The sequence below is a fragment of the Thamnophis elegans genome, chromosome 2, assembly GCF_009769535.1.
Source record: "Thamnophis elegans isolate rThaEle1 chromosome 2, rThaEle1.pri, whole genome shotgun sequence".
Classification (NCBI taxonomy): Eukaryota; Metazoa; Chordata; class Lepidosauria; order Squamata; family Colubridae; genus Thamnophis; species Thamnophis elegans.
Window position 1 is genome coordinate 49,347,817 of NC_045542.1, and position 70,115 is coordinate 49,417,931.

Sequence of the window (70,115 nt, forward strand, 5' to 3'; positions counted from 1 at the left end):
TATTTATGATACCGTGTTTCCCCGAAAATAAGACAGGATCTTATTTGACCCCCAAAATAAGCACTTGGCCTTATTTTCGGGTAGGTCTGATTATTTTTGAGGTGCAGGAGGAGGCGAGCGTGGGCACCTCATGGCTACTGCTGTGTTGCAATATTTTCGGGAAGGGCTTATTTTCATGGGAGGGCTTATTCTAGCACATAAGCTCTAAAGCCCGATTGGGCTTATTATCCGGGGAGGGCTTATTTTCGGGAAAACAGGGTAGTTGCAGTGTTCCGGGGTCACACAATCCACTTTTGTGATGTGACAAAGAAAATGGGGGAAATCTACTTCACTTAACAACTATGTTACTAACTTAACAACTACAGTGATTCACTTAACTATGGCAAGAAAGGTCATAAAATGGAGCAAAACCCACTGAACAAATGTTTCATTTAGCAATAGAAATTTTGGACTCAATTGTGGTAATAAGTTGAGGATTATCCATACTTAAAAAAAAATAGAAAATCAACTTTGTGAGATTAATTTTCCATGGATAGATGGGGCCAATTCTAGTGGCATTCCCGTTTCTCACCCAGGAGGCAGCAATAGTTTCTATCTGCTTTTTTTCTTTTCTTTCTTTTTTAATTCAATAAGCACATTTGTTTCCTCAATAAGTCATGCTGGTTGTGGAGAAAACAGCAAGTATAGCTATCCCTCTGAAAGTGAGGAGGCAACAGCAAAAAGAGTCACTACATCAAGGTAGGAGGCAGAACTAAAGATTGTAGGACTGGATGTTTTCAGGGAGAACTGCTTTGAGTTTTCCAGCCTTACCCCTACAGATTCAGTGGTGTTACTACACAAGCTATTAGAATTTTTTTAAATGTGTACCATAATTTAGTGAGCTCATCCAGTTGAAACAAAAGTACCAATTCCTCACTGAATAATCCTAAAGATCACATTTAAGTCACATTTAATCCGTTCTAGTCCTGCCTGGGCTAAAATTGGAGTTGTTCTTGGAAAAATCTAAACAAGGACATTTTATTAATTCTACCGGTAGCTGTATACTAGAGAATGATTATAGGCTGTAGAATTGATTGCAATGAATTCATTGTATACATGTATGTTTCTTGAATACCTTCGCCTTGAGTACAGAGCTTCCTGCCTTTGGCAGTGTCCTAGACAGGATTCACATTAATGGTGTCATAAGAAGAAACTGTGTTGGCCATTTGCTCTCCAGGGAATACAAAAATCAAACCAAAGGAAAATGGAGCAAGCACTTTGAGCAATTTGTTTCAATACATGCAATTATATATGTAATAATCACATTGAGGTTGTTAGACAAATATCTTTTTCAATCAAAGTAAGTTTATAGGCTACCAGTAACTAGGGCCTCTTGTCAATGTTTTAAACCCTGGATTACTTTTGATTGCAATTACACTTCCAAACTTGATTATGTGTGTAAGTATAAAGCCAATGTGAAAAACTCTTCTAGTACAGGATCTGGCTTGAATTGGAGGAATCAAAATTAACATCCCCATTTACTCCAGTGGTGGGTTTGTACCGGTTTTACTACCGGTTTGCTCATGCATGTGCATTCTCAGGTGGGTGGGTGGAGCCTCCTGCCTCTGTCACTACTGATTTGGCCAAACCCAGCCAAACCGGGAGCAACCCACCTCTGATTTACTCAAAAGTCACTGGCTAAATTTTGGCTGGTTGATCACCTATTTCTTAACAGATAATATGGTTAATATAATACTTAAATCACATCACACTTGTGTCAGAAGCACCTGCTTCTCAAAATAATTTTGGATACATCAGCATCTCCTTTGTAACTAGTATTAGGTATAGCAGAAACAATGCAAAGCAACAGTAATTTGTTGTAGAAAGAAACACTCTGGAGAACTCCTGTTGACTACTTTAGTTATTACCATTCTTAGTTTAAAGCTAACATGGCAACAGACTCACTATTTCAAATTAATTTCAAGTCATTATCTACACACAAGTATAAAAATCTGAAATGGTGAGTTTGCTACTCCTAGCATTGCTGGATTACAACTTCAGCATGGTTGATGATCAGAGGTAATGATAGCTGTAATCCAACATCCACAAGAGCACAGTTCTTCCTGGTTATGTTCCCTAAGCCCCATTGAATTTAGTGAAGCTTACTTCTGAGTTACTTACTTACTCCTTAAGATACAATTACACTTCTTTTAGACCTGATCTTTCTTTCACAACAAAACCAGATTCATTAGGCTACACCCTGCCTCCATGTGTAAGGTTTACTATTTCACAGCTTTCTCCCCCCTCCCCTGCTGACAGAGGGGCTGGGCCTTGCATGATGTGGGATCCTCACACATGCTGTTTGTTATTCTGCCCCTTTCTGAAAGTTTTTCTTTCGTCCTACAAAGAAGAGGCGGAGTGGGGAGGCCAAACAACTCTTTGAAGATACTTGACTTTCTATGATTAATTGCAACAAGGAGCCCACACAAGGGAGGGAAGTTATTTCTGATTTATTGACGGTTCTTTGTAAGAACAAATTTATAGCAGAGGGAAGCAGCTTCTTAGAGGAATATCAAATGGTTAAAAGGTTCCATGCACTCTTTGATGTCATGGCCCTCTGGAATGTGGGAAAGGGTTGAAGGACAGGCACTGTTTATTCATAAAATAAAGATCAGGTACCTGCCATTGCCACAAATTTGGGGCCAGAAGAGCTTAAGAACTTAGAACTCAGGCCTGGAAGTGACAAGAGGCCTTGATGTGGCCAAGCCTCCCGAGCGTACTCACCCTTTTCACACACCTAGAAGGCGGCACCTGTTTTTCTCATTAGAAAAGTAAAGCCGTTACCTGACTATGAATGGGAATCAGAAGGGCAGGACACAGCTTCAGATAGCCACCATCTGTTCCAAGAATTGTGTTACAAGAAACTCCCAACAAACCCAAAGTTATTTTAGGCAACACTGACAGCCACTAAGCACCCCAAAAGAGATGGCAAACAGAGCTGAGAAGGAAGTTAAGTTGTCATTCCAGGAAGTCAGCACATTTTGTAGGAAATTCCATATTACAAGTCTGTGGTTCATTTTGCTTCTGAGCTCAGCAAGATCATCTTAGTAACGGGAACGTAGATTTTCCACTCATTGAATTTCTAGAAATCCAGAAGCTGTAGAAATTAAGAATTTCAACATAAATAACAGAATTGCCTCAAATTAAATAACAAATCTCAGTTCCATTTGCCCAGGATATTGCTAGTTAAACATCTCCCTGTAAAAGGAGATGAAGATGATTCCTTTTCCCATATCCGTATCCTATGAATTATGGAATCTGAGCTGTTGTACACACCAACTGTGGCAAGATTTTTTCCACGTGTTCCACTTCCACCCTCATTACATCCTCAGTCTGAGCTTGTCGTGCTGCTCGTGCTGATGCTTCTACAAAAGACACAAAACAGGGCAAGCAAAAATAAGTACCGCATTTTTTGGAGTATAAGACGTACCTTCTCCCACCCACCCCCGCCCCCCAAAAAGAAGGTTAAAAATTGGCACGTCTTATACACTGAATACAGCATTTTTGGCCTCCCAAAACCCCACCCTGCAATCCCATTTGGAGGACTGCAAAGTGCTCCTGGGGACTGAGGAGGGAAAAAATGAGTGAAAAATGGGCCCATTTTTTGCAAAAAATGAGGCGTGGAGAGGGTTTGGGAGGCCTGTAGAATGCGACTGGGGAGGGCAAAAACAACTGAAAACGGGCCTGTTTTTCACAAAGTGTTTTTGTCCTCCCAAGCTCCCAGGAGCACTCTACAGGACTTCCAAACTATGCATGCCCCATTTTTTGCAAAAATTGGCCTGTTTTTTGCTTGTTTTTTGCCCTTTTCCAGTCCCCAGGAGCACTACAGACCTCCCAACTCCCAGCTCTATTTTTGCAAAAAAACGGGCCCAACTCCCACCCCATCACATTTTGCCCTTCCTGCTGCCAGGAGCACTTTGCAGGCCTCCCAAACTCTGCATGCCCTGTTTTTTCACAAAAAATGGGGTGTGCAGAGGGTTTGGAAGGCCTACAGAGGGCTCCTGGGGGCCGGGGAGAGCAAAACCTTTTACTCTTGGTGTGTCTTATAGTCCGGTGCATCATTCGAAAAATATGGTAGATGGACTGGGAAAGATGGCAAAAATTGTCATGTAGAAAAGTGTTTTCTTAATGGAAAAGGGTATTTATGTCATCCTTTTCCTTGTTGTCATTATTGTAAAAACAAAACATTATTAGAAAGCAAGTACATGCTCTCTTCATATATATATGACACATGACTAGATAATTCATAAGAGGCAGAGGGATCCTAAGTAGTAACTCACAGATTAAAATTTCTAGGAAATTTCTGGTTTTTATCAGCATGCATACCTATTTAAGCAGTTAATAATGAAGATCAGAAATCAATTCTGGGATCGGAATAAAATGAGATTTATGAGTGATACACTTGCTTCTGCTAAAAATATCAAGCAGTGTATAAGGCGGCTGGAACTTAATTGTACAAGAAAACGTTAAGATTCCACTGGTCCTGTCCCACTCCTCTTATGACTCAGTCCAGTTTAATTACTCACCTTGAACAAATATTTTAAGCATTTCAGCCATCAGCAACACAGCATCACCACTGGCTGAAAGAGAAAGAACATTCCTATGAGACCATGTCTAAGTATCACCATTCCCCATACTCATTCATGCACATGCAACCCTGGAACCCATGCACCACGACTATTTTTCAGTTATTTCTCATGTTCCAGGGCACGGTCTCGCCACAGAAACATTTGGGAAGATGTCCAGCAGCAGTTAGCAATAGCAGTTAGACTTATATACTGCTTCACAGGGCTTTCAGCCCTCTCTAAGCAGTTTACAGAGTCGGCATTTTGCCCCCACAATCTGGGTCCTCATTTTACCCACCTCGGAAGGATGGAAGGCTGAGTCAACCCTGAGCCGGTGAGATTTGAACCGCCGAGCTGCAGAACTAGCAGTCAGCTGAAGTGGCTGCAGTACTGCACCCTAACCACTGTGCCACCTCGGCTCCAGTTGGCCTCTTTACGGAGTCAGAAGGGGAAACAATTACCTCGCGTTCTGTCATCTTTGAAGTGGAGCTGGAGCACTTTGTTCACGATCTCCTGCACAGAAAGGGATTCGGTCAAGAAGTGTTAATGGAGAAAAAGTGAATCTCCTATCTTTCAATTTCAAAAAGCTACTCAATAAGTAAAGTAATATATTTTAGGTCAGCCTCTATTGGCATAGGAATACATCAAAAGAAACTGACCAAATATATTACCAGGTTTAGCAATAGCAATAGCACTTAAGACTTATATCCCGCTTCATAGTGCTTTTAAGCTGTTTACAGAGTCAGCATATTGCCCCCAAAGATCTGGGTCCTCATTTTACCCACCTCGGAAGGCTGAGTCAACCTTGAGCTTGGTGAGATTCAATCTGCTGAACTGCTGGCAGCCAGTGATCAGCAGAAGTAGTCTGCAGTACTGCACTCTAACCACTGCACCACCTTGGCTCTTTTTAAAATCTTATTCTCTTGAGAGCAAGAGGGTATCAACTATTGAAGCCTTCATACCTATACAGAATGAAGGTCCCATCATCCACCCTTCTTCTGGTTGCTTTGGCCAAACTCTTAATTACATCATTCATTTCTACCAGCTATCCTACCTGTTTACAATTACTTATTTCAATGAAGACTATTCCTTGTTTTTTAAAAAAATTCTTTCTTTCTGGGTTTTCTGGCAATGATAGAAAGCCAATAAAGTACATTGTTAGGCATTTTCCATTATTCCTACCGACAAAGTTGGTTTCTTTGGGGTGGGGAGTAAAGGCATACAAAACAGGTTTCTTTCATCTCAGTAAATAGGAAAATATTTAGAGGAAAATAGAGCTAAATGTATTAAATGACCTTTAGCTGATTATTGTCAAGTATCACATAACCAATATCTTAATATGCACACCTTGGGGAGAAACCTCTTATAGTTTAAAAGCAAAACAACCCTCCTTTATCTTTGTTTTCTATTCTAACTAGAACAAACAATTCAACTTCAAAAAAATGTAATATATTATTACTATTCTCTAATCAACACATTTAGTGTTACACTATTAAAACTGGCTGCAACCCACTGGTTTGGCTGGGACAACTATTATTTTGTTTGTCATCTTCAAGAGCTATCTCCCATTAAAGGAGCATTTGTCTCAACTTCAAAGCTGTTGGACTTTATGCATTTTATAGTGCCTAACAACTTCTAAGAATTTAACACAGTAAATCTTATAGATACATCTACTAGGTAATGAATTCAATGAGCTTTCTCTTGGATAAGGGGATATAAACATATATCTTCCCTAGGTACACAGCTGTTCCTTTGAGTTAAAAACCCATACTATTTCTGAATTTTGAGCTCTAAACCAATAAATTACTGATTAAGGCAGAAAGTAAGTTCACATGTATCAGACTTTTTTTAGGTTGGGGGTTTTAAGTGATACAATAATATCAAAGTCAGTACATCAAAACTCAGATACTAGCAATTCTGCATTCCACATAACATACAGTAGCGATATAGCAACTTTTGATAAGAGACACAAAATATACAAGAAAACAAACGTGATGGCAAAAATATGAATTTGTATTCAAAAAGACAAGCTGCATTTTTATTCTAAAACTGAATAGCCAGAACACTACAATTCAGTAATTGCAATTCTAGCAACTGAACAAACGGGTATATGAATCCATGTATGATATATAGCAACTATTTTAAACAGAAATTGATACTAAAAGTTTACATGTAATGGACATGGATAACCTATTAATTAAGTTCTGTTATTGGTTTACCACTTAATCAAACCTCACCCTAAAAATTCTTGTTTAGAAGATCAACACACTGATGGAAATAATTCCATGAATTGGTCTTCTGGGGAATTAATGGTGAATTGAAGATGAATGCTTGAAAAGCAGGATGGAATGAAGAGCTGCCAAGTAGAACAGTTTTTTGTAATTCCTCTCCAGACAAGAGGATTTGAGACGGCCCATAAGTGCTCCAGACAATTGCACTTTGCAGGCCATTGGTGAGTTTAGAGCTTTGAGAGGTGAGGGAATAACCATCTTAATCAAACCACAGTCAGGACCTTTGAAACTATACTGAGTTCATGTACTTTATTTTAATCACTTTTGGAAATATCTTGTTAACAGTTTTTCAGCTGTTAGGAACTTTGGGATCAATATGTTTTACAGAACTGAGTGAGTTCCTTCAATCCTTACCGAAAGAAGTTATTAAGGACAAAAATTAAGGAATAAATAGTATAAGAGTGGTTAAAATTTTGATTTTAACAAGTTTCAAGTCGCTATGGGTCCAGATAAATTTGAAATAGCATTTTAGAATTAATTAATTAATTAATTAAGGTGGCACAGTGGTTAAATGCAGCACTGCAGGCTACTGCTAGATCAGCAGGTCAGCGGTTCAAATCTCACCGGCTCAGGGTTGACTCAGCCTTCCATCCTTCCGAGGTGGGTAAAATGAGGACCCAGATTGTTGGGGGCAATATGCTGACTCTCTGTAAACCGCTTAGAGAGGCCTGAAAGGCCTATGAAGCGGTATATAAGTCTACTGCTATTGCTATTGCTATAATTATAAAGACCTATGCTCTTAGGAAAATATAATTTTAAATTCTATAAAAAATGAAAATGACTAAAAATTGGGCATTAAAGGAAAACAGATGAAACATTACAATTATAGAAGAACACTCACATTTGACTTACAAATAAAGAATGAAGCAAAATATTTTAACATTGGACATACTAAAATATTTTGAACAATGAACCTATAAGTTACCCGTATATACTCGAGTATAGGCCGACCCGAATATAGCCGAGGCACCTAATTTTACCACAAAAAACTGGAAAAGTTATTGACTCGAGTATAAGCCTAGGGTGGGAAATGCAGCAGCTACCGGTAAATTTCAAAAATAAAAATAGATACCAATAATGTTTTTGAATATTTATTTCAAAGAAAAACAGTAAACTAGCGGTGTATTCAATGAAATACTTCACTCACCTCATGATGCTGATGTCCCGCTATGATGATGATGTCCCGTGCAGCCGCGGGAGCGATGTCCCGCCTCCTATGACACCGGCACAGTGATTCCTATCATTGGATCACTGTACCAGAGGAGGTGGGACATCGCTATGTGGCTGCTTGCCATAACAAGAGGAGGTGGGACATCGTTGCAGAGCGGCAGGAGGGGGAGGAAGGGGAATCGTAAGACAGCCCTGCATTACATTAGAACGTGAGGAGGGGGGATGGTGCGGTGCGCGCTGCGCGGCAAACTGACACAGAGGGAGGGGAAACTCACAGGGGCACTGGGCCATTCACGAGTGTCACCCAGCGGCATGGCCCCGCCAAGGTGGCGCAGTGGTTAAATGCAGCACTGCAGGCTACTGCTAGATCAGCAGGTCAGCGGTTCAAATCTCACCGGCTCAGGGTTGACTCAGCCTTCCATCCTTCCGAGGTGGGTAAAATGAGGACCCAGATTGTTGGGGGCAATATGCTGACTCTCTGTAAACCGCTTAGAGAGGCCTGAAAGGCCTATGAAGCGGTATATAAGTCTACTGCTATTGCTATATTCTCCTCCATTTCGGGCAAATTTTTCACTGACTCGAGTATAAGCCGAGGCGGCTTTTTTCAGCCCAAAAAGTGGGCTGAAAAACTAGGCTTATACTCGAGTATATACAGTAACTTTCAGAGTGTCTGCCTCTACAGATACACTATTTTTAAAAAATGCTATGTAAGAGGTTTGACCTGACAAGATTGAGACTGATTTGAAAGTGGATTTAAAAATGATAGGCTACAGGAATAACATAGAAAAAGATGTTACACTGGATATACAAAAGATGCTGATGTTTTAATAATTAAAAGGATTATACAAATAACAAACGGACAAGGATAATTTTCCTATACTAGATTTACAAAAGAGGCATGTTAAGGCTCTGAATAATTTTGTGGGAAGGGCAAGTATTGAAAAGAAATCAAGTTCTTCGACACTGTTGAGGGGGTAGAGATCAAGATTGATAGAAGTAAAAGTAGGAAATACAAAGTTAGTGTATTTGATCAAGGCTAAAATAGATATCCTTCCTCTGGTAACCCTTAATGGACATCTGCTGATATCAGGACTGAAATGACAAGGTTTTATGAATGTGTTTACAGGTAAGAGATAGGATATAGATTTTATAAAAATGGGAAAGAAGAGATTATTTATTGTATTTTAAAAGAAAATTATTTATTTTTGCTGTGATAAAAGGGTGAAGTTACTTTTTAATTTATTTTGTTTTTTAATTATATTCCTTTCTCATTTTTTAAACATTTTAATCTATTCTGCACCTTTTATTTTTACTTTTTACTGTTAGTTTTTATTGTTGTAAATTGTAATCTTTAATAAAATTACCATTAAAAAATAATTCTATGAAGTATAAAGAGAACTAAAAGTTTATAAGCATAGTGAGAAAAAACTAGAAAGAACGGAACAATTAAAGAAGTTCAAATGAATTAGTAGCAATTGTTAAATAACTGATTGGCAAAGAGATGGGGAAAAAAGTGTATTTTCAAGCACACCTAATTTGCTATTCTGCTCACTTTTACTCAGATCACATATTTATATAATATACAAATGTACACAATACAAAAGCTATTGAAGTAATAATTCTTAACAAAAAATATCCAAACAACTACCAAGTTTAGAGAATTTTTTTAAAAAATTTTTTTCCTCTTGCTCATGTCAGGGATAAGCTGTATTATTCACTTCAAACATTCTTTCTATACCATTTCTTCAACCTGTTGAAGGTTGGGTTTTAGGGAGGGATGAAAGGAATTATTTGTGACAAATAAGTTTCATAGGCTTATCCTAATCAGAATAGGAGGAGCACATTATCTTTTTTTTCTTAAGTTTTTTAAAATTTCCCTTCCATGAAAGAAAAAAAAGTGCTCTGCCAGCTCTAGAGATGGGTACTTTTGTCTTCCTATTCATGCAATTGTATATCAAGTCAGACTATTAGTAAACCAAATTCAATATTATGTATCCTGCCTAGCAGGTTTCTAAGATTTCAGATCTTTTGAAGTTGTTCTTGCCAGCAACACTTTACAAAGAAGTTGGGATTTGTCTCCTAGAACTTTGGACTTGGGCTTAGGCATACTTAATCAATATAAAATTGAGCTATAAAACTGGGCTAATTAAAAATGCATTCAATTAGGCTTTTGAAGTAATTTTTTTAAAACACATCTTTTGTACAAAAGAAGGAAGCACATTTGTATTCTACTGCAGGCTTAATACGAAACAAAATAGGAAATGAATGAAGCTCTAGTGCTATCTGCTGTATTAGTCTAGAATTGCTCCAAAGAATTGCATTAATTCAACATCTAACATTCACTTGAAGAAACATTAAACATTTGTGTGTCTTTTAAAATGCATTTTGGGAAAAAGAGTTATTAATATACAGCTTCAGTAGTTGAGTGAAATTTATTCAGTACTCCGATAGCATTTTACTCCAAAGTGAATTCAACTTCTATATACATTTCCTCGCCTCTTTTAGTAGTCCATCCCCATCTTTATTACTTTACTATCTTGACCACACTGTCATCCTATTAGATAGTGATGAAATTCAATTTTTTACTACCGGTTCTGTGGGCATGGCTTGATGGGCGTGGCAGGGGAAGGATATTGCAAAATTTTCATTCCCACCCCACTCTAGGGCCAGCCAGAGGTGGTATTTACTAGTTCTCCGAACTACCGTATATACTCGAGTATAGGCCGACCCGAATATAAGCCGAGGCACCTAATTTTACCACAAAAAACTGGAAAAGTTATTGACTCGAGTATAAGCCTAGGGTGGGAAATGCAGCAGCTACCGGTAAATTTCAAAAATAAAAATAGATACCAATAATGTTTTTGAATATTTATTTCAAAGAAAAACAGTAACTAGCGTGTATTCAATGAAATACTTCACTCACCTCATGATGCTGATGTCCCGCTGTGATGATGATGTCCCGTGCAGCCGCGGGGAGCGATGTCCCGCCTCCTATGACACACGGCACAGTGATTCCTATCATTGGATCACTGTACCAGAGGAGGTGGGACATCGCTATGTGGCTGCTTGCCATAACAAGGAGGAGGTGGGACATCGTTGCAGAGCGGCAGGAGGGGGAGGAAGGGGAATCGTAAGACAGCCCTGCATTACATTAGAACGTGAGGAGGGGGGATGGTGCGGTGCGCGCTGCGCGGCAAACTGACACAGAGGGAGGGGAAACTCACAGGGGCACTGGGCCATTCACGAGTGTCACCCAGCGGCATGGCCCCGCCCCTTTTTCTCCTCCATTTCGGGCAAATTTTTCACTGATTCGAGTATAAGCCGAGGCGGCTTTTTTCAGCCCAAAAAGTGGGCTGAAAAACTAGGCTTATACTCGAGTATATACAGTAATCAAAATTTCTGCTATCAGTTCTCCAGAACCTGTCCGAACCTGCTGAATTTCACCCCTGCCTTTCCTAATCCATAGTATTTAGTCTTCTAGTACTAAATTTTTAAGCAAACTCTTATCCTGAGGACTTTGGATGCTGTTTTTTAATCACATTTTAAATTTTTGTTTGATTTTATAGGCAATATTCCAGTTTCAATATTGTGATCTCCTCTTTCCCTCAGTTCAACAGTATACTTTATCTTTTATTAAATCCCATGTATTATTCAAAGTTAAGTCTGGGGCTGTTCTTTTCTAATCAAAGTTGTCATCCGTTTTGCACATCATGATTTATATCTAATTACGTGTTCATAGCTTGCTCTTATGCAACAAAGACAGTTCCAAGGTACAGCGCGCAGTATAAAGTTGTGTACTATCCTATCGGCGTAACAACTAACAAAAGCGCCTTCGCGTTATAATGTAAAGCTAGTGCAAATACATTATGATGAATAAGCAGCCCTAGATTATTTCGCAATAATAGCAATAATAAACATTTAGTAAACTTGTCCGTACACGGTATTAGGGGTCGCAAAACAAGAGATTTTTTTATTAGAATTTGTAGAGATCTGAAGAGATCACCTTCGGTGCCCCCACTCCAGGATACCAGAGAGAGACTCGATTTAATTTTATAGCCCAACTTAAATCTATTTCTAGCTTGTACTTTATAGGCGCCGCCTCAATCGTCTTTATCTCCTGGGCATTTCCTCCAAGAGTCCTCTCATTCTTGCTTTTCAGCCAGCGGGACCCTCCATTTCTTCTCCACCCACCAACTCGGACCAATTCCTACTACACAGACTCCATTCCCACGACTGCCAATGGATCGGTCAATTCCTGCCTCGGTTCTAATTACAGCCTCCGTCCTGCCGGATCCCCGAACCTTAAAACACATCTGCTTTTGCAGCAACACTTCACCCGCCACTGGGACAGCTGCTGCTCTGCATGGAAGCCTCCGGTCATTCCCACGTTACGTCTCCCGTTACATCCTGGTACGGGCAAAACTTCCAATTGCTAGCGCCTCTTTCCCTTTTCCTTTCTCGCCCATCTTAAATCCTAACCTAGAACGTCCAAGCTGAACTCGTTGTTGTTGTTTCCCCACTGTTCGTTTTTCTCGGCCCATTTCCCTAACCTTTTTGAAGCCTCCCGCGCACTCTTCCCTCGTCTCCATTTCACACTGCCTTCCCTGGGTTAGATTTGGCGCTCAGAACACCCGCGTGGCGTGCTGGGAAATGTAGTTCCTGAAGTCCCACCCTCAAGCGTTTACTTCCGGAGAAGAAGCGGGGGTGGGGTGGGCCCCGCCTCTTCTAACCAAGAGGCATGCTGGGAAGCGTAGTTAATTTTTTTTGTTCCTCCCGCCTTTCAGTCCCAGTGTAAAGCTGCTGATATGAAAAGAGGCGGGAGGCTTAAGTTAGAAGTTTCGTTTTAGGACAGGAAAGAAAGCTGAGCTGGGGTCGGTGCCCGAAAGCATCGAGTCAGGCTCCGAGGATGGAGGAAATAGGGAAAGAAGGGGGAGCGATCACAATAGGAGAGTCTTGATTACAGTGAGTAAGCCGCCCAGGGAGGCCACCCTTGGCAGCTCAAGGCATTGCGCCGCCAAGGTGTCCTGCTTTGTGAACCCGCTTCTCATCGACGCTTGCTTAGCGGTTCCGCTTACTTTGGTTTTTGGTTTTTTATTTGTTTATTTCGTCAAGCATGTATTAGACAACATATATATATGTATAAAGTAAACATGATTTTGGATACATGAAATGGATATGAATACAAGGGAACATTAGGACAGGGACGGTAGGCAGGCTGGTAGCCTTTTGCTCATCAGTCCTCTGCTGAAAAGTTGTGAGAATTGACTGGGTGGACGTTGCGTGGACCTTATTGAATCACATAGTCTTGAACTTTAGTTCTTTGCTTGTGGGACTTCCATCCAAGAAAATAAGTGGATTGACGGTTTAGGACTGAGATCTATGTCTGTAGAGCCATAATATCTTGAACTCCTAGGACTTACTTATAGATACAGAACTGTTTGCAACTCAACTCCATTGAATTCACTGCTGTAAATCTAGCTTTAAAAAGTGGCTTGGGGTTCTTCTGGATTCTTATTTTCTAAAGGCAATTCCGCTAGGACTTGACTTCAGTAAACCTGTTTAGGATCTTGCTTTAAATCTAATAATTTAGAAGTCCCTTTAAGTGGTTCCCCACCAACAAGTTATCTTTAATAGCTGATTCCTTTCTTCTTTTTCTTTCCCTCCTCCTTACACTTCTGTTTAATATTTTCACTTGTAAGTATTTAAGAGAGATGAACGTGAGTTTAGGGTTTAATGTTGAAAATTCACCAAAAACTTTTAGAAAGGATTAAAAATAAATAACTGCTGGGATATTTTTGAATAAAATGTAGGAGGACTAGGGAGTTGTGTGCATTAAATGTTTTCAAGCCTTTTTAATCACATTTTAAAAGATTACATTGTATTAATTCATATCGAATGAAACAAAGTATTTCTAGAAAAGATTCCACAGGCTTCAAAACTATAACATACCGTGCTTCCCCGAAAATAAGATAGGGTCTTATTTTCTTTTGACCCCCGAAATAAACACTTGGCATTACTTTTGGGGAGGTCTTATTATTTTTGAAGTGCAGGAGGCAATGAGCCTGGTCACCTCATGGCTGCTGCTGTGTTGTAATATTTTGGGGGAGGGCTTATTTTAGCACATGCGCTCAAAAGCCCAATTGGGCTTATTATCTGGGGAGGTCTTATTTTCAGGGAAACAGGATATTACATGATTTAAGGACCAATTCAGTTTGGGGTGGGTGAAATACTCTTAAATTGTTTCAGTGCTTGGCCTGTGGGAGTAGATTCAGTTTCTGAGTGATGAACACATAAGTGTCAGTTCATTTAATTTGAACTAATTTAAAGGAAATGGATTATTACTGTCTAGAATACAGAAACACAAAGTGCCTATTGTAATTATACATAGTATGCTACATTATCTTCTCACAGACCACAACACCATAATGGCAACAGGATGATCCTAAAACAAATATCTGGGGAGAGAGGCATCAACTTGGCGCCTTTGTGCAAAACTTTGGCTCCATCCCTACATTTTAAATTAAATTAAAACATTAGCTTGTTGACACACAAAGAATAGACAAACTTGCCAGATGTCGCATGTTTGCAGAATGTGCAATCCAGATTTTGACAATAAAACCCACACACTGAGTTTCAAGGAATCCTGTACAAAACACACACACACACACAGGGCTGCACACATGTTTATGGTAATGAGTGGTGTCTCAACTCTACCAGAAGATACAACTTCAAAGAATGCAATTGGTATATTTTATCTCAAAACACAGTTGTGCATAAAACAATCACTAAATGTATTATTTATTTAGTTGAATCATTTTTATTTTTCTGCCAAAACAGGATCTTAAGCATATGTTTTAACTGATATCTTTGCTCTTGACCATTTTATTGAACAAATATACTCCCTATAGTGTAAATCTACTGTTTCTCAGTAGGGAGAAACAACACCAAAGAAATACCGTAATTAAAATGCCTCTGAACTACAGTTCCCAGCATGCTCTATTTCCCAGGTAATAAGATGTAGAAGACAAGATATTTAACTACAGTTCCCAACATGCTGCAGTCCCCTTAGTTACAAAAGTAGGCATTGGCAGTTGAAGGGCGAGGCTTTAGTTCTAGCAACTCTCCGCAAGGTTTTGAAGCAAGTTTGATTGTTTGTCTCAAGGCTTCTAGTAACAGAGGTATAAGACGGGGAAGATGGTTTCAACATTTGGAGATTACTTAGATTAGGTTCAAATAAGATCACTAAGCAAAATGTGCTCTGGCAATAACCGGCGTTTGTTGTTGTCCACCAGGCTACCGGCTGCTGCCTTTTGATCTTGCCATCAGTCTTAACCCCTTATCTACATGGGGGAATGAGTGAAGCTGATGCCTGCCACAGAGATGGATGCCTTCCGACAGTCTTATACTAGGCTGTGCAAAGAGAGCGGTGCTGAGCCTCAAGAGAGTATCCTGCCACACTTGGAGGAAGCAACAGGAAGAAACCGCTTGGATTTGGCCACCCAGAGCCTTTCTGTAGATAGTTGTGGAGTCCTTGGCAAGCTCTTGCAGGATGACCTCCAGTTCACTGAGCTCATACTGAATGATTGCATGCTGAGTGAAGAAGGTGGGACCTCCTCTGTCCATAAGCCAATTCTTTATTTCTCCTGTCCTGAAAACTTATTGGAGTTCATGGCACTTCCATTCTGTTGCTTGCTGTTAACTTCTCTTTGTAATCAAACACTCTGTGTTAACAATTTGGCTATACGGGTCATCTCTAAAATAAAAGATCAGTCATAAAATTGGGACAAGGACATATGGTGATACATACCTTCCCAAAGGACAGGAGGAGAAGGAAGTGTTAAGAGCCATGATGGCGAACCTATGGCTCTGCAGGCACATGAGCTGTCGCCCCAGCTCAGCTCCACCACACATGCGCACGCACCTCCCACTGGCCAGCTGGTTTTTGGGTCTCCGCAGCACATGGGAGGGGGTTTGTATGTACATGCGTGGGGGAGGGGTGCAGGTGGGGGGTTGTGTGGCGGGGGGGTCACGCGCACATGCGGGGGGACCGTGGTAGTTCGCACATGCATTGCATTACAGGTATGTGCATGTGTGTGCTTTCAGCATACGGCGACAAAAAGGTTAGCCATCACTGTGTTAGAGTATTCAAGAATATATTCTCATGATCAGCCGAAGTAAATCTATACATTGTTTAATAATAGGACAGTGAGTTCACATGTCACATCAAGCATGAACTCACCCACTCTGGTTTACTCAATAAATCATGGCTAAACAAAACAAGATTCAGTACAATGTGTGAATGTGGGTTTGCTTGTGTTTTTTTTTTTAATTGGGAAACTTGCTGACATTTTCAGATATGATTCTTTTTCCTTATAGGGGCTAAGCTGCTATTACATGGACTTTGTGCCAATACAGTTGTGAAGTTCTTAAATTTGAAGGTGAGTGTGCTGCATCTTAGTCTTAGGGTGGCAAAATGTCTAGGATGCTTTTGCTTTGGGAAATAATAGCAGGGTGAACTTAAAATAGTCAAAAGCTTTCTGAGGCAAATCATATAACGAGTCTATAGGGTGTGTGCAACCTTAAGAAACCTGTTGGTTTTAGAATAGGAGTTGAAGCTAAGTAATTTTTGAATAATTAAATAATATAAAATGCACAAACAGAATAAAGGTTAAAAAAAAGAATTCTAGTAAATTATTTTTCAGCTATGTATTTTTTAAGCATATTTATATTTCCCAATCCTTACTATTAGATATTATAATAGCATTATTAAATTTACTATTAATTGACTATATTATCACACACATACCAGTAAGTATATGGATGTATATATGCATACACATTTGTAACTCAGATTTACATCAATTTTCACACCATAATTTCTTTCCAAATCAATACTGGGAAGTTATCGATAAAATTTCTAAGCTGTCTTTCTATTTATACAAAAAATGATGTACAATGGTAGAATCGTAAAGGTAACTCAGAACCATTAAATGTAAAACATAGAAATGCACATAAATTCTGAATGTATCTTATGTTTTGAGTAATGGAGAGACTGACTAGGTTTGGTTTCTTTTAGGGAAACAACATGCGAGCTGGTGGGGCTGAAGCTCTGGGAAAGCTCCTCAGGCAAAACAAGACTATCCAGAGGTCAGCAATCATAGGGATATGGGAGGGGAGTGTCTCTCAATCTGTGCACACCCAATTGGTTCAGATTGCCAGAGGAGGATTCCAATATTTGCATTATGTCTGCTGGGAGAGAACTCAGGGTTCCCTTTTCAACTATAACCTATGTCCATGATGGCGAACTATGGCACACGTGTTAGAAGTGGCACGTGAAGCCATATCACCTGGCACATGTGGTGTCGCCCTTCCTCTTTTAGGTTTCTGGTGTGCTTGATGATCAACTGGCCTTCATGCGTGCAGCAGTGCCGGAAACAGAAAGAGGTTTTCCGTATCCGTTTTCCGCCATGCGCATGCACTCCGGCCAGCTGATTGTTGAGCATGCATACCCTCCAGTAACTGGAATAGCATACATGCCAGAAACCAGAAGTTCCTTTTGCTGCCCACGCATGCCTCCTGGGCAGCTCCTCTTCCTGGTTGCAGCCCAGGCGAGTGCATGTGCGGCCCCCTTTGGCCCTTGCCATCACTGACCTATGTCTTCTATGCATCGGCCTCTATTAATTGTCTCCTTCTTCCCAAGGCTCACTTTGGAATGGAACAATCTAGGTGTATGGGAAGAAAGCTTCACTATCTTCTGTGAGGGGCTTGGTGCAAACCACCATCTCCAGATGTTGGACCTGCGCAATAATCAAATCAACCATCAGGGAGCAGGAGAACTGGCCATGGCACTGAAAGCCAATTCTAACCTACAAGAACTTGGTAAGCCTGGCCTTTTTAAAAACAGAGGGTAACTCCCATGCCTCCCCCTTTGACAACCAAGATCGTTTTACTGGGAAATACAGATTGCTAAAAAGATTATGCTTGGTTTATTAAGAATTTTGATTATAATAGTCAAATCTGATGTACATTAAACTTAAAGAAAAAAAAGAATAGAAGGAGTAAAAGGATTGGATATACATCACATATCCCATCTCTTATCTACAAACAAATCCATAAAACACCATGTTTTTAGTCCCAGTATCAGTAGCAAGTCCATAAAAGGTTGCCAAAAGTAACAATGTATTATTATATATGTTATAACCTTGATCAAATAAACCAGCTTTATATTCCTTCCTTTTACTTCTAATAATTTCATTCATTCAGATATTGTCATAGGATTTAATTTCTCATTTCTTCTTTTTGCCATTCTTCAAGGTTTTAACAAGCCACTTTTGTAAATCCAGTAGGGAAAAAATAGATCACTCTCTGGGTTTATCATTTATATTTCCCTTTTAAATTTTAAAACTTCATCCAATTTATCTTTTAGATCCAATGAAACATCCTTTTCTTAGTCATTCTCTTGCCCTGTCAGTTGTAAATCCAATTTCCTCTCTTCTCATCAGATAAAATTTGTTCTACATCTATCATTTATTTATTCAATAATATCTTTTGGACATAGTCTATCAATAGAAGCAGACTTCATTAGTGACATTGTTGATATTATGGCTAGTGTTTACCGATTCCATTCTTCAAAAGTCTCCATCAGAAATTTTAAAATGTGAAGTTTTTTTTAAAAAAATCTTTAAAAGTTTACACTATAGTGGTGAGCAAGTTGGCTAATCCCATTGTCTTGTAACTGGACAAAACTGCTATCCTGCAATCTCCTTACAAGGAGCAGCTGTCTAGAACACTTCTGGGCAATCTCCTAAGCTGTCCTTATCTAGAGAGATAACAAGGAACAAGTCTGCTCACTGGTTCCTTGTTTTTTGCCACAGATATCTGTTCTACTTTTGCAGAGCCATTTTCAGTTCATCATACCTCTGGTGGAAATCTGGAAATAATTTCTGCTAATTTGAAAATTGCATGAATACTGTGTAAACTAGGTGGAGCTTTTTATGGAATTAGAGCTGATGTTTATACAATTAATGAAGTATTTCAGCTTGCAGATATTATACTGTAGTACATCCATTCCAAAGTAGATACTTTTGCATGTAGTCTACCAAGTAAGGGGGGGGGGGGGACCAGAAATGTCCAAAGGTAGGCACAACTTGAGAGGCCTGTTCTGTACAATTTGGTACAGAACTATCAAAAGTTAAGCCATGCTGATTGACTTGATACTGCCTTCCTAAGCAGTGCTCAATAATAAATTCTGCAGCACCCTTTGAGAAAGACCATTTAGAGTTCATCTTGGTAAAAGTCAACTGGTTTCAACCACTGATGTACCATTTTGGGAATGCAAAATCTGGCATGAATGTTCTTGCTTAGATCTGCGCTGGAATAACATTGGGCTCTTGGGAGGCCGGGCACTTCTGAACTGTCTTCATAGCAACCGGACAGTGCGGCAGCTCGAATTAGCGGGGAACAATGTACCAAGTGATATCCTGAAGGCTGTGGGTAAGCAATTGTGCTAGCTTTCTACTTGATAAAAAAAAATTAGATTCAACTCTGGCTACAGATTGTTTTACTGTGTTACGTCTTTACAGCTGGAGGGCTAAGGAATCTCCATACTGTGTGAAAACCTAGACTTTTTCAGAATTCTCAGAGACATTTCTAACTCTGGATTTAGAGATCTACCCTGGGAGTGGGCAAGGAGTGGACAATAGCAGTTTAAAGTCATTGCTGTGACATCCAGTTTGAGGGGTTTTAAAAATATTGTAATGATAAATTACATAGTCTAACAATGGGGTGGGTATTAGATGGCTGTATACAGGCATACAATCTGCTGACCTTTTTGGGGGGTGGGGGTACATTATAAAATAAATTATTGTTTTGACAGTGTGGGTGGGCTCCAGAGTTCATTAATGATTGTTTGGAAATAAAATGCTGGTCTAGGCAGATCCTTTGTCAGATACAGTAGTGGTGATGATATAATTTCTGCAGGATTACAAGCAGCAACATTTGAATACACCCGCAAGCCTGTTGAATGAAAGCACAGTTAACTTTATGGTTCTTTATGGTTCAGATCAAGCAATGGAACATAACCAAGAGCGTCAGAATATTCTCTCCAAAAATCGTAACATGACAAAAGTTCTCAGCAAAGAGGTGATGTGCTTGAAAGAGGAGAAAGCTAAACAGGTTGGTTGATCTGAAGTACTAACAGTTGTGGTAGGTGATGGAGCTTGAATGTATAGTTTTCTCAACTATGAAAACTGACTGAGTTACTTTAAGCCAGTTAGTGGCTGAAATCACCCAGAGCCTTGGATTTGTTTTGCCATGATTTATTGAATAAGGAACCGTTGACTGAGATCAGCCCAAATCAAACAAACAAATGATAATTTAGTGCAGTATATGAGCCCAGGCATTATTTCTCAAGCTAGCCTCCTTTATATTGTGAGATTAAAAGGAGATAAAACAATTTAGAATGCCCTGATCTCCCTAGTAGGAAAAAAAAAGTAACTTCCCCTCTAGAGCTTAACTTTGGAAACTTTCAGCCTAAATTTATTTTTTTACTCAATAAAGTGACTAGCTACATACTTATATGTTGCGGCTTTTACACGCTTCTGATGGGCCGCTCATGCTTGTAGCCGAATGAGAAGAAAAACACCGGACAAATCCTTCTTGTGATAAGCTCTGGCCCCGAGCAATGCCCGGGAGGCTTTTTTATTAGTCCCAAACAAAGGAAAGGTGTATACAAAATTACATCAACAGGCACATGACTAAATACTCCAATGATAATAATGCTGCGTGGCAAAAAGCTTCGTCTCTGGGCAAAAGAGTGAGGTGAGTGGAAAGGGGGGCTGCTTCATCCCTGGGCAGGAGAAGTGAGATAAGGAATAGGGAGGGGGGAGTGGAGGAAAGTGAGCAGCTCGCATTCCTGCCTTTGAAATGCTAACTGCTAGATAGATGCTGGTACAGAAAGGCGCGCTAATTAATAGGAAGACTTACGTATTGCTAACAAGAATGTTTTTGTTAGCATCCATCTCTGGGCCTGTGTTTTCCAGACAGCCTTAGCCGTCCTATACACAGAAGTGGTAATGGATCTCAACAATATGTAGGGAAGGTTGGTCTACCAAATGCTTGCACTTCAAAAGGATTCGGTTAATGTTAAATCTGTTTTACAGTTCTTGGATCTAATGGACACCATTGATAAGCAGAGAGAGGAAATAAACCAAAGCAACAGGTAAGCGCATTGAAGTAACATGTAGAAGTGATACTGTAGTGTTTTCAACACTTTTCCTGATGGATGTCTTCCATCAGCATCAGTGGAATCAAAAGCTGCTGAGAAGTCAGAGAAGACCAGGTGAGTTGATCCCGGTCTTTGGTTCCCCAGCCTTTTTCTTCTGAGAATTGAAGTCCACACATCTTCAAGTTCCAAGGTTGAGAAACACTGAGTTAGAGGATTCAGCCCTTCTTTCTTTCCTTGGGGTACGGACAAGAAATCAAACCTTAAAGATATAGCAATTTCTAAAGGAATAACAATTTTTTGAACCATCTGGACTTCCACTTAGAGTCCAGAAAACTTCAGCCACCTCTCCAACACTGTTTGGCTATATATATATATATATATATATATATATATATATATATATATATATACACACACACACACACACACACACACATACACATACATACAGATATATATACACATATATATATAAACATATATAAACGTGTGTGTGTGTGTGTAGCATTTGTAGCATAAACATATATATAAATATAAATGGGTCTGTGTGTGTGTGTGTGTGTTCATTCGTTCCAGCATAATCTGGAATGCCTTGAGCAATTTCAACCAAACTTGGTATACAGATGACTTAGCCTTTGGAAACAAATACTGTGGGGGTAAGACACCCCTAAACCCCCTCAGGGGGTGTGTTCTGTTAAGATACAGCCTGTTGTGGCTTAAAATGGCTTCTATGGTACTGCCGTAAAATGGCTTCTACTGTATAGCACAGTGGAGTTGCCATGGTGACGGTTTCACAGTATGCCACAAGGATGCTCCCTCTGGTAAGGTGGAAAATCCAACATTAGAAATTACATTTGGTCCAGACATTTTCCCCATATAAATAAATACCTGGGCAACTCTGGGTTATTAACTATTAGTAAATAAGGACACCATTGTTTGGCAGCTACCTGAAAGAGATCAGCCATCGATACACCATCCTGCTTGCTCAGGATGAGGGGAGAGCACTCTATATAAACTGCAGAAAATATTTTTTACTAGTACTGGTTCATATTTTGCCCAAAGGGATCCTGTCTTGTGAGGACAAACTTTCAGTGCAAACTCTACCCACGGAATGTTCCCTTATGCATGGATATCCCCCTTTGCTCTCCTTGCAGGGTATCAGCAGCACGAGTTGAGCGTCTACAAGAGGCCTTGAATGAGCGCTATTCGGTGATGAATTCTGTCAAAGCAAAGTACGGAGAACAGTTTTGCAATGTGGTTTGAGTAAGCAGGCTAATGTTGCTGATGACAGTCCCAACTCAGATTTGATTCCAAATTGGAATGGTCCATCTGGCACCCCCATTTCATGATTCAAATGAATGGAAAATTGTGGAAGCAGAGGAAGGAACAGTTATAAAGTCAGAGAGGACAATTGACTGAGTAGCCCAATGGCAAAATTCAGTAATTGTATAAAAGAGAAGCAGACTTACTCAGCCATAATCCTAAGTACAAATATAAAATAATATACATATGGGGAGGGGGGCCAGCGGGAAATGGGGAACGTATTCCATCATTGTAAGAATGGGTGACAGAATTTGAGAAGAGAAGAGAAAAAAGTCAGGCTCCTGTTGTTAGGAGGCACTTTTTCAAATGCAAAACTTGACTTGTAGTATACTTCGGAAATGTGGCCACCAACACAATAATTCATTCAATGCAGTGTAAAGCAGATATTCACCTATGTACATACCTGCAGGTAGCGCATCTATGTATTTAGCAACCATTCAGATTTACAAGGTGCTGAATGAAGGGATATATGTGCCCATCGTTATAGCCATTCCAGTGCTCCCACTGCAGTGGTGGGATTCAAATTTTTTTTTACTACCGCTTCTGTGGGCGTGGCTTTGTGGCCGTGGCAGGGGAAGGATACTGCAAAATACCCATTCCTTCCCCTCCCCACTAACCCTGCTTTCCAGCTCCGTTCTGTTCAGGGCAACAAAAGAAAATCAGCTTGGAGGCAGCGGGGGAGGGCCCAGCCTATTTGCTTGTTTTCCAAACTACTCAAAATTGCTGCTATCAGTTCTCCAGAAACTGTCAGAACTGGCTGAATACCATCTCTGCCCCACTATCATGTGATTACAATCTAGGTGCTTGGCAACTATTGTATACTTACAATCCTCCCACGATCATGTGATCGCCATTTGCTGTCTTCCCTGCCAACTTCCCCACTTAAGTCAGTGGGGGAGCAGGTAGGGAAGATCTTAAGACACTGCCACCTGACAAGACAAGAAGACTCCTCTGGTTTCTGGGGGCTGGCTGCAAACTCCTTGTGCTTGCAAACACTGCCAAAACCCTACTTAGATTTTGAGACAGATGCAGCACGGGGAGTCCTTTTGTATCTGGGGGGCTTCCTGCAAATGTCCCATTGGTGCACATATTCTGTGCCTGAATCCTGCTTGGATTTGGTGTGGACCTTTTTCAGTCAGCCTCTTTGAGAGCAGAAAGGCTGCCCATCATAGAGTTTTAGTCCCACGTGAGTCCCTTCTGCAGGCAGTTCTTTTCCTCCTTCCACTTAACAACCCAGGAGATCACAATGTCATTTGAGAGAATTGGTCACATGACATCTTGCTTAATGACCATTTGAATCAGTGACCAAAGATTTCGATCTCAGGTACATGTATTACGGAAAGCCTTCAAGAAACACAAATTCTGGATCTGCTTTGGTCAGCCTGACACTCCAGATCCAGAGGGTGAGGTTAATGAGTAGATTTGACAATAGATACGAACTTAAGGATTGCTTAGCTCCTTTACCATTCTGGTTACTCTGAGGCAAAAGTCTTGCTTTGCAGTGCAGGTGCTCTTGTTGCTGAGCTGCTGGCTCAGAAAATCTCAAGGGCAGCCTTGAAAGTAGCTCTTACTTGAAACTTGCTCCCTTGCAGACTCCAGATGACAGAGGCAGCTTTGGCACTATCAGAGCAGAAGGTGTGCAGCCTGGGAGAACTTCTAAGCACAGCAAAGGAGGACCAAACAAAACTGATAGAGAGCCACGCCAAGGAGCTTCAACAACACAAGAAGGTAGACTGGGGATGATCTGAGGAGTCAGGGAGAGTATATAATCGAGCAAGGAATCTGGCACTATTTGAAACAGATGTCTTTGCTTGACACAAGACCAGTATTAGTGGGAAAAGGGTGTGAAGCCAAGGTTTGGATCAAACAAGGAAGGACATTGAAAATAGGAAGAAAGGCTGACTGATGCATCTCTTCTTTTGCAGAATTCTTCTGATCGTGAGGTAAAGCTTCTGCAGAAACTTTCAACAGCCAGTGAGAATAATTTCCAGCTCAAAAATGAGGTAAGAAATTGGCATTCAGCCAGCAGAAGTAACCTGCAGTACTGCACTCTAACCACCGCGCCACTATGGATCAGACAAGCTTGTAGATATATGGACTTCATATTCTCCAGCCACCATGGAAGCTGAAGTCAACACATCTTTAAGTTCCCAAGGTTGGGACACACTCCATTAAGAGTTATTTAACTAAGATCATCTCAGCTTAGCTTCTGACTCTTGGATGCAGCCTTGGGCAATAACAGCTTTGGTCAATTGCTTCAGTAAGTTACAAGTTGTTAGGAGCCATAAATATGTAAACACAGTCAATCCAACACAGTGGAATAGTTTGCCCAGGAAGCCTGCTAATCAGGCTGACAGCCATTATTCAATAGACAATCAGTTGCTAGGTAGGCTACCAGGAAGCCTTCAGACAGAAGGCTGCCAAGGATTTCTTGTTGCTTGTGAACTATAGGTTGCCTGTTTGGGCTTGACACTCTTTCCCAGCAACCTGTTGATTTGATTTGATTTGATTTATTGCATTTCTATGCCGCCCTATTCCCAGAGGGACTCAGGGCGGCTCACAAACCAAAGTAAGGGGGTGGGGAATACACACAGGAGGAAAAACAACGGACAAACAACTACAACAATTTAAAAAACACTCAACAACCACACAATTCGAGCGGGGGGCGGGGAACTCATCAGCCCAAGGCCTGTCGGAACAACCAGGTTTTAAGGGCTTTACGGAAAGCCTGTTGTAGAGAGATTGGGGGGGGGGGGCTTGTCTGTCTCTACTATGAGTAGGATTTCCTTTTAGGTGGATGAGCTGGAAAGAAGATGTAAAATCCAGCAAGAGCAGCTGTTCCAGGTGAAGGAGGAGCTGACCCACACAACTGCAGAAATGAAACTGAGAGCTATACAGGCTGAAGGTGAGCATAACTCACAAGTCTTCAGCTACTGAGTGAAAGAAGGGCTTTGTTGGAGTCCTTCAAAAAGGGAAGAAAGATGAAAGGAATTGGGGACCTCACTCTTTTGTTTTTCCCTAGAACATTTGGAAAATGAAAAGAAGCGATTCAAGCAGATCCTGAGTGATGCAGAATCCCTTCGTGTGAAGGAGGTGAGGCGGCAGTTGGAATTTTAGCATTCCTACATGGAGAGAGGGGGTGGCTGAAGTGGATCTGACTCAAATGTGCTTTCCGACCTGAAAATAAATTCAGCATCTTCTTTGTAAGATAGGATGCAATTATGGCTTGCCTACAAAGGTCTTGAGCTCTTCCATCCTGGCCCATATGAATAAAGGAAGTCCTTTGGGAGTGTTGTAAGACTTGGTCAGGATGCCAGGAAATGGTTTCTTCTCAAGGGTTTCTCCATTACTGAGCCTCCAATCCCCTAGCTCCATAGAAATAATTGCACACTTTCACTATTGCTTCACATCTAAATTCAAGAGTCTGAGACCAGGGAAGGCAATTATGTTTCTCTTCGTTGGATTTCTTTTTTAGTTCAGGGTTCTGGGAATCAGACTGTCCTAAATAAATCTGTTTCCCTTTTTACAATAGGATCGTCATTATCCTTCAAAATTCAGGGCTCTGGTTTTTCATTATTTATCTGAGGAGGATGGATAGTTAAGAAATTAGATGGATAGGTGGGCGAGCGGGCGGACAGACAGACAGATAGATAGATACTATAGATAGGGATGGATGCATGACCCATTCTATGGGTTCATATTACATTTGTATGTTTGGATTTTTTTGCTAGGAGTTGGAAAACGTTGCCCCAAGGTTTCGTGGAATAAATAATTATGTTTGCTCCAATATTCTTCGTGTGTCTCCCATTTACCAAAGAGAAAGGCTAGTGTCAATCAGTTGTATTTATGTGCTGTTAAAAATCCTCTGAACAATGTTGTGTGACATGCAGGTAGGACAGTTAACTCAGCATATGGAGACAAGTGAACATGCTCTACAGGAGCGCATCCAAAGGCTGGAGGCCATCCGCATTGGGCTCGAGGAGGTGAGTGGAATGGCTTCCCAGTATTGTTGATTTTTTTCCCTGAAAACCATAGAGAAGTCTTGTTCTTGGTGGTTTTGGATCTTCTCTAGGAATATGTCCAGGTTCAGACCACTGCAAGTTTCTTGATTTGCTTTTATGATCAGAAATTGCAGTACATTGTTCTTCTGCCTTGTTCCTAGGAATTGAGCCAAGTGAAAGCTGCTGCCTTCATTGAACGAGGCAAAATTGAGGAAGAAGTCATCAGAGTCAAAAAGCAAACCAGGTTGGAAGAGGTAAGATTGGCAGGACAGCTTAAAAGCAACATTGCTATGTTATTTTATCTGTTAGGTAGCTTATAATCCCATCAGACATTGTAATTCCCTATTCATGCCAATGATACATCAGAAACGAAGTAGAGATAGAGACGCGGGACCAGCTGAGACTGGTATTTTCTTACAACTGGCATGCTGGGATGTTCTACAGTTACAATGTTGGATGAATGTCCATTTGGGGAGAATTTAACATTAGGTTTTCCAGTTCATCAAGCTAAAATAGTCTCTCTTGCTTGACCCAGAACTCTGTCTCTGTTTATTCTACGTCACATCACAGTTATTATTATTAGATAAAATAGAATGAAGAGAATGAACTATGGTTTAACTTTTCCTTATAAAAGCTGCAGGTGGCAAAAGGGAAGCATCCGTTCTTTTCTCATATCCTCAGTGTTTTTCAACCTTAACACCTTTATAATATGTAGACTTCAATTCCCAGAATTCCCCATCCAGCATTCCCCAGTTGCCAAGGTTGAGAACACCCGGTCTAGACCAACCTGGGAATTTTGATTACATCTCATTATAACTGGGGGTACCCAAGTTGAGGGGTGGTTGACGATGTTTTATAATTCAGAGGCTTTATTTATTTAGGGGTCCTTGGTGCTCCCTGAGCTTGCTGGTTTTCTTGCAGACATTTCATTACCCTAACTAGATAACATTATCAGTACTAGTAAGAAGGGATGTTTGCTGTCAGTAATAGATTGAAAAAAAGATGGCTGCTTTCTCTCTCCCTCCCTCCCCAACCCCCCCCCCCCTCTCTCTCTTCTTTTTTTGGCAACTAATAGCAACAGCGCCTGGAGCAGATGGAGGAGAAGCTGAGGCTGATGATGCAATCTCGTGATGAGGCCCAGAATCACTGCTTGCAGCAGAAGCAGACAGTGGCAGAAGCACACGCTAAGGAGGGGCAGTTGAGTCTGCAGGTGGAAGGACTCAAGAGGCGACTGGAAGACCTTCAGCAGGTGAGGGGGTTGGAAAAAGTCCCACAGGAAAGAAGCCTGATATCAGTATTCAACTGTAGGCTACAGTTCCTTGGGTACATACCTGGGAGTACAGGTGGTCCTTGACAATCAATCACCTAGCCATTGTTTAAACTCCCCACCGACTTACCTGGAGGGTATAAAATATAGAATAACAGAATGGGAAGGGACCTTGGAGGTCTTCAAATCCAACCCCCTGCTTAGGCAGGAAATCCTATACCAATGATGGTTAACCTTTTTATTGTGTGCCAAAAGCATGCATACATACATCCATAATACAATGCACACAGTGCCTTCATGTGCGTCCTGCACATGCATATGCAACCCTCCCCTGTACATGCAGGTGTCCCCCTGCCCCCCACGCATGCACATGCAAAGCTGTCACGCTCACCCCGCTCCCACACGTGTGCACTCTCCTGCATGCACCCCCCCTCCCCGTGCATGCATGGCAGAGACCCAAAAACCAGCTGGCCAGACGAGGCGTGCGTGTATGAGCGGTGAAGCTGAACTGGGGCAATGGCTCGCATGCCTGCAGAAAGGGCTCTGTGTGCCACCTGTGGCACACGTGCCATAGGTTCGTCATCACGGCCCTATACCATTCAGCCAAATGGTTGTACAATCTCTTCTTAAAGACTTCCAGTGTTGGAGCTTTCACAACTTCGGGAGGCAAGCTGTCCCACTGATTAATTGTTCTAACTGTCAGGAAATTTCTCCTCAGTTCTAGGTTGCTTCTCTCCTTGAGAAAAGTACTTAAAACCCAGATTCAAAGTTTCAGTGGCCAAGTCTCCTCCCCCCCCCCCTCCGGCACAGTCAACTAATTGCACTTTGGGCGCAAAGACTGCATTTACAGCTGTTTGCAGCATCCCACAGTCATGTGGCCGTTTTATGATAGTTTTGCCAAAAACTAGGGATTGTGTCCGTTTTTTTGGCAAAACTGCCCCCATAGCGAATGATTGGCTTACTTAAAGACTGCGGTGATTTGTTTAACAGCTGCTGCAGGAAAGGTTATCTGACCAACCCATTTTATGACCATCATGAGTTATTACCTTGATAGGCAGACTCCATTATGGTTGTAACTTGAGAACTATCTGCAGGCTCTTCTGAATAGACATAGGGCATGTTTTTTTTTTAAAGTCAAAGTTCAAATGCTCCTAGATTATGGACTCCACACTGCAAAGCAAGGGATAATAGACTGTTTTATAAAACATGTGAAACAAGTAAATTGTCTAATTAACAAATATCATCTTTTGAGTAGTTTCTTCTGCCTCCAGGAAAGTTCTCTGGTATAATACCTGGTTGTTGCAGACTGTAAACAATGGTTATAGTATATAAGTCCTAACATTTGTGGGGTTTATTCTGTTCCTAGAAGTGGTGGCTCAGTGGCTAAGACGCTGAGCTTGTCGATCAGAAAGGTTGGCAGTTCAGTGGTTCCAATCCTTAGCGCTGTGTAACGGAGTGAGCTCCCATTATTTGTCCCAGCTCCTGCCAACCTAGCAGTTCAAAAGCATGTAAAAAATGCAAATAGAAAAATAGGAACTACCTTTGGTGAACAACCTTCCATGCGCCTTTGGCATTTAGTCACGCCGGCCACATAACCACAGAGACATTTTTGGACAATCCTGGCTCTTCGGCTTTGAAATGGAGATGAGCACCGCCCCCTAGAGTTGGGAATGACTAGCACATAGGTGCGAGGGAAACCTTTACCTTTTATCTTAGAAGCACCATATTTGAGCCAAGAACTTTTTGTGATATTCTGGTATTCAAATCCAAAGTGGTGATGCTGGCTGGTAGTGGGTGCAGTTGCTATTCCTCTTGGCAAAACCTTAGAGAAGATCACCTTTCCTGTTTCATACTCAAATACTCACAATATCTCTAGCAGTTTCAACATAACTCCATCATAAAAATTAAATAATTCCTTTAAATTGAGCCTGACTCTTGGTGGGGGACTTGACCCATCCACATAGTTTTCTTGGCAATGGCAGTGGCTTCCCATTGCTGCCTTCTCAAATGAAGGGTGGGAAGTGGTATTCCCAGTGGTGGGCTGCTGCCGGTTCGGACTGGTTCAGGTGAACCGGTAGTTGCGATAATCAGCTGGCCCCGCCCCTATCTTATCCTTTATTTCCTTCTTTCTGGCTCAGCTGATTTGCATGGCACAGCTGATTTCCACCCCTCCACTGTTCTAATTCCGGGGCTGCCGGAAGGTAAGCAGCTGAGTTTCAAATTGAAAGCGTGTTAGGGGCACACGAGCAAAGCACCAATCACCAAATCAGTTGTTAAACCTGTTGCAGCCTACCACTGGCTATTCCTCGTCTACTGAACAAATTAGAGATTTACTGACAGTATCCCATCCAAGTAACAAGAAACATCTGGACCTCCTTTATTTTTCACAATTACCCAAAACTGCTTAGATGCTCTACGGGGTTAGACAGCCTCCCAATTTTATTTGGGAACATACATATCCCAAAAGTGGTAAAGGGAACGTGAGACACAGGAGAAATACAGGGTTGTTGGGCCGATGGTGAAGGTGTGCTCCATGTGGCTATTATGGTGACTTTGTCTGTAGTACCAACATTTGAAGCACAAGCCGCTGATTACTCCCCACCCCCTGTGTGCTATGGATGGCAGGAGCTGGGCATTAAGGAACAAGAGAAAGTTTCTGAGGTCAGCAAAGTGCGTGTGGAGCTGCAGGAGCAAATTGGTCACCTGGAGGCTGAGAGAACAGCACAAGAAGGGCTGCGGGGGAAAATTGCGGCTCTTGAGCGCCAGCTGAAAGGTAAGTAGAAACACCATTTTTCTTCCACTTAAGTACCTGCAGCAATTTGTATGATGTGCCATAATATTGCACCCGTAATTAATACCTTACCTACTGTAACTGAAACGTAAGTGAGGCTCCAGATCTGGAGCTAACATAGGGGAGAGCAGGGACACAGGAGGCAGGTGATGGGTCTCTTGGTTTTCTCAGCAGTACTGGGCTACCTCTGACCTTTTCTCCAATGGGTGATTCCATCCATTTCTCACTGCCACCATGTCTGCTTCCTGGCATTTCTGTCAGCTTGTTGATATACTTTTGACATTCCTGTATCTCTTGATGTTCCCTTAGACGTGATGGTGAACCTATGGCATTCGTGCCACAGGTGGCACGTGGAGCCATTTCTTAGAGCATGCAAGACGTTGCCCTGTCAGCTCCATGCGTGCTGGCCAGCTGATTTCGGCCATTTTTTGCCGTTTTTTGCCCTCCAGAGGCTTTCCTGAAGCCTCCGGAGGGCTTCCCTGAAAAACAGGCCAACACGCAAACCAGAAGACAGAAAACGGGCTGTTTCCAGCCTCTGGAGGGCCCGTTTTCTGACTTCCAATGGCCCTGGTAGGTCCATTTTTTGCTCTCCCCAGGCTCCAGAGACTTTCTAGGAGCCTGGGGAAGGCCCTCCAGAGGCTCAGTGTGCAAACCGGAAGTTCAGGAATGGACTTCTGGTTTGTGCGTTGGGCTGTTTTTCACCCTCTAGAGACTTCAGAGAAGCCTCCTAAAGCCTCCTGAAGTTTCCGGAGGGGAAAAAAAACAGCCCTTTGGGCAACCTGGAAGTCCATTCCCGAACTTCCGGTTTGCACATTGAGCCTCTGGAGGGTCTCCAGGGGGCCTGAGGAGGCCGTCCCCAGGCTCCTAGATAGTCTCTGGAGCCTGGGGAGGGTGAAAAACAGACCTACTGGGCCCATCGGAAGTCAGAAAACGGGCCCTCCGGAGGCTGGAAACAGCCCGTTTTCTGTCTTCTGGTTTTCGTGTTGGGCTGTTTTTCGCCCTGTGGCAGCTTCAGGAGGATTCCCTAAAGCCTCTGGAGGGCAAAAACTGACTAACACGCAAATGGGAAGTCAGAAAACAGGCTGTTTCTGGCCTCTGGAGGGCCTCTGTGCAGATGGGGAAGGCCTTTTTTGTCCTTCCCAGGCTCCTAGAAAGAGCCTGGGGAAGGTAAAAACCGAGTCCACCATGTCATCACATGCCAAAAGCATGAGGAGCATAAGGAGGGGCGCGTGTGCAGGCGCGGGAGGAGGGCGCATAGAATTATGGGTGTGGGCATGCCTACATACGAACTCCCCCCCCCCCCCACGCTTTTGGCACGCGAGAAAGGAGTACCCAAGCAACTCATTTCCTTAAAGGCAGGGTGAGACTTCCATTTTCCCATTTATCATCCCAATCTGACTAAGTGTTGTGGTCTGCTGGTGGCCTGCAGAACCGGCAGCAGAATCGGACAGTGAGGAGGTTGGGGAGGAACATGGGCCAGTCCTGGAGTATGGAGAAGGCTCGGACGAGGGCTCTGCGTCAGAGGCAGAGAGAGGACCAGGGCCATCTGGCAGTTACTGTATTTTTCAAAGTATAAGATGTACCTAGCTTTTGGGAAAGAAAACAAGGGGAAAATATCTGCTTCTGCCTTCCAGTAATTTGCCTCCTTGCAAAAAGCAGCAAACAGTACAGACAATATACACTGTTTGTAGTGTTACATTTCAGACTATACTTGTACAGATGCTGATAAAATTGATGTGCTTTCTGGTAGTATAGTTATTCTCTGCTATTTAAAAGAAGATACAATAGCTCTGGGCCTCTTCAGATCAAGCATTTATTTTATAGCAATAGCAATAGCAGTGGACTTATATACCGCTTCATAGGGCTTTCAGCCCTCTCTAAGCGGTTTACAGAGAGTCAGCATATTGCCCCCAACAATCTGGGTCCTCATTTTACCCACCTCGGAAGGATGGAAGGCTGAGTCAACCCTGAGCCGGTGGGATTTGAACCGCTGAACTGCTGATCTAGCAGTAGCCTGCAGTGCTGCATTTAACCACTGCGCCACCTTGGCTCATTTTAAAAAGCTTCTTCATTTTGTTAAGCTGCCTAGAACAATAATAAAGAAGTCTTTAAAAATATCTCTAATAATTTGAACATTCTATAGGTATTTATAGTTATTGACTTACCTCCTTGCAGCAGACAGCAAACAGCCTGATTAACACAGGCTGGGTGGGTGGGGCTACATTCAGTGTATAACACACACCCAAATTTTCACCCTCTTTTAGGGGGAGGGGAAAGGTGTATTTTATATTCCAAAAAATATGGTATGTGCTATCTCCAGAGCCTCCAGAGTCAGACATCAGCAAGGCAGAGGAACAGGGGGAGCCAGAGCTGCCAGAAAGCAACAACAGTTATGACAAAAGGGACAACTTGGGAGTAAGGCTTGAAGGAGTGGCCCCTCCCATAAGACATAAAAGAGGAGCAAAGGCACGTGAGCTTTTGCAGGAAGCAACTTTCTTCATTCTAGTTGGTTTACATTCTGAAGCCCCGTTTTGACTCTGTGCTCCATGTGGCCTTGCAAAGCTAATTGCCAATTAGGTCTTTGGCAGCATGTCAAGGGAGATAAAGGTGGGTGCTTATCAGCCTTATCCTGAAGGACTGTGGCAGACTTCTGTTGGACTCTTTACAAACTATTTGTGACTCATTACGGGCTGTGAATGAACATAATTCACAGCCTTTGAAATAAAAAGAGGGTTTTGGGGACTAAAGGTATGGTTTTTACTGTCTCGGGAAGCCTAGGTCAGAACAACTAGAGGAAGGAAGCTGAATGTGGTAATGATGATCATTGCTGATATTAGTTAGTTTGGGTAATGAAATATTTGCAAGAAGACAACCAAGCTCAGAGAGATAACCTCAGTAATAATAAGTAATAATAAGCATCTGCCACACAACACCCCAGACTTAACAATTGTTGATAAGAAAGACAAAATGTCTATGTCATGGACATTGAATTCCTGGAAATAGCAGAAGAGAAAGAATCGGACAAAGAAGAAAATTACAAAATATAAACCATGCAAATAGAGTGGCTGTAATAAAAGAAAGCAAAAACGCTACCAATGATAAAGTGTCCCTTGGTTGCATCTAGAGAACCACTTGAACACTCTGGGCATTGACAAAATCACCATCAGTCAATTGCAAATGACAGCTTTCCTTGAAACAGCTTTCATCCTGTGACAATACCATTAATATTATTAAACAATATCTGCCTATTCCAGGTCCTTGGGAAGGATGTGAACAAAAATGCCAAATCCAATCTAAACATCCGGCTGACTGGGTGGCCAACCATTGTAATTCCTACAGGCCATCTTCACTTGTCAAACATCATTAAGTCTGCAATTCTAGATAAAAGTCATGGGGGCTTTTTGGTTTATCTGGTCCACAGATATCTCATGTCTCGCTTTTTCCATCTCCTTGCCTGTAGCATCCCATCCTTTTTCCTTGCTGAAAGCCAGTTCAGTTCTCTGGCTGGAGAACGGTTTCCTGTTTGATTTCTTACTGAGGAATTAATTGATATTGTACTGGTGTAGGCTTTCACAGCTGGTATCTGCTGGGCAACCTCAGGATTCAGTGGCTATGGTCTAAGCAACAGATTTTCTGACATTTTGCCAGCAACTCCGGCTGGCATCTTCAGTGGCAGGGTGGTCAGACCATAGTCAACTAAGCAAGGACAGACTGACTGGGCCGTGGTCTTTATAGTCATGGGTCCAGACCACCTTGACTCTAAAGATACCACCCACTCTTGCTGATGAACCACAATCACTAAACCTTGAAGCCCAATACTCCTCAATAATGCTACAAATCTTTTTTGTTGCCATGCTAATGGTATCTTAGGAAGAAATTGGCCACAGTTAACGTATCCCGGTTAGATTGCTCTTTCATTCTAAATTTAGACAATGACATCATCTCCATGTTTCAATCATCTAAGAAATTATGTAACATCATGTAGTTCTCTTGAAGCATGTAAAATATATTCTGCCTTTAAAGGATTTCATTATCTCGAGTCAAAAAAGGCTAAATGCATTTGTGTTTCATTTTTTTTCTTTTTCTAGTGTTGTCCAGTAACCACCGGGAGGCACTGTTGGACAAAGAGGGCGAAATCTCCAGCCTGCTTGAGAAATTACGGGTTCGGGAGGCAGAAATCTCCAGGATAAGGGAGGAGGAAGCTCAGCGGGCCAGTTTCCTTCAAAATGCCATCCTGACCTATGTGCAGGGTTCCCCACTTGGCCCTCTCAGCCCCAAGAAATGAAACTGAGTTCTGCCCTTCGTTAGTCCCACCTTCAAGGAAAGGAGTCATAGGAGGATCATGGTGGCCAGGCTTCCTTATATTTCTTGAAGACCAAAGAATCTGCATGGCCACTTTCCTGGAACTAAGTGTGAAGTGTTACTGAAGAACTTGTGGCTGTTTTAGAGAAACCATCTTAATTTCTGTGTCAAAATCTTGTTCAACCACGGCAGCAAGAATAGTCTTCAAGAGAAAGTCATCTATCCCCGTGTGTAGCCCATAGACACCAATGTATATTCACACGAGTTCTCCCTCACTGATTTTGGCCTCGAATTTAGATCCAAAATGCACTTCAGTGCTAGGATTGTCCTTGGAAAAAACAATGCTTTGAGGTGATTGCCTCTTTGAAATGCTTTAATCAACAAATAGTAAAAGGAACATTTACTAAGTCAGCCAAATCATGTAGATTTTTCCTATACTCATTTACTCTGCAAGATCTACAGCATTCCAGATAATCTCAAAAGGACTAACGTTGGGTCTAGAGTCATTTGGGACTATCCTGACCCAGTAGAACACTGAATTTATTTCCCACGTCTGAGAATATCCCTGTTTTGTCTAGTTTTCTAAGGAGCTCTTTTACAGTAAACCTCAGCCATTAATTCCTGATTCCTCTGGACCTAAAGGTGAAACAGATGGGGAGTCAGGGTTTGGTTTATCCACGAAGCCTTTTCAGTTTCAGTATGGAGAAGAGACAGCTTCTCTCCCTGATGACAACATTTGAAATGTGAGCCAGAGGCTAGAATAACTTCCAAATTATCCTGATTTAGCAGTAGTTGTCTTGAGAACAAGATGACACATATGGAACAAAGAATGGTTTTTGGTTTTTAGTTTTATAACTAGTGTGAAAATGAAAGATTTGAAATGTTGCCATTGTTGCAGGGGCTGGCTTGCATTTATTTCCATATATATTATAAATTTATAAATAGACATATTTATATGCAGTGAAGCATGTAAGAATATCTGCTCTTACAGGTTTAATTGCACATAAATATGTCTATATTGCTTTGATGGCACATTAAAATGGGTGAATAGGTTTTAAAGTGGCAAGTATACTTCAGGGTAAGGACTTTTCAAATCATACATATTAGAGCAAAACTTCTAAATTTCACACATATTAATGGGACTGCAGCTAGCAGTGATTGATTAAGAAAAAAAATCTTGCATTGGGAAGATTAAATAAAGTGGTGATATAATGTGCAACAAAAAAGAAATCTGTAGTAGAAATTATTGAAAAAGGATTGAGAATAAAACTGCCGATGTAACTTCCAGCGCCTGAACTACTGTGTAAGTACTGCTTAGTTCTGTTAAGATAGCTTTGGAAAAGATGTAGGGAAGTTAATGTATTAGGCTACTGTAAAACGTGTCGCTTTTTGATTTACTTAAAACTTACTTCTTGTCTTAGTTTAGCAAAGGAAGGTAAAAAGAAAGAGAACAAAAAACTTTCCAACTTTCAGACCTTCCCAGCACAAAGATCAGTTATCAGGAATGGTTTTTTGTTGTTGTTGTTGTTGTTGTTGGTATAATGCCATACCAAAACTAGGAGGCTGTCATAGTGGAAGATGAGTTACTTTTGACGCGTACATCCTATGTTACATATTATTAGTTCTTGAGTATGATTTAATGATTGTGCATTAAAAAAGCACAAGTTTATAGGTTTATAGGTTTATTAACATTTATAGGCCGCCCTTTTCCCTGAGGGGACTCAGGGCGGCTTACATAAAATCAGGGGAGGGAAATACAAGCAATAACGTAGACAAACATAGAATAAAATAGTGAGCAACATTCATTCATCATTCGGGAGGGGCAATTATCTTTGTCCCCAGGCCTGACGGGCTAGCCAGGTCTGAAGGGCTATGCGGAAGGCCTGGACGGTGGTGAGAGTACGAATCTCCACGGGGAGATCGTTCCAAAGGGTCGGAGCTACTACTGAAAAGGCTCTCCTCCTTGTAGTTGCCAGCCGGCACTGGCTGGCAGATGGAATTCGGAGGAGGCCCAATCTGTGAGATCTAATTGGTCGCAGGGAGGTAATTGGCAGAAGGCGGTCTCTCAAGTACGCAGATCCACTACCATGGAGGGCTTTATGGGTGACTAGTAGCACCTTGAAGCGCACCCGGAGATCGACAGGTAGCCAGCGCAGCTCGCGGAGGATAGGTGTTATGTGGGTGAACCGAGGTGCACCCACAATCACTCGCGCGGCCGCGTTCTGGACTAGCTGAAGTCGCCGGATGCTCTTCAAGGGCAGCCCCATGTAGAGCACATTGCAGTATTCCAGCCTAGAGGTCACAAGGGCCCGAGTGACTGTTGTGAGAGCCTCCCGATTCAGGTAGGGTCGCAACTGGCACACCAGGCGAACCTGGGCAAATGCCCCCCTGGTCACAGCCGTCAGATGGTGGTCAAAGGACAGCTGTGGATCCAGGAGGACTCCCAAGTTGCGAACCCTCTCTGAGGGGTATAGAATTTGACCCCCCAGCCTGAGCGATGGAGTACTGGTCGAATTGTTGGGAGGGAAGCACAACAGCCACTCGGTCTTTTCCGGGTTGAGTACAAGCTTGTTAGCCCTCATCCAGTCCATAACGGCCTCAAGGCCTCGGTTTATCACGTCCGCCGCTTCATTGAGTTGGCACGGGGCGGACAGATACAACTGGGTATCGTCCGCATATTGATGGTATCTTATCCCGTGCCTGCGAATGATCTCTCCCAGCGGTTTCATGTAGATGTTGAATAGTAGGGGGAATAAGACCGAACCCTGAGGCACCCCATATGTTAGGGGCCTAGGGGTCGATCTCTGCCCCCCCACTAACACCGACTGCGACCTGTCCGAGAGGTAGGAGGAGAACCACCGCAACACGGTGCCTCCCACTCCCACCTCCCGCAGTCGTCGCAGAAGGATACCATGGTCGATGGTATCGAAAGCCGCTGAGAGGTCAAGGAGAACCAGGATGGAGGAATGTCCTCCATCTCTGGCTCTCCAAAGATCATCGGTCAATGCGACCAAAGCGGTTTCTGTGCTGTAACCGGGTCTGAAGCCTGACTGGAAGGGGTCAAGATAACTTGCTTCCTCCAAGGACCGCTGGAGCTGGAAGGCCACCACCTTCTCAACAACCTTCCCAAGAAAGGGAAGGTTGGAGACTGGACGGTAGTTATTAAGAACAGCTGGATCCAAGGATGGCTTCTTCAGGAGGGGTCTCACCACCGCCGCTTTTAGCGCGGCGGGGAAGTTCCCCTCCCGAAGAGAGGCGGTAACAACCACCTGGATCCAGCCTCGTGTCACCTCACTGCTGTTAGCAACCAGCCATGAGGGACACGGGTCCAGTACACAGGTGGAGGCACTTACAGCCCTCATGGCCTTGTCCACATCCCCAGGGGCAACATCCTGAAACTCAACCCAGAGGTGGTCTACTTCATCCTCTTGTGCCTCGGCTGGAACTGCAGAGATGGAGTCCAAGTCCGACCGAAACCGAGCAATTTTGTCCGCTAAGAATTGGGCATAATCCTCAGCTCTGCCCTGCAAGGATTCCCCCGCTTCCCTCCTATTTAGTAGGGAGCGGGTTATCCTAAACAGGGTGGCTGGGCGGGACTCAGCGGACGCAACCAAGGTGGCTATGTAATATCTTTTCGCTGCCCTAAGTGCCCTGGTGTATTCCTTGGTGCTGATGGTTACCATTGCTCGGTTCGATTCGGACTTATCGGACCTCCATAGGTGCTCTAGGCATCTCCTCCGGCGCTTCATCTCCCGGAGTCCCTCGGTGAACCAAGGAGGTCTCCGGGATCCGCCGCCTCGGAGGGGCCGTAGTAGCGCAATCCGGTCAAGGGTCTCCGATGCTGCCGAGTGCCAGGCAGCAACCAGAGTCTCTACCGGACTGTGGGCGAAAGTATCAGGAATGACCCCAAGCTCCGTCTGGAACCTTAACGGCTCCATAAGTCGCCTGGGGCGGAACCACCTGGTCGGTTCCTCCTCCCTACAGTGGGGGTTTGGTCTCCGGAAGTCAAGCCTCAGTAGGCAGTGGTCTGACCACGACAGGGGTATGATGTCATTACCCCTCAGACCAAGATCACAAATCCACTGCTCCGAGAGGAATACGAGGTTGAGCATGTGACCCGCTGAATGGGTTGGGCCCCGGATTACTTGGGTCAAGCCCATGGCCGTCATGGAAGCCATGAACTCCTGCGCCCCATCAGAGTGTTCACCGAGCGACGGCAAATTGAAGTCCCCCAGGACCATCAGCCTAGGGAACTCAATTGCCAGCTCGGCTACCGACTCGAGGAGCGAGGGGAGGGCTGCTGCAACGCTGTTGGGAGGCAGGTACGTTAACAGCAGACCCACTTGATCCTTGAGGTCCAACTTTACCAGCAGAGACTCACACCCGACAAGCTGCGGAGCAGGGACCCTACGAGGAGCTAATGACTCCCGGATAACAATAGCCACACCCCCACCCCTTCTCTGGGCTCTCGGCTGGTGCAGCACCTGAAATCCTTCTGGGCACATCTCTACGAGGGGGACTCCTCCCTCTGGGCCCAGCCAGGTTTCAGTAATACATGCCAGGTCTGCCCTCTCGTCTAAAATTAAGTCCCGGACGAGAGGAGCTTTATGTACCACAGACCTGGCATTTAGCGACAGCAGCCTGAGTCCAGGGTCCTGATTACTTACGCCATCTGGTCTCGGAGTGGGACTCATAGGGCCGGAAGGAGGGATCTCTGTAATGTAGCGAACCCTCCTTCCCCGGTAATGGCCTGCCCTAAAGTCCCCGCCATATCTGCCCCTCCCTGTTACGACCGTGATACTCCGACCCTCTCCCGTGTCTCTGGTACCCTCAACCACCCCCATGGCCCCCGCATCCCCCGGCAGGTCCTCCAAATCATACATACCCATGCACTCCCCCAAACAGTCCCCACGTAAAGGTTAAAACACAAAAATTACAACAATATAATAGTAAAAAGTGGGACATTCATTCATCTCATACGTATCCCATGCATATCCCATACAAAGAGGAGAAAAAAAAGGTGAAAGAAAAGGAGGGAAATAAAATAAATTGCGCAGTTGATTAAAAATTAAAAATGCGAGATCAGATAACATAACTGGCTCTCAGTGTTCAAGATTAAAGTGTCTGGAGACCAGTTACAGTTCAGGTAGAATATATGGGGGAGTGTCTTATAACCCCTCTCTTCTTCTGTAAATTTGTGAAAGTTCAACCGGCCGGAACAGTCCAAGATGGTAAAGGGTTTTCTTGTACAGGCACTGTCTAGGGCGATGCCACAAGGGTAGCCACAGAAGGTAATAGTAGTGACAATAGTCCAGGCCAGATGGAAATGTGCCAACAAGCCTAGGAATCCGGAGGCCGTGGCAGAAAAAGGCCGGATGTTGAAATGCCACAATAAAAGATAGTCCAGTGCCAAACAGAGAACACAGGGGGAAGCCTCACAACAGTGGGGGCAGGCAAAGATGGAATCGCTTCTATGGGGCCGCCTGACCAGACACGAGCGGAGGGGGGGGGGCAAAGACAGGGCGAAGACAAAGCCGTACGGGGGGGAGAGCCATCCGGAGGGACTGCCGCGGCACCAGGCAAAGCCAGCCGCCCAGCTTCCTCAGTCCCAACAGTAGTGATCATCCACTCTCCCTCCGAAGCAGCAATAGTCCGGCAAAGCCCCCAGGAAACACAGCCAACACGCTCACCCTCAGCAGTGTTCTTATCAGTGCGCGCTCTCTCCGAAGTAATGGCGGCCGAGCAAAGCCCCCAAAAAGCGCTGCCGACAGTTCCAATAGTTCCTCTGTCCGTCCGCTTACACTCCGGGGCGATGGTGACCAGAGAAAGTCCCCAGGAGGTGCAGCTAGCAACACGAGGGCACCAAAACCTTTAAAAAACGCCGAGGGACGTCGCCGCCAGCAAAAGACGCCGAAGTCCGCTACCGCCGTTCTCAGCATGGCCTCGCCTCTCCCACCGCCAGGCAGCACACAGACCTCCGATGTTTGAACGAGCCGGGGGCGCCCGAGAACGGCGGCCCCCGCAGGGGTCTGGCTTCCTCGGATCCTCCAGACTCCGGACATCCCTAAGGACCTCTTCACGGGAAATTCGAATCGATTTTTTTTTGAGGTTTCCAGCGTTTTCCGTCTGAGTCAGAACGGAGAAGAACGCCTAGCAGCCATCTCGGATCTCGCATCTCGGATCTCGCTGAAATGCAACAAGTGGCTGCCTTTTCCCCATCTTTCATACAGAAAACAACCATGGTGGAGTGAGATGGGGACTTTCAAAGCAACAGCACCAGGGAAGTTTCTCCTTGGAATTTAGTGATTCTGGCTTAGGGTAGTCCTTCCCTTTTCAAAGCTTTGTCCACCTTGTTTTTGCAGGAAAGTTTAATGCTTTTTATTCATGCCATTCTGAAATAATCAGTGCCCTGCAACACGCCAATGTCTTGGTAGTAATACCATTTGACAGAGTATAAAATAAATATGGGTTGTTGTTAGGTTTGCTTTATGGAATGCGAGGCTAAAAGGGAAAAGCAGCAAATCAGTCATTATTATTGTACAGTTCTACTTTGGCAACCAAGTCTGATCTGCTTTCAGTGGTTTATTGACTTTGGGGCAGGGAACTTGACTTTTCGGCCATGGCACTAGTGATCAAATGTTTGCAACTCTGGAAAGAAGGCCTTTTGGATTTAATGGGACCCACTCCCTGAAAGGGTGTGCCTTGAGCAATTTGTGGATCCTGGAGCCTTATTATAACCAAGATCCTGGATGGCTGATATTTGATCTCAAATTTTTGGATAAAGAAAAACCTTTTTTCCATGGTTTCCTAACAGAAGAATGATTAAACAACCAAATAGCTCCCCACTCCCATTTTTAAAATTGTGGTTAGAAATGGGTAGGTTGTGTCGCTGCTATGTTTGCTCCTTAATGTTTTTTGTTTTTATTATAGCCCGTGGCTGCTATATAAAATGGCAGTTCATTGAATACTGTAGCTATTTGAAAACTGCAGCAAAAGCAAATGATTTGCACTGTTAGGAAGCCTAAATTCTACGGTGTATGACAGAAAGTAGAGAAAAGCCATTAAACATCCAAAGAAACAAAACACTTTCCTAAACAATACATGAGCAGGAAATTTAAAAAAAACACAAAAAGTACTTTTAAAAGAGAGCATCTATAACTAATTAGGTAATCTTTTTAAAAGTTTTTTTATTTTCATATAAGTATCCACAAGTATACAATTACAACTTAACAGACACTATTATGTATTATCCAATATTATATCAATTCCTCTCATCATCTACCCACAATAACTCTCTTCTGCTTTCCATACAGCATATTATACCCTGTTCCACAACAGCACTACCCCATCTCCCTCTCTCCTCCTCCCACCTCCCTTCCTTCACTCTACCATTCCTCCATTCTCTACTTCACCTTCCTCTCTCCTTCTTCTCCCTCCTCTTTCCACTCCTTCTTCTCCCTCCTCTTTCCACTCCTTCTCTCTCTCCTACTCTTCCTCATCTCTCTCTGCTTCCTTCTCTCCTATCCCCTCTCTTCCCCTCCTTTCCTCTCCTCTCCTCCCTTCCACTCTCTCCGCTTGGCTTACATGGTGTATTTCAGCATCTCAGCAGACTAAAATTTAATATTGATGGTATTAATAGTCATATTCCAGTAATCAGCTTTCATATTAATAAATACATCCTCCTTTTAAATGTATACATATATAAAACTTCCATTAATATCCCTTCCCCAAGTGCATCTTTTTTTGGACAAAGTGTGGCCGGTTTCACATAGTTCATTTCCAGCTATCACCATAATAATATTACATATCTAGACATCATTAAATGCCCATAATTTTCTAATCTGTTGTTATAACATCAATTATTTATCCTCATTAGGAGTATTTTCAGGTTCCCCATCCGTTTTTATACATTTTCCAATACATTTTCTCATACATAATCTTTCTTATATGACTAGAAATTGGTTTTCATTTTGCAGGAATGAAATTAAAGTCAAGATGGAACTCCTTTTTAGTAGGGAGAAGAAGCATAAAATGTCAAGAGTGAAACATGGGCAGCTCTATGCCTCTTCATTTCAACTTATCATTAGAGCAAGGGGGGGCATGTTCACTAGGAATGGGTTAAATTCAAGCTGGATCTAGATATAACTTTTAGCATGGTGTTTTAATCTTTTTAAAGGTTTAATACTTGTGAATTTGTTCAGGGTTAGACTGCAAAAACAAACAGATCCAGAAATCTATTAAAACCTAACAGTTGCTAGAAAGGAATTTGCTCTAGTTACATTTTATGTAGTTATTTTGTTTTCTCTATAGTCTGTATGAATGTTATCTACACAAGTAAGCAACAGTGGAAGTTTTTAAGAAAAAAAGGAATTATACATTGTCAATAAGTTTATAGATTGTTGCAAGAATTAGAAAATTTGCACCACGCATACTTCATTCACACAATGCATCAAAATTGTAAATCTACGCACCGGGAATGTTAAGCCTAGTATGACATCTGGATTTGTATGATCTGAAGAGAAACTAGAGTATACATTAAATCTGACCAAGAAATTGTGCTTAAGGAAGAGCAACCTTAATCATAAATTACCATCACGATTTACTTTGTTTATTCATTTAAACTACAATTTGTAGTGTTATCTCAACTTAGTTGGGAGTATTTTGAAAATAAGTTCATTTTTGCTTTTTACTAGTTGAATAAAATAATAAAAATATACAAATTTATAAGAAAAAAACAGAAAAGAAACATATTTGTATAGCCATATATAATTGTAACCATCCATAGTTTATTCCAGGGGATTCATTTATAAATTGTTATTTATAAATTTGAGTTGAATTGGTATATGTAATAATTTCCCCACATATAAACTATTGGGTAAAGGTAAATGTTCCCCTCGCACATATGTGCTAGTCGTCCCCGACTCTAGGGGGCAGTGCTCATCTCCATTTCAAAGCCAAAGAGCCAGCGCTGTCTGAGGACATCTCCGTGGTCATGTGACCGGCATGACTAAATGCCAAAGGCGCACGGAACGCTGTTACCTTCCCACCAAAGTTGGTCCCTATTTTTCTACTTGCATTTTTACGTGCTTTCAAACTGCTAGGTTGGCAGAAGCTGGGACAAGTAACAGGAGCTCACTCTGTTACGCGGTGCTAGGGATTCAAACCGCTGAAATGCTGAGCCACTCAGCCACCACTTCCATATTTGAGACATAGCAGTATCTAAAAAATAATCAAATTTAACTGTTCCATGTAGATCTTGAATTGTAATTTTGATTACTGAAGGGTTGGATTTTTTTTTAGGTCTTAACATCTCATTAAAGTCTCCCCGATAATAATATATTCATATGGTATATTTACTGAATTGTGAAACTGTTCATGAAATATGGGGTTAATCTGTAATACTCTTTTTGGCCACCAAATATAAAGGCAGGTGGCAGGAACAGCTGCCAAATCAAGTCACTCCAGCTGTTGCATTTCTGATGCTACTGGTCCTGATGAACTTCCCTACCCCACATATAGACAAGAGTTGGAAGAGAAACTCAAAATGTGTGAGGGACAGATTTAATTTTAGACATTAATGTTTGGAGTAGCTGTGACCCTGGTTTAGATACTTGGATTTTTAATTAAAACAAAAGTTCTTTCATTTCCCCACCATTACCACCAACCAAATATATTTATGTAGAACAGTGATTGTACAATAGGATAAAGTTTTAAAAGCAAGCATATAAAAATGTAAAACAAAAGTAAAATGAGTAATTGCTAGTCAACAATGAGTGTTAAACTTAATACTAGTTGTTGGCTAGCAATTACTCAGTTTCCTTTGTACCTTTTCTTGTCTACTTTAACTTCTCATGTTCAGTTGCTAAAGCTGGTTGAAAGTATCCTGCTGATACTTTCTATTCTACTATTGAGCAAGGTACCACCTATACTGTACCTGTGTATTTCGTTTTTCTTGCCTAAATGTAGAACCTTACTCTTTTCACCATTGAATTTCATTGTGAAAAGAGTAAGGTTCTACATTTAGGCAAGAAAAACGAAATGCACAGGTACAGTATAGGTGGTACCTTGCTCAATAGTAGTAACTGAGAGGGATCTTGGCGTCCTAGTGGACAACCATTTAAATATGAGCCAGCAGTGTGCAGCAGCTGCCAAAAAAGCCAACACAGTTCTAGGCTGCATAAACAGAGGGATAGAATCAAAATCACGCAAAGTGTTAATACCGCTTTATAATGCCTTGGTAAGGCCACACTTGGAATACTGCATTCAGTTTTGGTCGCCACAATGTAGAAAAGATGTGGAGACTCTAGAAAGAGTGCAGAGAAGAGCAACAAAGATGATTAGGGGACATATGAAGAACGGCTTTAGGAACTGGGTATGTCTAGTTTAATGAAAAGAAGGACTAGGGGAGACATGATAGCAGTGTTCCAATATCTCAGGGGTTGCCACAAAGAAGAGGGAGTCAAGCTATTCTCCAAGGCACCTGAGGGTAGAACAAGAAGCAATGGGTGGAAACTAATCAAGGAGAGAAGCAACTTAGACCTGAGGAGAAATTTCCTGACAGAACAATTAATCAGTGGAACAGCTTGCCTCCAGAAGTTGTGAATGCCCCAACACTGGAAGTCTTTAAGAAGATGTTAGATAACCATTTGTCTGGAACGGTATAGGGTTTCCTGTCTAGGCAGGGGGTTGGACTAGAAGACCTCCAAGGTCCTTCCAACTCTGCTATTGTATTGTATTGTATTGATATATTCATATTGTGCTAAAATACAATGCATTGTTTTATTTTGCGTGCTGGATAAATCCAGCCACTGGGCTTTGTAATTTTAAACCATTTTGAAGTGTGTGAATCCTACCAGTATATGGAACTGACACGCTGGCAGGGGACGGAATGCCATGAGGTCCGAAATGGGAAAGAATTGCTTGCTGAAAGGAGCCACAGGATTGAATGTAGTTTTTAATCACCAAATCATGACTTTGATAGGCAGTTTTGAAGCTATGAATGTCAAAAAACCAGTCCACAACCCCAGTTATACTCTGCTTAGAGCAAAAGCAGTTTCAAATGTGAAGCCAGACAATTCGACTTCTGCTCTAGGTTTCCCCTCTCTAGTTCTTATATGACTGGCAGAGATTTTATTTGAAGGGGCAGAAGATGAACATAAGCAATAATAGATTAGTCTGAAGTTTTAGACATCTAATTAGGAGAACTGAAAAGTTCATATTCCAGGTTTGGCAATTCTGTTTTGGACTATCTGTGTCTTGCAGTGAAGTAACCAAAATCAATGGGAATCTATGTTGGCAATGCTTTGTGCTGAGTAATGTGGGCGAAAAAAAGAGGTGGCTTCCAGGGCACATAACATTATGGATAGCTTTGTTTGCCAACTGCTCATCTAAGATTCTTTTATTTTGAATGTTTCTCCAAATGGAGCTTTTAACTGTCTATTTATTGGCAGATCCCAGAAGGCTTCGGATCACTGTTAGATACCATCAGAAGTCAAACCTCACTAGTGGACCATCCTCACACAGCCAAAAGCTACAGACCAATTGCCAGAAACTGTTCAACTTGGTGAACTGAGAAGTACGTACAGTGACGACTCCTGTAGGTAGAATAAAGAACAGAAAACATGAAGATTTGAGGTCTCCAGGTAACTTGTAGGCAAAAAAAGAATGATCAATTATTAGAGTAATCAAAAAAGTCAAAAAGTCCAGCAAAGCAATGAGATTGAAGCTTGCCTCCCTTTTTATAGTGTTGGAAGAAATGTCCTTCTGGGTTCGGCTCCAAGTGGGGAAAAAGACACTGGAGATATGGAGGCTGCTTGGAAAGATGGTTTATTGGTGGACAGGACCACATGGCTTGAGCCCTGATCAGAAAAGGTGATCAAATGCTTCAATGTTGGTGGAGAAAAGAGAAGGGAAGGGAGAGAAGCTGAGTCCCTGGTTTTATACCCTCTCTGGCCTTTGACCTTGAGCTTGTATTCTGATTGGTTGTCAAACTCCCATGGGCTCATTCAGGGGCAACTCTCTAGGCTGCGTTTTGAATCCAGGTTTGGTTGAGTTCTCAGATGCCATGTGGCAAGTTGGGTAAAGGGCCAATATTATCATGCCTTAATCCTATCACTCTGAAGGGGAGAACTCTTTATTATATAAAGTGGACTAGCTCAGGCTTTTAATGGCTCATTGACAAAGGGGGATGGGCAGGAAGCTGCAGGCAGCTACTCTGTCTTTTAAAACATGTGTCTTCCTTTTCACATCCAGAGAAATATTCTGCCTTTTCAATATTTCCTAGGATATTTCATTTTTTCTGGGACAGGGCTGGGTGATAACTTCCTACAATAGGTTGGGCTTCAATTATATACAGCACCGACCAACCTTTTGGATTCCCCCCTCCCCCAGCAAATTCTTCTACCAAAATGTGGCTTTACCCCTCCCCCTTTTTGTATTATTCATATTCTCTTTGGTTTAATTTATGGGTGAGTTTATTATTTTGGAAGTTTCTTTGCTTTAAAAAAAATTGCCCAGTGTCTTCAGAAATGGGCAGTGCCTAAAGAAACAGAGATATCAATAAGCAAACCACCAGAGAGTAGCGGTGTTCTGGGAACCCAGAGGGAGGGAGAGGAGGGTTGCAATACCAATACAAAGAGGTCGCCTCCATAACTGCGAGGCCCCGAACCAAACGGGCCGGTGACAACCTCAGACTGGGTTGCTACTGCCTGCCACACAGGTCAGGGCTCTGCCCAAATTCTGGCCCAAGTTCCACTGCCTCGTTTTACGACAGGTAGAAAAGCCACTCTGTATGGATGAATTAAAATGAATTTTAAAATTAATCAAAATCGTAATCCAGGCGTCGCCCGAAGGACTAATTCGAAGCGCCCAAATGCATTAAGTGAAAGAACTCAAGGACTGGCTTGAAAAAAGCTGCTCTGTTGAATTTATTATTTATTTATTTATTTATTTATTTATTTATTTATTTATTTATTTATTTATTTATTTAATTTGTTTAGTCACTCCCGTACAACGGGAATAAGAACAAGCATGAATAAGAACACAGGGAATGGGGACAAATAAATGGGGACAGTAGGACAGGGACGTTAGGCACGCTGGTGCGCTTAATGCACGCAATATTATGCAATATATATATAAATATATAAATAATATAATATATAATATATATATATATATATATATATATATATATATATATATATATATATATATATATATATATATATATATATATATATATATATATATATATATATATATATAAATAATGCCATTCTTGCAAGCCCGCTGTCAGTAAGGGTCAGAAAGCCGGCTCCCCCCGGGAAAAAGGGGCTGGCCCCCGACCCAAGGCAGCGAGCAGCCAGCGGCTTCCAATCCTCCACCCCCTCCCCATTACAAAGGGCCGCCAACCCCTTCACAGCGCTCGGCCCCGGCGAGGGGCCAGCACGCGCGCCAGTTGCTAAGATACCAGAGTATTGGGGGGGGGGTCCCAAGCTGAGGCTGCTTAAGAAGCAGAGAGAGAGAGAGACGCCGGGATGGGGGGGCGGGGGGGGGAGTGCTGCTCTCCGCGCCCGCCTCCTTTCGCGCGGCTGCTCTGGAGAGCGAGGGGTCGCAGGGAGGGGCTCCCGGACTCCCGCTCTGTCTCTGTCCCTCCTCCTCCTCCTTTCCCGGCCCCGCCCGGCTACGGGTCTCGCTCGCTCGCTCACTGCGGGGCGGCATCCATCGCCAAGGCAGGAAAAGCGCTGAGCTCGCCGCCGCCTTCGTCCCTCCCAGCCCACCGCACTCCCCGGGCAGATGCAGGCCATCAAGTGTGTGGTGGTGGGAGACGGGTGAGCGCCGGCGGGGACGGGGAGGGCGGGGTGGGGGTGGGGTGGGGGTCAAGGCTTGGGCGCTCGGCCCAAGTGGCAGCCCATGTGCTTGGCGTGCCCGCTGGGCGAGTAGCTAAAGGGTGGGGCTGGGCGAGGGAGCGGGGAGGCTGCCGCCTCTTTTCCCCGAGGAGGAGGGGGCGGTGTGGGGTGGGGGAGGAAGGTCGCACTCATCCTTCCCTTCGGGTCGGGAGCAAGCGGGGAGGCGAGGTGGAGCTGGAAGCACTGGGGACACACGCCCATCCATCTCCACCTATTGTGGCAAAAGCCAGCCCTTGCTGAAGTCTTTGCCTTGCTCGCGACGGACGGCTTGTTCTCCATTCTTCTATTGCTCAGCTCTTGCCGCCACCCCCTCCCCCACTCTGCTGCAATCTCAAGGGAGGTTCCCCCCCCCCCACACACAAAATCTGTTTCGCTGGTTCCCCCTTAGCCTGTGGTTTGATAAGACTGCTTTCTCAAGCAGCAGCTGCTTGATCCTGGTCCTTCACTCTGTTCTCTGGCCAAGGAGCACTTGAACCCTTGTCCCCAAAGGCCTCTGCCATTGTACCGAAAAGTGTAGGTGCCTCTTTGAAGTGGAATGATGATTCATGGTGCATCCTGTCCACCTTGCTTCCAGACTGAGGGGGGGGGGGAGAGAAAGAAAAGTCAATTGAAAATAACTAGGACCAGGACTGGCAGAACTCCATCCAGTGCCCACCCCAGTGATTCCAAGTTCTGGCTCTTACGTTCTGTGGGTGGGAGAATCAAATGGACCACAAGGGGAAGGATGGGTGAAAAGGATTTACGAGGCTGATATGGGTAATTAGTAGAGAATAGAGCTTTAAAGTAGACTACTACATAACAGAGATTGGCAGGGGCATCTTGAAGCATTAAAAGCTTTTTTTTTTTAGGGAGGGTTGGGGATCATTTTGTGAAGTGCCCCTCTGCGATATCAACAAAATACAGCAGGTTGGTCAGTAGAGCTACTGGAACGCTGGACTTGAAGCCTCGTGGATTCCTGTATCCAGAGACCATCCTTCTACTAGACAGAATGAAGCAGCTATTTTGCGGCATAGTGAAAGGCAGCAAATCATATCTTAATTTAGTATTGTGCTTTCCTGCTAGGGCAGGGGAGGGACTTGTGGAAGTTTCCACCTGTGGTTCCAGAATAATGTGAACAGATTTTGGACTGGCTGTACAGCATAACTTTGCAACATGTGTTTGGAGGGAGGGGGAATTGCCATGTGCTGCTGAGTTTTGAGCTTTCGATCCTTGCTGATTAAGCTTAGAGGAGTCACTGCCATGATTCATGCATCATGCTAAGCAATGATCTGCTTAATCATGGTTTGTTGTTGGATTATGCTGTTGGTGGTTGGATGATGCTTAGTTATGGTTTATTTGATAAGTCATTGGTTATGACCTCATAGGATACATTAAATGAAAGCCAAGCAGTCACAGGTAAGCTTGACTGCTTTGTCTCTGTGTGGTGGAATTCTATACCATGGGCTTATTTTGGGGAAGGAAAGAACTTACAGCTTTGATTTTTGCTGTTAGGATGCAGTAGGTCCGTGATGGCGAACCTATGGCATGCGTGCCAGAGGTGGCATCCAGAGCTCTCACTGTGGGCACACATGCTATCACCAGCTGCTCTTCTGGTTTCTGGCACACACATGCACACTGGCCAGCTGGTCTTTGTGGGTGCCAGAGTGCCCAAAAATGACAAAGAAACAGGCTGTTTTACGTGGCATTTGGGGGGCATTTTCTGGGTTGTTTTTTTCTGGGCATTTTTCAGGCCAGTTTTCAGGGCATTTTTTGGGGCCAAAAAAACAGCCTGAAAATGGGCCAAAAAACAGGAATACGTGTGCCAGTTAGCTGGTCTTCGGGTTTCCGACGCTCCAGCGCATGCGCACACACATTCCAGTTTGGGCACTCGGTGCCGAAAAGGTTCGCCATCACTGCAGTAGGTGATAAAGCTGTGAACTGTTGCTCAATTTTCATCTGAGTTCAACATCTTATCTATCTACCCATCTAATTTATGACAGGCACCTGTTCTCATTGCACTGTAGTTCAGGCACACCACTCTGATATGAAATTATCTAAGTTGTTTCATTCAGAAGTTTAGGAGTATACACAGAGCTCCCTCCTCCCATTTTCCATCACTATAATTACCCTGTAGGAAAAACTGGGCCGAGAGAGACTACCTGGGCCAAAATCACTAAGGGAGCATTTGTGACTGGGCATGGTGGGCTTGAATTAGGGTTAGCCCACTGTCTAACTACTGCCCTAACCACTGCCTTGCACTGGTATGTAATATATGAGAATGTATGAATATTATTTTGAATACTCAGACACACACTATAATTGGCCACACAAGAGAAAGTCCTCTGAATTATAATTCAGATCCTTAATCTCAAAAACATATCCCTGGTTCAAAATCAGAAGTGAGAGCAAAATTAAGTATTATTCCTTATATTTTGGTTTGCTAAAAATGCTAGTGCTGATCTCAAGACAGTCTGTAGAAGCAGCATTAATTGCTAGGGGAAGGGGGAGTGTTGAAAGATAAATAGCAGGGAGTAATACGTTTGCCACCTTCTGAATAGCTATTACAGAGACATTCTTATCCTAAGTAGGGTGTTCCAGCACTGTTTTCCTGCCAAAAAGCACTCGTATTTGCAGCATGTGGCTGACATTATCTTTGGGCCAAAAGTATGGATTTCTACCAGTTTAATTATTGGCTTTTCCAAGACAAAGTAAGAAGAGTTCTTGAGCTTGCAGAAGATAATGTTACTAGCTGGTCTGCAGTGTAAGGTGAAATAATGTCAACATTAAGGTGTTATTGGGTTAATTATTCAGAATTTGAATGTGTTACATTTTATTCCTCTATTTTTTAATCTGATTGTGGTAATTAATTAGATTGGTAATTTAAATAACAATAATTAATAATTTAAATTATGAGTATGTTGGAAAGAATCTTTGCAAAATATACCTTTTCATCCATTACCAAAAATTGCATTATTTGGAACATATATATTATAGCAATATCTTTAGCTGTCAGAGTTTTGGAAAGGAATCAGTAGTAAAGTATGCCACATTCAGTTCATCTGATGACAATGTGATAATGATGATATTTAGATGTGCTTTCCATGTATGGAATGCAAAGAAACCTGGGTTAGTAACCTGACGTTTAGGGCTATAGAGGGTATCTGTTTCTCCTCCAAACTCTGGGATTTATTATCTTACTGTATTTATTGTGCTTAAAGGAGTGCTTTCTCCTTTCATTTTTTCAGGGCTGTGGGAAAGACCTGTCTGTTGATCAGTTACACAACAAATGCCTTCCCTGGAGAATACATCCCCACTGTGTGAGTACGAGTGGAAGAAAGCTTAGGTTCCAGGAGATATGATAAATGCAAAAGCATAGTGATTTGAACTGTTCCCATATTAGGGTTTTGAGATGCTGGTATTAGAAGAATTTGATACACCAAGGAGCCCTTCAAGCGTGACCAAGTTCTATACAGATAATAGTACGTTCAATCATGCATTAAAAGTTATGTGTAGAACTTAACTAAGCATGTACATCTACCAAGAAGTCAAGATTAGCCACTATTCCATAGTATATGTATGTGACGTGGTGGTTCAGTGGCTAAGATGCTGAGCTTGTTGATCAGAAAGTTTGGCGATTTGAATCCCTAGTAGCATGTAATGGAGTGAGCTCCCATTACTTGTCCCAGCTTCTGCCAACCTATCAGTTCGAAAGCACATTAAAAATACAAGTAGAAAAATAGGAACCACCTTTGGTGGGAAGGTAACAGCATTCCATGCACCTTCGACATTTAGTCATGCCGGCCACATGACCATGGAGACATCTTCGGACAGCACTGGTTCTTTGGCTTTGAAATGGAGATGAACACTGCCCCCTAGAGTCAGGAACAACTAGCACATATGTGCAAGGGGAATCTTTACCTTTATACATAAAGTGCCTTGGGTAATCACTGCAGAAGATGAGATATTTGAGGATTGTACATTATTTTGTGTATGATCATGTACAGTGTGGAAATACTATGGTCTGACATAACTCATGCTGGCAAAAGTAATTCCCAGGATTGTTCTCAAACAGTTTTACAAAATTAAACATTTACAAGATCCAGTTTATTTTCTTGCTTTAGCTTTGAAAATGATCTTTTCAAAGCCTATGCATCTCCACATATAAGTTATTGTATAACCTTTGGTGTGTAATATACAGATTAACTAAATTTGATTCCATTGTCACTCTTAAGGCACTTTTTCTGCAGTCATTTGAAAGTTGTCGTTTCACAGAGAATTTAATGTATCAGTGTATTACGCAGTACAATCTAATCCTGTTGCCAAGTAGTTTGTAAAATTTATCAGAGTTCCTCTTCAGTCCAACATTAAGTTTTCTGCTCAATGGTTCTGGTTTTCTATTTGTTCCACAGTGGGACTGCTGTTAATGGTAAATTATCGTCTCTGAAGAGATTATTTTTTAAGCTAGTTTAATATAAAAAACAAAAAGTACAAAGGTAGAAAAGGGATTCAGAAAGCACCACCGTGTAAGCGGCTTACATAATACAGAAGTGAAACCCATACTTTTAACTAGACCTCAATCTTAACTGCTTGTTGTTTGTACATAGATGTTGTGCTGGGAGTTTAATAAGCAAAAGTAATAAAATATGTTTTTATTAAAGTAGAATTTAGTGACTTTTACTAGTTGAGAAAAGAGAATTTGAGTTATCTTGAGACTGTATTCATCTAACTAAACCACTGCTAACAAGACCTTTTCCCCTAGCTTTGATAACTATTCTGCCAATGTCATGGTAGATGGAAAGCCCGTAAATCTGGGCCTTTGGGACACAGCAGGACAAGAAGACTATGACCGGTTGCGACCACTTTCCTATCCCCAGACGGTAAGTAAGGGGCTGCCACAAGGAAAAGGGAGTCAAGCTATTCTCCAAAGCACCTGAAGGCAGTACAAGAAGCAATGGGTGGAAACCAACCTAGAACTAAGGAGAAATTTCCTGACAAAACAATTCATCAGTGGAACGACTTGCCTTCAGAAGTTGCAGATGCTCCAACACTGGAAGCTTTTAAGAAGAGATTAGACAACTATTTGTTTGAAATGGTTAGGGTTTCCTATCTGAGCAGGGTTTTGGACTAGAAGGCCTCCAAGGTCCCTTCCAACTCTGTTATTCGGTTAAGTGCTGAAGTGGAGTTTAACTGAGTTCCTCCCTTTCCCAATAGGACCTATTGTGCAAACTCTACAATAAACCCATTCCATATTTCATAAGAACCAGACCTGAGTAATATCAGTTCCAGCCAATGAAATGTCAACATCACCTGACATATCAGTTTTATAAAACAGGGGATTTCAGTTTTTATGGACTGATGTTGGGTGGGTGGGAAACCAAGATTTGACTTGGCATGAAAGAAAACATTTGCACCTTGACTGTTTTATATGAACACTGTTGCTTATATCCTTATAGGATGTTTTTCTCATCTGCTTCTCACTGGTGAGCCCTGCATCTTTTGAAAATGTCCGAGCCAAGGTAACTTTCTTTCACATTGAAAATCATTTTCCTAAGGTGGGACTGTTACATTCTTGCTATTGATTAATAAATGATATTTTACTCTTAGTTGATGGCAACAAAGAATACTTCGAATAGATGTGTAACCCAAAGGTATATGATATAGAACACAATCCATCTTCCCCCTCTTTCTAAGGTTGACCAGGTTTTGGTCAGCTAAAATGCAAGAAATGATTATATTTGATCCTGAAACAATTCTCTACCGCTCCATCCATTTCTTACATTGGTTATCAAATGAATTGACGGTTCTGTCTTACTTATAGTGGTACCCAGAAGTTCGACATCATTGTCCTAACACACCAATCATTTTGGTGGGCACCAAACTGGATCTGAGAGATGACAAGGACACCATCGAGCGGCTACGCGATAAGAAATTAGCTCCCATTACCTATCCCCAAGGTCTGGCCATGGCCAGGGAGATTGGTGAGTCTTAGAAACAGAAACTAGAGCAGGAGTGAGCCATGCAGCCCATTTTTTGCAGCTTACGGAGCTCCCTTCCTGTTAAACATTGATGGCTGGTTGGCTGAAAAATGGCAGTTGGGTTCCCATTCTGTTGCATTAGAGAACACAATTACAGTTCAGTTGATCCAACTTAAACCATGAAGAATCTCTTATCACTCTTTCCTCAAACAGGGAAAGATGGTTATCCTCAATTTTCCTTTCTGTTAGATTAAATAGCATCTTTCCTGAATAGTGGTTATATTGATCCAAAGGAAAGGGCGGAGGGGAAGGGAGGGGAGAGGACAAGAGATTTATTATGTAAACTGGTGCAAGCTTTCAAGCTTCAACCATCTTCCAGTAAGTGGTATGGAAGGAGAAAAGGGGGGTGAGGAAAATAAGAAACATTGGAATCATGAAGTAATGTAGAGGAAAGTCTGTTTCCAGAGATAGGACAACCTGAGAAATTCCAAATTCATCTTTTTCATTTCAGGCCACACTGATTGAGCAATTCTAGAGGTGACCTTGCAGTTTTTAGGGAATAAACCACAAACCATTTCCTATTCTGGAAGAGATATTTCCAGGAAACTGCCAGATCAGCCCCAGCACAGGTGGACCACTAGGGTCTAGAGCAGGGGTGTGAAACTGGCGGCCCACAGGCCGGATGTGTCACACACAGGCCACGCCCACCCCAGCTCCACGAATGGGAAAAACACCACAATATATCACGTGATGGTAACGTGACACCGCAAGTTTAACACCCATGGTGTAGAGAGAATAGAATAGAAGAGACCCATTTTGTTCTCCTTGTCATACTTTTTAAAAAGTAAATAATAAAGCTCCCTAATCTGATGAAGTCTTCAGAAAGAAAGAAGCATGGTTCCTAATTCATTTATGCCCTCTCCCTCCAGGTTCAGTGAAGTACCTAGAATGCTCTGCCCTTACCCAGAGAGGCCTCAAGACTGTCTTTGATGAAGCCATCCGTGCTGTGCTCTGTCCCCCACCTGTGAAGAAGCCTGGCAAGAAATGCACTGTGTTCTAGAGCATTCCTGAGTTCCACGTGTTATGGATGACTCTTCTAGAGTCTGAGGAGGGAGAGAGTTTGTCGGGTGTTCCCACAAGGGGATGGCGGGGGTCCCTCATCATGTGTGAAGTCAGTGTTTTTTAAATGTCTCTTTAATTTAACGTGTTGATGTAAACGGGCCGCATGGGAAAAAAGAGGAGCTCGGTGCTATCCCACCCCCAGGGTGGAGCCATGCAACAAACACACCCTCCATGGCTCTCTGCTAGGACATAATTCATGAATGAAAGGAACAGCCCTTTCTTACTACTTCTCTTGGTGCTAGAGCCATTGTGGTGGGAATATATCATGAACCCCAGGTGCGGCAGGAAAGACAAACGAGACACAGGTTGAAGAACAAGCCATTGGTGCTTTATGAAGTGGGACACTAGCTAAGCCAATAGTCCAGACCACTCTTGTGCTATTCAAATCTACCACTGCCTTTCAGGCCATTAGCCTGTTTGCTGCTCCTAAGTGGTTTGACTAATCATCAAATTCCCCTAAAGAGGGGAAGAGGGAGGTCTCTTTACCTTGTCCAGCCTCTGCAGAAGAGGGCCACCTGGGAGGAACCTTTCCGTAAGACGTGTGGAAGATGTCAAGCGACTCCTTCCTTTTGACAGGAATGATGGGGGTTGGGTTAGAGAGAGCTTTGAAGGATTTGGAGACGGGTCCAGTTTTTAATCATCGTGTAGTGATGAGCTGAACACCTCTTATTTTATACAATAAACATTTATCCATAAGTAAGTAGTGTTTTAGAGTCATCGGCTGATGGAAGAACATTTCATCATCCCTCTTCCTGTTAATTGCATTAAAGAAGATAAATTCTTTCTACTACTTTATTGATTTATTTGTATATCAAATTGTTCCATTTCATGATCCTTCCGTATTTTGAAAAAGACTAAACTGGATAAATCATGAAGAGTCAGGCTATTCATCCCCAAAGAATTTACCCAACAAGGTATTCTAGCTGGAGAGGAATCCTCCATCAATGGGCAGTGTGGCACCAGTGGTCATGTTGCTTTGGTCGCTCAACAAGAACAGGATGCCATTTACCACATCATCCACTTCTGTAAAGACAGATGCAGGAAGATTGGCTGAAAGCAATTGCGAAGGCAATCAAATCCATTGAAGTCTTTCACAGACAGGAAGGAGTTTCCCATTCTTAAAATCAAATGATACTACCTACTCTTATCTTCTCCAGTGAGCAATACCTAACCCTGATAGCTTTTTCTGGAAATTAAATTCAAAAATTCCTTTTCACAGGAACAGATGTAATATTTTTGTTGTTTTTAAATTGTCTGTAATTGGTGTGATACTGATAACACAGAAATGAGGTGATATGGTTCCAGGGATAAATTGAATCTCTGATAGGAAAAGACAAAAATCACCTTTTTCTAAGAAAAACACTTAACTTTAACTAAACTGGCTGAGGGCTTGCTATGTAAGGAATGAGGACGCTTCTCCAGAAATGCAATCATTTCAGCTTCACTATCAGAGGCATAGAACAATTGAGAGACTATAGGCCTTGATCAGAAGCTTATACATTCCAGATGAATAGGCTCTTTAAAGCAGGCACAGCACTGGTGCATGTTTCTCAGTTATTGCTAACCACTTTGCCTCTGTAATAATGTTTATAGAGCCCCAGAGAGCCTCTCGTCCTCTGACACAGGATGTTTGTCTCCCAAATTACCTGCAAATTTTCCCAATGGGATGCGGCCAAGCATAGGTCCAGATTTCTGGGGATCACTCCAATTTAGGCGTCCCATGTTGGTCATGACAACTGTAGGGTTCACACAATTTACCCTAATCTTGAAAAGCAAAGAAAGGAAATACAGAATGAATGCATGGTTAGACTAAGCACCCAACAGACACGTACTCTGTCTAGAAATGTTGATGGTCTAGAACTCTCATTAATATTGGTAATCTAGAATTATCATCATCCTTCATCACTGGTCATGTTGATCAAGGTAAAATGGGAGTTGGAATTCAGCAACATTTGAAGGGTCACACATTATTCATCCCTGCTTTTTGAGGTTACTCTTAAGGAATTGGTTTTTCACTATGAAAACAGCTAACATTTTAATCTGGCTCTCGGTGAAATATATCACTCTGTCTTACTGAACCTTCTTCCTTCAAAATAAGGCTCCATTTTTTTTTCCAGTTTTGGTTTATAGTAAGCTCTACACAGTCACCTAATGACAACATATTTTATTTTTGTTTGCTCTTTGCATGTCCTATAGTTACTGCTTCTCCTTCATCTTATATTTCTCTTTAGGCAGAGGTGCTTACCTTATGGGGGCCTAATTCCAGAGCCATTGACTTTGTCAGCATATCCAAGGCACTCTTGGTTGCACCTTCAGGCAAACAAAAAAAAAATAAGTGTATTAAATGCTCCCCTTTCTTCCTCTTCTCCTTGTTTTTCCTTTACTTTCCTACAGTGATACTCACTATAGACTGTGTGATTTAACACAGCCCGTTGGGAAGCTTGGCTTGAAACATTGACAATAACTCCTGGTGCTCCTCTGGCAATCAATTTCTGGGCAAAAATCTATGACAACACAGAATTTATCAGACATTTATCATTTGCAATTTAATGATATCCAGGGCATCGGTGTATAAAGTATACAATTAGTATAAAGAGAGTTGCCAAAGCAGTGAGGTGGAGATTTATTTCTGAGCAAATGCACATAGGATGGAACCAGAAATCCACCTTCCTTAAAACAATAATAATCTTCCATTTGTTAATGGAAGTTTTTACTAACTGCTTCTACAGTCCTACATGGTCCTTCCAACATCATGCAGATTTCTCACCTGGGAGACCTGCAGCACAGCCCGAAGGTTGACACTGAAAGATCTATATAAAAGGAAAGAGATTAAATACACCAAGAAAAGCCAATTGCAACAAAGTGGGAAATTGCTAGAAGCCCAAAGTGCAGGGATTGCATACTAAACCTCAAGTCTTCCCCATCCCATCACCAGTCTTGGGGAAACAAAGGAATGATCAGGTTGCTAAAACAAACAAGTCTGCACTTTTTTCATCAAGGACAAAGAAAACAATTGTTCTGCAAACTGAACCAAATTAACATCTGAAGCTCGGTTTTTATTCAAGAACAACATTTTATTATATGTATCCTTCAAAGTGGAATGGAAAGGACCTCTAAGGTTGAAAATTGGAACTACAGCAGTGGTTTCTAAAACCAAATTCTCACATCTCCCTTTAGTTACCTGGTAATTGTGGGTCCTGTTTTATTTTAATTTTCAAATTTTTTACATCTTTTCTTTGGCCTGGATTATTTCTTTGTTTGCTTACTTGATTTCTGCCACCTCGCCTTGATTACCTGTCAAAGGCCTCCTTAGAAACCTGTAGGAATGGCTGCAAAACTGCTACAGCAGCATTATTCACTAACAAATCAATATCTTCTACTGTGCTTAGTGCAGTCTCTGTAGCTTCCCAGTCTGCGAGGTCAACACACAATGTCTGGATGCCAGGGCACTGAGGATAGAAGCAACATTAAGGGACACGGGGATTGATGCTGATTATAAAGCAAGGGTGTTAGGGCTGCTAGTTTCAAATGACTTTTCTTACAAAGTATACAAAATAAATTTTACCAGGACAGAATACTGATTTCAAACAAAGGTCCAAGGAGATGTAGTTCCTTCATTAAGCTTGAACTGCAAGGATATTTTCATACAACATTCCAGGTTTTTTTTGACAGTCAAAAAGAATAATTTAGACATCTGCAATTCTAATTAGATTCTCTATCCTGCAATAATCACCTAAAAATAATAATAAAAACATGCCCTTGAAACATGTTTTACACTATGTGAAGAATGTCCCAAGAATGGCAGATGAGTTCATTTGGTACAAAGTACATTTTCCCTTTTCATCGCAATTCTGTGAGAAAATGATGAGAAATGCAGTAAATAGTTTATTTTTAAATTGGTGCTGTTCTGGGGACAGATTACAGGTGGCTTATCTGGTAGTGGTAGCTATTCAATGACACTCTTAACAAGCCAGGCACAAGATTTTAATCTATAAAACCCAGGCATTTCCAGATTAGGTCAAGTCATTTTATTCCCCTTCTATGCCAGACAAATGCAGAAAACAGGGTGGAAGTTAATTTACTCTCTTGCCTTTCAGTACAGCCTAAAGGCTAGAGCAGCTGGTGAAAAAATGAGAACACCCCTGAAGGTTTTTCTGTGACCTTGGTAGGAGTACTACAGATTTTGTCTTTAAAGTATTTCAAATGTTTGGCAAAAGGGCAAAGGGAAGGGAGCAATTTTAATGGAAGAATTCTTTATTTCTTCAGCAGGTAGTGGCACTGGATACTCTGATTAATTGGTTACCCTGAGGCATGATAAATATGTAGTGGAAAGACAGGGTGGAATGTCTGCTTTTGCAATGGTCAAAATCACAAGCCATGCACTTGGCACATGCGTGGTGAAATGTAGTATCTGCTGACCATTCTATTGCAGATTTGCCTCAAATAGTTGAGATCTGTCACGTATAGGGACTCTTCCGGCGTGTATAGGAACATGCATCTGGCATATACAAGGACTTTTGAGGGTGGGCTAACAAAAATAGGATGCAATTGGAGTGTAGCTCCACTCACAGAAATGAACAAGCTTGAGGTAATAAGGGCCTTACAAAATGAAATTCAAGGTTTATCTAGATTCGTGATTCTCAAAGCATGGTTTATCAGGGGATGGCGGAGTATTTTATAAATAAATATTTTTAACATTTCTCGGTTTTAATTTCTAACATACTACACATCAGTGATATAACCCACACACATCAAAGCTTTTTGGTGTCCTCAATCACTTTTTAAAAACCCAAGAGACCCCCCCCCCCAGGCTAAAACCTTTGAGAACCGATCTAGTCCTATATGTAGAGACCCCAGTGGAAAAGCTGCCTCCCAGAAGCCAAGCCGTCCTTCCTCTGAGCGAGAGGCAGCCATCCAGGCATGGCCCTCCTGGAAGAGAGGAAGGCCAGAGGAAAAGCGAGGGTCGGGCCAGGCAGAAGCCAAAGGAGATCCACAACTGGGCACAGAGGTTGAGCAGGCAGGAGCCACGCTGCCTCTACCTCTTCTTGCAGGGTCTCGAGATCTGTCTGGGTCCGGCTCACCGCCACCACCTGAGCCCCAGCTTGGCTCAGCCGTACCGCCGCAGCCCTGCCGATCCCTGAAAAGGGGAGCACAACGTTGTGGCACCGGCACTAACGCAGCGGGGCTCGTCCCCGAAGCGCCAGCTCCAGCGGCGCGGCCCCCGGGAACGCTACCTTTGCCTGCACCCGTCACCAAAGCGCGGCGGCCAGAGAAGCGCTTCATCCTCCGCGGCGGCTGAACTTCCAATCGGCGCTGGAGGCAGCGCTGGAAGGGAAGAGGCGGCGCCCGAAGGGGCTTCCACAAGGGGGAAGGAGGTCCTCTTGTCTTCACCGCTTTCGGCCCTCTTTTAAGCCCTCCCGGCTCCCGAGTGTCGCGTTTGTAGTCCCGCCTGAGGACGCGCCTCCCCTCTCCCCCCGTTTCGGGTCTATCGGGAGCGCCCGAGTCCGGTTTCTGGCATCCTTCGGGGCACCGGGGGTAAAACCGCATCCGGACAACCGCTCCTTTGTCCGAAGGGGAGGTTCCTGGTTCTTCATGTCGCCATGTTTTTTTTCCCTGGAGTTTTTGCGGTGTGGGTCCCTATGAGAAAAACGGAGAGCTGCAAGGCGGCTTAGAGTTTATGATACCAGCGCATTGCAGACTGATCAATATAATAGTTGGGGTAGGGAGATTGTTGAGAGAAAGAGAAATTGTAATACAATTATTCATATAGTTCCGTTTTTATTATGCTGGTTGGAGAGGGGTTTCTGATAATCACGAAATGCCGAACAGTAAATGTTTTCCCCGCCTAGTCACAGCGTAAAAGAAACAGTATTTAATACCCGAGGCAATAAGCAGTAGAAATTCAACAATACAGAATGAACAATTGTATGTGACACTTCAGTTGATACTTCAGCAAAATAGCACTTTAGACTTATATATCACTTCATGGTGCTTTAAAGCCGCGGTCTCCAACCTTTTGTATGTTGTAATATAGTTCCTTGTGCAGGTGTGTGTCCTCCATGGCCTAGTTCATACTAGGGCCTGCAGAGTCACGCTGAATCACACAGGAGAAAACAAACTCCTAGAAAGCCATAACATCCTGATAGTGAATAACATAACATTCTGAGATGTGCCCTACCATTGACGTCCAGGATTTGACCATATATAGAGAGAACTTTCCTGAAGCAGTAGATTAGAAATTGTACTTTTACAGGCTGTTTTTTATCACATGCTATTGCTCCTCCTGCCTTTGTCCTGTCTCAATAAAAGGGGCTCTCAGACCCCAATCTGGGTCGCTCCATCCCGAGAAAATTTGTCTCCTGTCTTTTCTCAACATTGGCCTCATGGGCGAACAGCGGAAACTTCACATTTGTACTTTGGGGGCAGGGAGGGGAGGGTTCTGTGTGAATGGCAGATGAACGTGCACAAATGTAGCTCTGCTTGCCTGCCATATCTGTGGCCCGGGTTCTGAATGGACTACGGCCTAGTAGTGGGCCACAGCCCAAGGGTTGCGTCTCCCTGTTTTACAGCATCACAGCGTCTCTTGAGTACAGTATCAGCATATTGCCCCCCAAAATCTGGATCATTTTATTGACCTTGACAGGTCAGGAATGAACTGGCAGTCGGCAGAATTAGCCTGCAATACTTATAACCACTGCGATCTAACATCAGGACCCTATTAATATTCCAATAATCATTATCATGGGCAAATGAAGAGAGCTGAGTATTTACTGACCGGATGCCCTTCCTGTCACCAATGTGGAGTTATATTCAGCAATATTCTCATCATGCCCAGAGAGAAATACCTGCCTCTACCTAGGATCACACTCACAGCCTCCTGATTGTGGGATGAGAGCTCCACCAGTTGGCCACCACATCACTCTCATTAATATTCCAGTAATAATATAATAATTTAATGATAATAATAATTTAATAACTTCTTGTCACTTGTCAAAGCTGTATCCTGATTAATTCAAGTCTTTGTAGCAGATGAATGTGCATTAAAATCAAGCTTCCATCTACAGTTAAGTTAGTTTTAAATATAACAATCTTGGTTTCAACTTTTACATTTTTCTGTGCCTCGACTTGATGGCAAATACTTGGCTTCTATTTTGGATTCTTCTGTCAAAATAAAATGTCCATCAGCTGTATCAGGAATGCCCAGCAGAGACAATAATGCATCCAACTATTCTCTCAAATGAGTTGTCAGGTGGTGCTCACAATCAGAACTGTTCTGGAGCTTACAGAACACCAGATAGATCAGACAATCCAGCACAGTATGGATTGGGTCATAAAAGCTTTTTGATGAATGCTGCTATATTTACAAGAAAGATTCTGTACAATAGTAATGACTCAGAAATATCTTTTATTAAGTGACTACGTTGATCATGGAACCAGTGGAAAACCCTCAAAAAACCCTTCATGATCTATCCTTTTACAAACACATTTGCTAAAAGATCCAATCTACTGGGTGTTGGATGTATCACACCAGGAAGTCTAGATGCAATATGTAAGATTCAGATGATGGCCCAGCCAACAGAAATATCTGTTTCAATATTTTGAAACAATTAGTGGTTAGAAAATATTGAAGACCAATCACTTGGGACTTGACTGCAACAGTGGAGAAGTTATGAAAAGGGAAGAAGGAAAGAGAACTTTAAAGGGCCATGAAGGAAAGAGATTCTGGTACTGCATAGAGCAGAGAAGTTGCTAGGGATTGGCTTGTCTCATATGCAACCTGTAAGAGATGACATTTCTAACATTTCTACTGTGGTTCCACAGGAATACAGTTGGTAAAGCAGAATTAACAAAAATACTTTGATTATACTACCTTCCCAAATAAGAACACTTGTTCTAATAAAAACAAAAAAGCTATGCTTTGCTCCAAACATTTCTATAAATGTCTTTTTATCAGCCATATTGCTACAGTGCCAGACTGCAGCTTTACATTGAAAGTGTATTCCTACAATGTGGGAAGGATTATGGCTCAGCAAGGATATATTTAAGACACCAAAATAAACATTGTGGATATTATTTATAATGTGCCCCTGTCCAAAGTTCTCTAGTATTATTTTGAAGAGTGGCTGGTTTATCTGGGACTTGCTTTGTCTTTCTTCTTCCTCCGGTATATAGCTCTGGCTATTCATTTAAAGAAAGCTGCGTAAGAGATTCACAGGAAAGGTGAGATGTCATTTCACTATTACGGTAGGACACCACAGTGTTTCAGGGTAGAGGAGGCAGTGAACAGATTTGAACCTGCAAAGAATAAGGTAAGTTATAGTCTAATACTGTAAATATATTACTCGGCTATTTTCAGTTTTCATGCTAGAATGTCTTAATTGAAGAAGTAAGTTAGGGGATTTAAAACATAATGTACACACCGAGTTGGATCTTGTTGTATACTGAATACTTCACCCACACTGACAACATTGTGTTTATTCTCAGGGCCACCATAACTCAAGGTAACCTAGAAAAAAACACACATAACCCACATATTCAAAATTGCACTTGTTAGAAAGAATTAATTTTAAAACTTGGAACGCATTCAAGTCCTAAAATTGGGTTTTACAATTAGTATAATTACTTAACAGGGATTGGAAATATATTACAGTCTCTCTAGGATTAGGACCAATTGAAACATTTTAGTTGGTGAAGAGGAAATGAATAAAATCCCACAACTGCTGTTATCAGGTTAAACAATCCTTAAATTATTAGAGGGGGGTTTGTCATTTTTATCTCCGTATTATAGCTACGGTATCTTTTTACATAAATCAAATATTTGCTTTTTAAAAAATCTTTGTATATTACTGGATGTGAAAATAAGGCCAACATAATCAGGAACAGTTTTTAAAATACAAGTAATCCTTGTTTAGTGTACATTTGGTACTGGCAACTTGGTTATTAAGTGGCTAGTAAGTGAAATTGCTACCGTGCATATGATTTTATTTCAGTTTTCCTTTCCAGGACAGACCTGTGAAAGTAATAAATGTGAGGATTGGTTGTAAAGTTATTTTTTCATCACTGCTGTAACTTGAACAGTTGCTAAATGAGGCAGTCACTAAGCAAGGACTACAAGGTATTCATAAAATTGACAAAATGTCCCTGGAATCCCAGAACTACAATGTTTATCTTAGTTTTCTGTTACTTTAAATATTGCTACATGCTATTTACTTTTTCTCCCTTCCTGGATAACTGCTTTGTCATGTACTTTTTCACTATGTGTTTTCCAAACATAGTATTCAAATAAGTATACAAATTCGACACTGACATTTAACTTCTTTTCCAATTGCTTTGTCTTCAAAACCTAGCCTTCGCCTCAACAATAATTTAAGAGCAAGTCTTATTTTTTAAGTTTACTTTGAAAATGCCCATCATTTCTTCTTTGTTTTTCCCATCACCATGAGAGAAATTCACAAAAGGCTTTTGTATTTTGTTTGTACTACATCAGTACTGTCGCAGATGACCAACTTGCAGTAGTCTCAGTAAGAAACTCCCATGAAACAGAGCCTTTTAAGGAAGAAAGTGGGTGTGGGGGAAAAGCATCTGCTTAATTTAGAGGAGAGTTGTCCTTACTTGTCTGAGTGCAGCTCTACCACGCAGCCGCTGTAGGTTTTCCAGATGAGAGTGGAATAAAGGGCTGTGCAACAGTTTCACTTCCAAGAGCCCCTCAATGATGTAGCCAATGGTGCAATCATCAGGGAGGCGAATTCTCTCTGCAGTGCTGATGAAGCTGCCAAGGCTGCCAAAAGCAAAAGTCAAGGAATGAATCTGTCCTTAGTTCTATTTTGGCCACAGGTGGGAGCAAGCCTTCCAACTGCACCTACCTAGCCCATGGGCTCATCTTGAGGGCCAGGCCTCTGCTGATGCAAAATCCAGCACCACCTGTGGCAAACCAGAATTTTGTAGTGGTCTAGCAAAATAAACAAGAGACAAGTTAGAACGGCTGACCATTTTGTGATCAATTGGGCATTATCAATTCTATTTGACCATTAGAAAGCCTCAGAAAATTGTTGGAGCTTTGGGAAACCAATCTTAAACCAAATTTGAATTTAAAGAAACACACCAGCTCTGGACTTTCTTTACATATAACTAATTCTTCATATAGCTTCAATAAAATTGGTTCAATCAGACTTATGGAAGGAAACATGTATAGGATTGTAATCATAAGCTATAGAATATGTAATACCATATTCTATGGCTGTAGAACAAAATAATCACTACAATTAATTACAGATAGACAGCCAAGTATAAGTAAAGGAATGAAAACACAACTGTATCTATACATTCAAAGTTGAATTTTGCAATTTGTTTTAAAATGTGAAAATCTGTACATTTCTTATTTCATATGAAGAAGCTTAGATCTTTTAATTTCTTTTCAAAAATAATCTTTCATGTGTTCTGTGTTCTGAAGTGTTGGAAATTTACAAATATATGTTGCCTATAAATTGCATAATTGCCTAATTTTTGCAAATAAAGCTTTCAGTTTTATTAGCCTGCTATGACTAGCAGTGAAGGATGGATAATTTAATCTAAGCCAAAATGACTGAACTGCCCTCCTCTAGTGATTTTTCTGGTGCTCCTGTTGGATATCATTCTTCTTCCATCGGTTTACTCATTTTGGCCTGCAATCCATACAGGTAATCCTCACCTAATAACCCTAAATTGGACAGGCAGCTATACTGCTAAGCGGGCCCTAAGTGGGAAATCACATGACTGTGATTTTGCTTTCTGGCTGGAGACAAGACTAATCAGTTTTTCAGTAGTCAATTCTGTACAACAAAGGAAGCAATGGTAATCTGAAATAATAGCATCTGCAAAAATCCACTTCAAGCCATGCCGCTAAGGGAAGTGTTGCCCACTCCCATGCTGGTGGGCTAGAAAAATAACAAAGTAGGGTGTGAATTCCAGATGAAAGTAAACATGCAAGACTATAAAAATCTGCTTTTTTCAGTTCATGAAAACCAACAGTGAAAGAATCTGCTCACTGATCCATCATTCCGGAGATAGTCTGCTGCTTCAATTGGATGGTCCAGACTTGGTCTTCCTAAATATATATCTTGGCTGTGTGAAAAAGCAGATAAAAGACTCCGGAGACTCTTCAAATTCACATAGTTGTCATCGTCTACATGACAAAACCACCTGCAGAAAATTCAGACAAGAAAATTGCATTGGAGGTCATAACAAAAATATAACAAAGCTCTCTTTGAAGAAGACCTAATTTTTCAGATCTATGCATTGTTGACAATACAAATGACATAATTAAAATGCAAGGGAATGAGAGAACAAATGGAGAACAACTTTTTAACTACATAAAATTAGATCAAACACAACATTCTCCTATTTTATCTGCTGATCAAAAGAACAGGAGGCACTGATGAAGCCAAAAGAGCAATGAAAATAACTATGAAACAAGTGATTTCCACTTACTTTTGCCCAGACTCTAGAAATTTATCATATTCCACTGACATCTTGCAGCAGAGAGCTTGGCGGGTGTGAACAGCTGAGCAATTGGTATTAATCATATGATCCCCTATAAAATAAAATTGATTGCAAAGGAACAAGCTATGTAGTTTCTGAAAGCAAATATAATCATATTCATATATGAAGAAAAGCCCCGAATGTTACATCGCATCTATTGTTCTATGCCACTCAGAGTTGCCTTTGGTGAGATTGGCAGCTATGTAAATTTGATTCATAAATTAATAAGCATCCAGTGCTAGCTGTGAAGGATCTAGACTGTGGATCAAACAATGTCATGCTATAAGAATATGAAATGGAAGAAGTAAATGGGCAAGCATGATAGTTTTACATAATGCTTCTGAAGTTTTCACCAGGAATGTAAGAAAATTATTGTATCATTTAATAGTGCTATAGTACTTTTTGCAATTCCATGTTCCACAACCATAAAGCTGCAACATATATTACATTGATCTCTGCAAGCACTACTTATCATTACTGTTTCTGGAATATTAACAGTCTGAAGGAATTTAAAGATATAAGCATCAATGCAAAATTATCAATGGAGGCAAATAAGGAAGCATTTCAAAAAGAAAATAATCCTTTTTTACCCAGAAATGGAAATAACTCTATATAACATCATAAACAGAAAGTGCACTCTGGACAGCATTTATCCCTTGCTTCTCAGAACAGGAACTGATTCCAGTACTCCTCAAGACAATGACTGAGCTGGGGATCTTCTTTTTGCAAAGCAGATTATACAATTATAGAACAACAGAGTTGGAAGGGTCTTCTAGTCCAACCCTTTGCTTAGGCAGGAAACCCTATTAAGAACCACGGTGGCGCAATGGTTAGAATGCAGTATTGCAGCCTACTTCTGCTGACTGCTGGCTGCCAGCAATTTGGCAGTTCGGGTCTCACCAGCTGAAGGTTGACTCAGCCTCCCATCCTTCCAAGGTTGGTAAAATGAGGACCCATATTGCTGGGGGCAATAGGCTGACTCTGTAAACTGCTTAGAGAGGGCTGTAAAGCATTGTGAAGCAGCATATACCGCTCAGGTTCCTTGAGGAAAAACGGCCAAAAGATATGGAGCTGAGGTTTCGAGGACTGAATTGGGGGGTGATAATAAGGCAAGAACAACATAAGGGGGATCCGGAGAAGCAGCTAATGGAAGAAAACATCGTTTCTGAAAGAGCTGCTCTCAGAAAACACTGCTGATCCTACCGGCTCCGGCCACCGCAACTGCCGTTTTGCCTGCTCCGGGCGTCGGCCTGGACCTGTCGTTTCGGAGGGGGGGGCGCCGGCTCACCGCTGTTCAACCTGTTCCAGCCGCTGTTCCATCTGCTTCGGCCGCCGCGGCCTGGCCCTGCTGCTCCGGGGGGGGCCCCTGACCCTGCTGCTGTCCCGCCTGCTCCGGCCGCCACGGCCGCCGTTCCATCTGCTCTGGCCGCTGCGGCCTGGCCCTGCTGCTTGGGGGGGGGCGCCGACCCTACAGCCATCCCGCCTGTTCCGGCCGCCGCGACTGCCATTTCATCTGCTCCGGCCGCCGACCTGGCCCTGCTGTTTCGGAGGGGCCGCCGACCCTGCCCCTGTCCCGCCCGCCCCAGCCGCCGTGACTGCCATTCCATCTACTCCAGCTGCCGCGGCCCGGCCCTGCCGCTTCGGGGGAGTCGCTGTGTTGTGCTGCTGTGCCTGCCCTGGAGCCGTGGAGTCTGTCAGTTTGACTTGGGACTGAGCGGCTGGCCTTTTTTGCCACCGCCATTGCCATCCTGGACGCAGCTCCCCCTCCCTCCCTCTTCTTCTTTCACCGCGGCTTTTGGACATTGTTACCGCTGGGCGTCTTGATCGGTATGGGCCCTTTTCTGTCGTCGCCCCGGCTACTGCGGCCTCGGCTCTTTGGGCCTTACGTCCTAAAGCATGCCAGGCCAGGAGGAACTGCTACCGTGCCGGCTGCTCTGCACATTGTTCTGCGACATATCGCCCCACAGAGAGAGAGGACAGGGACGAGGAGAATGGGGAACCTGCTTTTCCCAACTAGTGCCAATTTTCCCAGTCCCCTCAGACTTTTGCACCATTTTCAGACTACGCAGGGGAAAGAACGAGGAACCCCTTCCCCCAAATTATTACCGGCCGCAGCCGCCTCAAACTGCGCTGACCACCTGTTTTGCGGTCTCAAGAATGGCGTTTTTAACTAGTGTGCTGAGTGTATGATTGTACGATTGTGAGAGTGAATGCGCCCACTTTTAATTTAATTAATTTAATTACTTTTATTACTGTATTGTATTTTTAACGACTACTGTGGGGTGTGTCTGAGCAGAATGTTTGTTGAGTGAACATGATAGGACTGGGGGTGTGACCTGGAGCCCCCTCCACTGAGTGCAGAAGCAGAAGTGGATGGGGGCCCGGATCCACCCCTCGCCCTAGAGTGGTTTGTGTGGCCTGCCGGGAAGAATGGGGGCCATGGGAGTGGGGGCGGTCTACGGATGGGGGAGAGGGTCGGAGCATTTTGGTTACGACCGGGAGGGGCAGATATGACAGGAGCTGTAGGGCTAGCCATTACCGGGGAAGAAGGACTCGCTACATTACAGCGATTCCTTGTTCCGGCCCCTCAGGCTCACCACAAGAACCTGGTGGCAGAGGAGATCAGGGCCCTGGTCTCAGG

General features: G+C 42.5%; 5 protein-coding genes across 7 annotated transcripts in view; 2 read left to right on the top strand and 3 right to left on the bottom strand.

Moving 5' to 3' along the window:
• Positions 1-463: 463 nt before the first annotated feature.
• Positions 464-12,701, bottom strand: CENPX (centromere protein X). Its single transcript, XM_032208545.1, has 5 exons — positions 12,616-12,701; positions 5,066-5,117; positions 4,566-4,619; positions 3,316-3,404; positions 464-3,136 (listed from the first exon to the last, which is right to left on the bottom strand). The coding sequence occupies exons 1-5, from the start codon at positions 12,652-12,654 to the stop codon at positions 3,122-3,124; spliced, it is 249 nt and encodes an 82-aa protein (XP_032064436.1). The 5' UTR covers positions 12,655-12,701; the 3' UTR covers positions 464-3,121.
• A 111-nt stretch (positions 12,702-12,812) lies between these two features.
• Positions 12,813-36,261, top strand: LRRC45 (leucine rich repeat containing 45). 3 transcript variants are annotated; one of them, XM_032211368.1, is made up of 18 exons: positions 12,813-13,027; positions 15,358-15,668; positions 16,442-16,503; positions 17,142-17,212; positions 17,766-17,944; positions 19,430-19,558; positions 20,127-20,239; positions 21,226-21,284; positions 22,445-22,522; positions 24,206-24,341; positions 24,539-24,616; positions 25,407-25,518; positions 25,636-25,706; positions 26,504-26,596; positions 26,776-26,868; positions 27,690-27,863; positions 30,507-30,654; positions 34,761-36,261. In XM_032211368.1, the coding sequence occupies exons 2-18, from the start codon at positions 15,431-15,433 to the stop codon at positions 34,955-34,957; spliced, it is 2,031 nt and encodes a 676-aa protein (XP_032067259.1). In that variant the 5' UTR covers positions 12,813-13,027; positions 15,358-15,430; the 3' UTR covers positions 34,958-36,261. The 3 variants fall into 3 exon arrangements, with proteins under 3 accessions (XP_032067259.1, XP_032067261.1, XP_032067260.1); XM_032211370.1 differs by having other exon boundaries at positions 30,445-30,654; positions 34,761-34,847; XM_032211369.1 differs by lacking the exon at positions 12,813-13,027 and adding an exon at positions 15,144-15,243.
• Positions 36,262-48,651: 12,390 nt separating this feature from the next.
• On the top strand, positions 48,652-56,637 carry RAC3 (Rac family small GTPase 3). The gene is made up of 6 exons (XM_032210856.1): positions 48,652-48,803; positions 52,106-52,177; positions 53,620-53,737; positions 54,314-54,376; positions 54,679-54,838; positions 55,765-56,637. The coding sequence occupies exons 1-6, from the start codon at positions 48,769-48,771 to the stop codon at positions 55,893-55,895; spliced, it is 579 nt and encodes a 192-aa protein (XP_032066747.1). The 5' UTR covers positions 48,652-48,768; the 3' UTR covers positions 55,896-56,637.
• Positions 56,638-56,735: 98 nt separating this feature from the next.
• On the bottom strand, positions 56,736-61,704 carry DCXR (dicarbonyl and L-xylulose reductase). The gene is made up of 8 exons (XM_032210855.1): positions 61,192-61,704; positions 60,997-61,094; positions 59,252-59,406; positions 58,725-58,767; positions 58,362-58,461; positions 58,203-58,267; positions 57,604-57,721; positions 56,736-56,980 (listed from the first exon to the last, which is right to left on the bottom strand). The coding sequence occupies exons 1-8, from the start codon at positions 61,502-61,504 to the stop codon at positions 56,877-56,879; spliced, it is 996 nt and encodes a 331-aa protein (XP_032066746.1). The 5' UTR covers positions 61,505-61,704; the 3' UTR covers positions 56,736-56,876.
• A 1,641-nt stretch (positions 61,705-63,345) lies between these two features.
• RFNG (RFNG O-fucosylpeptide 3-beta-N-acetylglucosaminyltransferase) overlaps positions 63,346-70,115 on the bottom strand; it is a 13,941-nt gene continuing 7,171 nt past the window's right edge. Inside the window, exons 4-9 of the mRNA XM_032209304.1 lie at positions 67,424-67,526; positions 66,982-67,135; positions 65,821-65,906; positions 65,570-65,735; positions 64,378-64,463; positions 63,346-64,252 (exon numbers count right to left, since the gene is read on the bottom strand). Coding sequence (XP_032065195.1) covers positions 64,186-64,252; positions 64,378-64,463; positions 65,570-65,735; positions 65,821-65,906; positions 66,982-67,135; positions 67,424-67,526 — 662 coding nt within the window. The 3' untranslated portion in view covers positions 63,346-64,185. The remainder of the gene's footprint in view (positions 64,253-64,377; positions 64,464-65,569; positions 65,736-65,820; positions 65,907-66,981; positions 67,136-67,423; positions 67,527-70,115) is intronic.

Bases quoted from the DNA above. Each gene is read 5' to 3' on its own strand.
- CENPX (XM_032208545.1), bottom strand. From the start codon at position 12,654: ATGGAGACGAGGGAAGAGTGCGCGGGAGGCTTCAAAAAG. The intron at 5,118-12,615 runs GTTAGGGAAATG...CTTTCTGTGCAG, and splicing joins GCGCGGGAGGCTTCAAAAAG to GAGATCGTGAACAAAGTGCT. The intron at 4,620-5,065 runs GTAATTGTTTCC...TTTCTCTTTCAG, and splicing joins CAAAGATGACAGAACGCGAG to CCAGTGGTGATGCTGTGTTG.
- DCXR (XM_032210855.1), bottom strand. From the start codon at position 61,504: ATGCGGTTTTACCCCCGGTGCCCCGAAGGATGCCAGAAACCGGACTCG. The intron at 58,462-58,724 runs GTGAGAAATCTG...GTGTTGTCATAG, and splicing joins CTGTGCTGCAGGTCTCCCAG to ATTTTTGCCCAGAAATTGAT. The intron at 56,981-57,603 runs GTAATTTGGGAG...CTGTCTTTACAG, and splicing joins CCCATTGGGAAAATTTGCAG to AAGTGGATGATGTGGTAAAT.
- LRRC45 (XM_032211368.1), top strand. From the start codon at position 15,431: ATGCCTGCCACAGAGATGGATGCCTTCCGACAGTCTTATACTAGGCTG. The intron at 16,504-17,141 runs GTGAGTGTGCTG...GGTTTCTTTTAG, and splicing joins TGAAGTTCTTAAATTTGAAG to GGAAACAACATGCGAGCTGG. The intron at 17,945-19,429 runs GTAAGCCTGGCC...GTTCTTGCTTAG, and splicing joins TTCTAACCTACAAGAACTTG to ATCTGCGCTGGAATAACATT.
- RAC3 (XM_032210856.1), top strand. From the start codon at position 48,769: ATGCAGGCCATCAAGTGTGTGGTGGTGGGAGACGG. The intron at 52,178-53,619 runs GTGAGTACGAGT...CTTTTCCCCTAG, and splicing joins GGAGAATACATCCCCACTGT to CTTTGATAACTATTCTGCCA. The intron at 54,377-54,678 runs GTAACTTTCTTT...TCTTACTTATAG, and splicing joins TTGAAAATGTCCGAGCCAAG to TGGTACCCAGAAGTTCGACA.